Genomic DNA, 55,113 nt, shown 5'->3' with positions numbered 1-55,113 from the left:
GTGGGATCCTCCCGGACAGGGGCACGAACCCGCGTCTCCTGCATCGGCAGGCGGACTCTCAACCACTGCGCCACCAGGGAAGCCCAGTCTGCATTTCTTTATTTTCAAGAGAGACATGGGTTCAAGATATTTTACCTTTCTCTTCATTCCTCTGTAAGAAGCCCTCGGGACAGACTCTGTGATAAATAGTAACTGACTCTCAGCCTCCTTAACTGGGAGACAATAGGGTATGGTGGGGACTTTGGCAAACTAGAAGGCCCAGGGCCCATCTCATAGACTCAGGTCACCCTGCAGGGTTGTGCAGGTCTGAAGTCACCAGCCCTTCCAAATGGAAGAAGCCAGAAATATGGACTTTTATGTGAAGTACTCCTATCTAACTGCAGGCTATGTAGGTCCTGCAGACCACCAATGTGTGAAATGGGAAACACAGGACAGGAACCAGGGCTGTCACAGTCACCTGTGTCCCCAGAACAAAGGAAATCGGGAGGAATGCATACACTAATTTGTCTCCCGTAGCCACACATCTCTCTTCTCTGGGTCCCCAAGTTTTTGTGTTCGTTTTTTTGGGGTTTTTTTTTTGGCCACACCCCGCGGCATGCGGGATCTTAGTTCCCCGGACGAGGAATCGAACCCGTGACCCCTGCAGTGGAAGCACAGAGTCTTAACCACAGGACCGCCAGGGAAGTTCCCTGGGTCCCCAAGTTTTATTATCACCATGTCCCAGCTCAGATGTTCCCTCCTCCAGGAAGCCCTCCCTGACCTTCAAGCTGAGTCAGGCATTCCCTCTGAATTCCCCCATCCCAGGCTTGCCCACTCTGAATCATCACTATCTGGGGACAGGTCTGTCTCTCCCACTGGATTCTGAGCCCCAGGAGCCCAGGGCCAGGACTGTCTCAGTCATGGCCGTGTCCCCAGTTTCAACCAGCACAGGGCCAGGAGTGTTTGAAAGAATGAATAAATGAACAGAGAAAAGTTCAGTGCTTAAGGAGAGGGGGGCCTGTGTCAGGGACTAACCAGATGTGGAAAAACGGGGTGGAATCATTCAGGGGATGAGAAAGGTGGACACTGGGGATTCTAAGAACCCCCAACCCAGGAGGGAGGAGAGAAGAGAGGCCAGCTGAGAGGTTCAGGGAGCGCTGGAGTCCAGTCTTCACCCCATTATCTCCTAGCCACCTTTGGCTCAGTTTCCTCATCTGAAAAATGGGTGTCGTACAAGTAGCCAGCTGCTTTCTGAAGCTGCTGGGTCGATTAAATAAGTTCAGGATCGCGGAACACTCTGTGGAGGCCAGAGCCAGGAGCGCTCATTTCCTCCCCTACCCCCTCCGCAGCCACAAACCCCGCATAACCTCACGCCCCGCCAGACACTCCACACACACTCAGAAGGGGTGAGACGGGACACCGGCTCCCCTACGGTGGCCCCAAGCTCTGCGCGTGCCTCAGTTTCCCCGAAAGCACAGGCCCCACCACAGTCACCACGTTTATTGGATTCATACTTTGCCAGGGGAGGGTAAGCTGTCGGGAGGGCTCAGAGCAGGACGCAAAAGAGGCGCTTGTCGCGGAAGGGGTTCTCTGCGGCGGGTACCGGCGTCACCAACGGGTCGTCTTTGGCGTGAGTCTCGCAGAAGGCCAGGAGCTCGGCCGCCGCCTGTGACACCTGCGGGGACCCGGGTGGAGAGGTTCACGCCCCGCCCCGCCCTTTGCCCGGGCCCCTCCTCGGGTCAGGCCCGCCCCTTATCAGACCCCGCCCCCTTGCCCGGACCGCTCCCATTACCCGGGCCCGCCCTTGGGCCCCGCCTTAGCTCTGGCCACGCCCCTTATCGGGCTCCGCCCCCTTGCCTAGGCCCCCTCCCCGGGTTCTGTCCGGTTCCGAAGGGGATCTCTCCACGGCTCCCGGCCCCTCTCCCAACACTGACCGGTCCAAACCCCAGCCCCGGAGCCCCCGCCTTCCTCCCCACCCCGACCCAGCACCTTCATACGGTCGATGTTCACCTCCAGCTTCAGCTGTTCCACCGTCTTCCGGGCCTCCGCTATCTTGGCCATGTTGTTGGACATGGCTGCGGCGGGGACAGGGTTAAAAGCCGGCGGGAGTCGGGGCGGAGGGCCAGGCTAGGGCAAAGCTGGGTCCCCAGATAGGGATGGCGGTGGTGATGGGACCCAGTAACAGGGGCGTGCGTGGAAGGGCGCACGAAAGGGGTGCCCAGAGGAAGGTGGAGGAAGGGACAGGAAAACAGAAGAAAAGGGGAGAGATGAAGATCTACGCAGATGGGGGACCAAGAAGCCGGCCGAAAGAGGGACAGAGGAACAGAGAGGAGAGGGGCAAGTGGAGCGGTGGAGGGGTGCACGGATGGGGTACCTAGAGTCAGGTGGAGGGGGGAACACAGAGAGGAGAGGGAAGCCGGGAGGGAAGCACAGACGGGAGGCTGAGAGGCGGGTGGAGGGAGGGACAGAAGGACAGGGCCACAGGTGTTGGATCAGGATCCAGGGATCCAGGTGTCTTCGCCTCCCGGGGATAGAGCACGAACCAGGAGGGGGCCCTCCCCAGGCCAATTAGCGGCGGCTCCAGGGAGAAGGAGGAATTAAGATCACGGCGGGAGGGGCCCAGAGGGGGCCTCATTAGGGCCTTCGCAGCAGCTGCCCCCTCCGCCCCCCTCGGGGAGCCCCCCCCACCCCAGCTCCGGCCACCTCAAAGGCTCGTCTTGCTCATTAGCAGCCGGAGAGAGGACTGGAGAGGGGGGGCAACCCATCCATGACTGGGAGAGGGGCGGAGGAAGAGACAAAATGACAGAGGCAGAGACTGAGGCACCGGGGAATAAAGAGCCTGAGGAGGGCTAGAAAGATGGAGAGATGGGGAGGGACGGAGTGATGGAGGGAGCAGCGAGAGAGGGAGACAGATAGATGGAGGGGTAAAGAAAGGGACAGAGTGATACAGGGGGAGGGAAGCACAGAGGGGACGAAGGGACAGACGGAGGACAGAGAAGGGGAGATGGAAGGGTTGGGATGGAGTGATGGAGTGGGAGAGGACAGAGAGGGACAAGTGGAGCGGTAGAGAGAGGGACAGCGGAGATAAAGGGAGGGACAGAGGAGAGAAGGGCCAGGGGGACAGAGAGAAGGAAGTGGAAGGGCAGGAGGAGAGATGGAGTGACGAAGGGGGACAGAGAGGGGCACATGGAGGGACAGAGGGAGAGACGGGCCGATGGAGAGGCAGAAGGATAAAGTCATTCATTCACTCACGCATCCATTCATTCCCAGGCAGAGGAACTAGCTGTCGGGGCCAAGACCGGAGCCTCCTACCTGTTGCTGCTCAGGGCTGGGATGGCGGGCGGGTGGCAGAGGCTGGGAAGCAGCGTCTGGGTCCCCCCCTGAGCCCCGCCCCGCCCCCTCTCCTGGGGCACAGTCCCTGAGGACCCGCCTCCTCCTGCCATCACCATCCCCTTCGCCCTCGCTGCCTCGCCTCTGTCTCTCTGGGTCCTCTTGTTATGTCTGTCCGTCCCCCTCTTTGTCTTTGTGTTTCTGTGCCTCTCTCTCTCCCTCTATGTCTCTCGCAGTCTCCCCTCTCAATCTCTGTCTCTGTCTCTCTCTCTCTCTCTCACACACACACACACACACACACACACACACACACACACACTCACAGGTAAAGACAGTCTCTCAAGATGCGCCCATGCTCTGCTGCATTTATTCCACAGTCACACAAATCTCTCCTGTGGGTCCCACACAGCCTCTCACTCCATTACATATGCTCTGCCACCCTGTCACATCCCCCACCTCAGTGTCACCCCATCCCAGACGACCCCTCTCAGCAAGCCGACTCACACTCACGGTCCCTGGCAGATATGCACAATATCTCGCTGCGCCACACGGCGCTGCACACACAGTCTCCTGAACCAGCTGTGCTCAGCACACAACCTCCCAGAGCGCCACAGTCACACAGCCCCTCACAGTCTCTCCGAGCCTGGCCCGTCCTCACCGGTGACATCTTACACAACTCAAGAGTGTCAAGTATACACACGCAGCTCCGCACAGGATCGCACACAGGCTCTCAAGATGTCATGCCGAGCCTTACACAACGTGTCACACACAGCTGTCGCCCTCACACCGCAATCTCCTGGTGTCACACACGTACACTTACACACACGAGGTTTCTCTCGTACACCCGTCGGAGTGCCCAGGACGGTTGCACACTCTCTAAGGCACTGTCATGACACTGGGCCAGTCTCAGCGTCCCACACGATCTGTGTTACACACAGTCCCACCCAGCTTCTCATACGGCATCCGTGTGGCTGACACATCCTGTCTCACACTCGCGTGGTCACTCTCTCACACCCAGCTGCCCCGCCCCCGGGGCCCCGCACACTACTTCCCGCATCATTGCTTGGTGGGTCACACGCATTCACTCTCGCCCTCTCTCACACATCATCTGCCCGTGTGACACACACGACTCTCCTGTCCTCACCACGCTGCACACTGTCACACCTGGTCTCTTGCTCACATATGGTTTCTCGATGTCACAAACATCCCCCAAATAGTGTCTCAGGGACACCCAACCTCACGGTGTCACACGCCGTCACCTATAGGTCATCTCGGTCACCGCACATACACTGTCACACACAACGTCTGGGTGTAACACGATTTCACACAGTCACACCCTGTTTCTGGTTGTCACAGAAAATCTCCCAAGGTCACACAGCCACACACAACCTCTGGCGTCGCGCGCGATCTCAAGGGGTGCGCACTCACACCGTGAGTCTCTTGGCGTCACACGCTACCTCCCGGTGTCCCCCACGGGCGGCCGCAGTGTTCTGCACCAGGCGCGCACACTCAGCCTGCTGGCCTCTCCTTACAGCCCCCCGCGGGCCACACGGGGGCGCCCGCGGCCCGCCGAGCTGCCCACCCTGCCGGCGCCCACGCCGCAGGAGGCCGTGGAAACCCGGAGGGCCGGGCGCCCCGCTGTCCCGCTAGGCATGCAGACGTGGGAGAGAGACGCAGAAAGGTGCAGGGAGCCAGAGGGAGACCATTGAAGATGGCCTGGGACACAGAAATTCAGAGAGGGAGACAGAGACGCAGGGAGAGACAGAGGCAGAGAGAGATAGGGACAGGGACGGAAATTTGGAGAGATAGAGACCTAGCGACTAAGAGAGACAGAGACAGGCAGAGGGTTGCAGAGAGAGACAGACATAGAGACAGACGTACGGGGTACAGGAGAGACACACGGAAAAGTACAGAGACAGAAACACAGACACCCAGAGACGCAAAACAGAGCGGGGTAGAGAGACAGACAACTCAGACCGCGCCCTCCGCAGGGGACCTGAAGGCGGAGGCGCGTCCGAGGGACCTGACCTCGGGGCCCGACCTCCGGGCAGCCAAAGGGGCGTGGTGGTTCGGGGCGGGGTTTATAAGGGGAGTGTTCGGGGGACGGGCCGGAGGGGGCGTGGCCTGGGGGCTGCGTGTCGCCCGAGTGGGCCGAGGGAGGGGCTGAGGCAGAGCCCGGGGAAGAGGTGGAGGTGGGGGAGAGCCTCGTCTCTACTGCGCTCAGCCCATCCCAATTCGGTTTTTACCGCTTGAACAGGGAAACGAGACCTGCCGGGAGGGGATACGGGCCGGGGTCCCTGCTAGCGATTTGATAGGCGGGTATCGGACTCTAGCTCCCCTCCCTCCTACCCCGCGGGAGCAACGGGGCCAGGTGGGGGAGGGGAACCAGGCTCACATCTGGAAAGCATCAGGCGCGCCGGACGTGCCAGGGCCCCGGGCCCGGCTGCGGAAGAGCGGAGGGGAGTTAGGGCGCCCCCGTCCCCCTCCCTTAGCGGGGTCGGCCGGCGCCGGGGAGGGGCCTGGGCGTACGCCGAACCTCGGCGCCTTCCGCAGCTGGTTTCCATCAGCAGTTTTGGCCCGGGCAGCCCCCGAGGAGGAAACGCAGCTTAGAGCGGGGAAAGACAGGGTGACAACCCAGTCTCCTCTGCCTCTCTCCGACGGCAGCCAGAGCCTGGGGGCGGGGGAGACGGACAGGGGGACACTGACTGAATGGAGCGTAACCTCCATTTCTCTTCCCAGTTGCGGACCTTTCCACCCTACGCATAACCTTAGTTTCCAGATGTGCAATCGTGCCCTGTGTTGCACAGGAATTTCCCAGCCTCATGACAATGGTATTACTGGCCCCATTTTCTGGAGGGAGAAACTGAGACCCTGGATTCAGATTCAGTTCTGACTTTAATTATTAAAGAAACATGCAGTGGGACTTCCCTGGCCGTCCAGTGCTTAAGACCCAGCGCTTCCAACGCAAGGGGCACGGGTTCGATCCCTGGTCGGGGAACTAGGATCCCGCACGCCGCCTGGCACTGCCCAAAAAATATGTTTAAAAGAAAAGAAAAGAAAAGAAAGAAACGTGCAGTGAACGCCAACACTAATTCTAGTATCGAATACCCAATCCCTATTGAACACTGTCACCCGGATGTCTAGAGTATCTCAAATTCAGTGGTCCAAAACTGAGCTCCTAATTCCACCCGCCAAACTCCTACCACAGTCTTACCCATCTCAGGTGATAGTAAATCTTTGGGGTCAATCTTGACTCCCCTCCTCTTCTCACAACCCACAACTGATCTAGCAACAGATCCAATTAACTCCATCTTCAAAGTCTGTCCACAATCCAGTCACTTCTCACCTCCTCTGCTGCCCCCACTCTGGTCCAGGCACCATGCCCTCCAGCTTGGACTATTATAGTCGCTGCTCACTGGGTTTCCAGCTTCTAACTCTGTCTCCCTCAGCCTGTTCCTCACAGAGCAGCCAGAGGGACTCTAACAAAGTCCCCAGATAATAATAGCAAGGGTTAGTGAGAATGGCGAAACTGGAAGCCTCATACATTGCTGGTGGGAATGTAAAATGATGCTGCCATTTTAGAAAACAGTCTGGCAGTTCCTCCAAAGATTACAGAGTTACCAGATGACCCAGCAATTCCATTCTTAGGTAGCTACCTAAGAGAAATGAAAGCATATGTTCACACACAAACTTGTACATGAATGTTCATAGCAGCATTATTCACAATAGCCCCAAAGTGGAAACAACCCAAATATCCATCAACTGATGAATGGCTAAACTAAATGTGGTACATCCAAACAGTGGACTATCATTTGACAATAAAAAGAAATGAAGTACTGACACATGCTACAACATGCATGAACTTTGAAAACATTAGGCTAAGTGAAAGACGCAGTTACAAAAGACCGCATATTGCAGGATTCCGTTTATATGCCCAGAAAAGGCAACTCCACAGAGACAAAAGTAGATTAGTGGTTGCCAGGGGCTGGGGAGACTGGAGGATGACAAGTAAGGGGTGCAGAGTTTCCACCTGGGATGATGGAAATTTTCTGAAATTTACTGTGGTGATAGTATAGTCACAGCACAACTCTGTGACTAGAATAAAAGCCACTGATAAGACATTGATAAAAGACATTGAAGAAGACATAAATAAATGGAAAGACATCCCGTGTTCATGGATTGGAAGAATTGTTAAAATGTCCATACTACCCAAAGCAATCTACAGATTCAATGCAATCTCTATCAAATTTCCAATGGCATTTTTCACAGAAATAGAACAAACAATTCTAAAATGTGTATGAAATCACAAAAGACCCTGAATAGCCAAAGCAATCTTGAGAAAGAAATACAAAGCTGGAGGCATCATGTACCCTAGTTTCAAACTATATTACAAAGGTATAGTAATTAAAACAATATGGACCCAGCAATCCCACTACTGGGCATATACCCAGAGAAAACCATAATTCAAAAAGACTCATGTGCCCAATGTTCATTGCAGCACTATTTACAATAGCCAGGACACGGAAACAACCTAAATGTTCATCAACAGAGCCATGGATAAAGAAGATGTGGTACATATATACAATGGAATATTACTCAGCCATAAAAAGGAACGAAATTGGGTCATTTGTAGAGACATGGATGGACCTAGAGACTGTCATACACAGTGAAGTAAGTCAGAAAGAGAAAAACAAACACCGTATATTAACGCGTATATGTGGAATCTGAAAAAAAATTGGTATAGACGATCTTATTTACAAAGGAGAAATAGAGACACAGACGTAGAGAACAAATGTATGGACACCAAGGGGGAAAAGGGGGGATGGGATGAATTGGGAGATTGGGATTGACATATATACACTATTGATACCATGTATAAAATAGATAACTAATGAGAACCTACTGTGTAGCACAGGGAACTCTACTCGATGCTCTGTGGTGACCTAAGTGGGAAGGAAATCCAAAAAAGAGGGGATATATGTATATGTATTAGCTGCTTCACTTTGCTGTACAGTAGAAACTAACACAACATTGTAAAGCAACTATACGCCAATAAAAATTTAAAAAAAAAATGGTACTGGTACAAAAACAGACACATAGATCAACAGACCAGAATAGAAAGCCCAGAAATAAACCCATGCGTACATGGGCAATTAATTTACAGCAAAGGAGTCAAGAATATACAATAGAGAAAAGATAGTCTCTTCAATAAATGGTGTTCTGAAAACTGAACAGCTACATGTAGAAGAATACACAAAAAGTAACTCAAATGGATTAAATACTTGAAACTAAGACCTGAAACCACAAAAGTCCTAGAAGAAAACATAGGCAGTAAGCTCCTTGATATCAGTCTTGGAGATGATTTTTTGGATCTGACACTAAAAGCAAAGGCAACAAAAGCAAAAATAAACAAGTGGGACTCCATCAAATTAAAAGCTTCTGCACAGCAAAGGAAATCGTCAACAAAATGAAAGGGCAACCTACAGAAAGGGAGAAAATATTTGCAAACCATGCACAGGATAAGGGATTAATATCCAAAATACATAAAGAACTCATACAACTCAATAGTAAAAAAAAAAAAAATCTGATTTTAAAATGGGCAGAGGATCTGAATAGACATTTTTCCAAAGAAGACAGACAGATGGCCAACAGGTACATGAAAAGGTTCTCAACCTCACGAATCACCAGGGAAATGCAAATCAAAGCCACAATGAGACATCACCTCACCCCTATCAGAATGGCCATCATCAAAAAGACAAGCCATAACAAATGTTTTCGAGGATGCGGAGAAAAAGGAACCCTCGTGCACTATTGTTAAGAATGTAAATTGGTGCAGCCACTGTGGAAATCAGTATGGAGTTTCCTCAAAGAATTAAAAATAGAACTACCGTATGATCCAGCAATTCCACTTCTGAGTATTTATCTGAAGAAAATGAAAACACTAATTTGAAAGGATATATGCACCCCTGTGTTCATCGCAGCATTTCTTACAATAGCCAAGACTATAGAAGCGACCTAAGCGTTCATCGATGGGTGCCTGAATAAAGAAAATTTGAATATAATGCAATATTATTCAGGCATAAAAAAGAAGGAAATCATGTCATTTGCGACAACATGGATGGACAACAAGTGACATAAGTCAGACAGAGAAAGACAAATATCACATGGTCTCACTTATATATGGAATCTAAAAACAAAAACAGGCACAACATTGTAAATCAACTATACTTCAATAAAAACTAAAATTAAAAATAATTAAATAAAGTACAGTCCTTCAGCAAAGTAAATAAATAAACAAAAACAAGTTCATAGGTACAGACAACAGACTGATAGTTGTCAGAGGGGTGGGGGGGATGGGCAAAATGGGTGAAGGAGATCAAAAGCAAATTGCCAGTTATGAAATAAATGTCATGGGATGTAATGTACAACATGGTGACTGTAGTTGATAATCCTGTATTGAACATTTGAAAGTTGCTAAGAGTCGATCTTAAAGGCTCTCACCGCAAGGAAAGGAAAATAAAGAAACAAAAGCCATTGAGCTCTGTATTTTATATGGGTGAATTTTATGGTAGTGAATTATGTTTCCATAGAACTGTTAACCCCCTCTTCCCCTTCAAACACCTAAGTCCCTCTTCTGCTCTGAGTTCTCCCATGGTTCCCATCTCCGGAGGAGTAAAAACCAAACTCCTCACCATGGCCCACGAGGCCCCACGGGATGCAGTGGTCCCAGTCATTCTTTGCCCTCGCCTCCCCCTCTTCTCCCCCTCACTCACTGCTCCTCCAGACATGCTGGATTCCTGGCTATTTTGCCAACATACTAGGCACTGTTTTGGCTTCAGCAGTGGCTGACCCCTCTGCCTGGGAGGTTCTTCCCCAAGAGATCCACAAGCCTAACTCCCCCACCTCCTTCAGGTCTCTGTTCAAATGCCACCCTCTCAATTAGACCACCTCTGATCACTCTACTTAAAATTACAAACTCCTCTCCTCCCCCATCCCTCCCAATTCCGTCATATCTCTGCTCAGTTTCCCCCCACAGTCCTTATCACCTTTAAAAATTATAGAATTTATATATTTATTATGTCAACATCCCCTCCTGCCCCCACCCCCCAGCCCCTATCCCTGTGAGCAGTTCCTTGTGTATCCATCTAGAGATGATCCATATAGAAATAGGCTTATAGGGCAATGGCTAACAGCATGGACTCTTAGGCAGTGCCTCGGTTTCTCCATCTGTAAAACGGGCATAATAATCATGTCTACCTCCATGAAATTGTGAGGATTAAATGAGTCACTGAGAATAGAGTCTGGCATATAAAATAAGTGCTCATTGAGTGTCAGCTGTTATTTTATGATTAAGCACTAAAATCTTAAAAAGGAAGAAAGGTCAGCCATCTGTACTTCAACCATCTTGATCACTGTGTGGCCTGTGTATCCTTAGACAAGTCCCTTCCCCTTTTGACCTTAGTTGCCGCTTTTATGAAACAGAGATGGAGCAAATCCTCCCAAGGGCTTGAGAAGCAATGACTTTTCCCGCAAACTTTAAAAAATAACTTTGGGAGCTCCTTGGCAGCCCAGTGGTTAGGACACAGTACTTTCACTGCGGTGGCCCCGGTTCAATCCCCGGTCGGGGAACTAAGATCCTGCAAGCCGCGACTAAGAGGCTGCATGCTGCAACTAAGAAGCCCCCATGTCGCAGCGAAGAAGACTGCATGCCTCAACTAAGAAGCCCGCATGTTACAACTGAGACACAGCACAGCCCCAATAAATAAATAAATAAATATTTTTTAAAAAAGAAAGTAGGGAGACATGCTAATTAAAACAGAACACCATTCTGCTCCCCCCCCCCCAGATTGGCAAAATGAAAATGATTAATAGCATCTCTTGTTTGGTGAAGGAGTGGAAAAATGGGCATCTCAGAAATTGCTGTTGGAAATGTCAACTGAGGGCAGTCTCAGTGGAAGGAAGTGTGACCACGTCAATTAAAAATTTTTAAATGATGGTACTGTAATGACCAAGCAAGTCTATTTCTAGGAGTGGATCCTACAGAAATACATACATGTAAAAAAGAGGCATGTGCAAGGACATAACTGCAGTAAGGTCCAAAATAGCAAAGGAACCGAGGAGCTGAAAACAGGGTTAGATTATGGGTACCCCCACCCCCATGGAATCGTATGCAGCTACTACAGTGATAGGAAAATATGTCATCTAAATTTAGATGAAATGAACAAATTCCTAGAATACAACTTAGTAAAACTGACATAAGAAGAAATAGAAAAGCATAAACAAATAAAATAAAATAAATAGAAAAGCTAAATAGTACTAAACCCTCAGAGATTCAAGTAATTAAAACCCTACCCATACAGAAATCTCCAGGCACAGATAACAAAAAAAATTGATAAACAATGCATACATATGGCTCAATTTATGTAAATATATAGTTTTACCTATATAGAGTATAACTATATGTATATGCATATATATAGTTACATATATTTATACAGCTACAAGATTCATATATGTATGCAAACACATAAAGGAAAACATACAAGGATGCACATCAAACTGATTATGATGACTTCTGAGAGAAGGCATTTGGGGCTGTCCCTTTACCTATATTATTTCCATTTAAAAATTTTTTGTTTTTTCTTTCTTTATTATTTCCATTTTTGTGAAACCATATTTATGACCAAACAAAACTCAACCAAAGGTCAGAGTCATTGAAGTAAAATATTCAATGGTAAGAAAATGCTCTTGAGACCTACCCTGGGATCTGCCATCTGGTTCTGGACACTACCATACCCAAAGCAAACAGTAGTTGCTCAATAAATATTAGTTCAAAGGAAAAGCCCATTTAGCCACAGAAGGAGAGTCCACCACCACGTATAACACTGTGCATTTATTTACAAAGAGGTTAGAGAAACACACAGATTCTGGCCCCCCTGTGCACTGGGGAGTCACCATCGTCATAATAAATACAGTAAGTTTAAAAAAGAAAAACAATACTGGACTGGAACAACTGAGGGTCATCCTGGTCTCCCCCCACTCCCTCTCACAGAGGGTGCCACGAGATAGAAGCCATCTTCCTTCCCCTCTTCTACCCCCCAATCCTCCATATCTGTCCAGGGAGGGAGGTGAAAGAGTCTTTCTTTCCAGGTGTTACCAACTCCTACTTGACCCTCAAAACCCCAAAGTCAGTGCTCCTTCCCTTCCCAGGGCACTCTGCAGGCACCGTCTGGGTCAGACACAGAGTCTCTGACCAGGGTGCTAAGGGGGTATCCTAAGGGTCCAGGGACATGGAGGGGGGCACTTTGTGAATGAGGGGGGGCCATATCTGGGCATGGAAAGGAGGAATAAGAAGGCTCAGTGAGAGAAATGAAGGGGAACAAACGGACTAAGTGTCTAAACTAAAATGGGGAAATTCAAACTGAATTACCCCTGCTGCATACCATAGTACACCCATAGTACAGATGAAGAAAGTGAGGCCCACCGAAAGGGAACTTTCTTGCCCAAGGGCTGCAGAGCCAGCAGCTGAACTGGGTCAAACAGGGCTCCTCCCCCATTCCTCCCTGTGGTGGAGGGGGAGCCTTTTCAACCAAGACTGCAGTGGATGGGGCAGTGAGGAAGGGTCTTTGGAAGCAGAGAAAATGGTGGTCTTTGGAAGGGAGGTGTAGAAGGGTCAGCGATTGGGGGTGTGGTGGTGCAGAGGCCATGAAGGGGGAGCCCAAGCAAACCTCTAAACTCACACTGTAGTCATGACCTTGAGAGAACCCGAACGGAAACGCAATATCTTCTTCTTGAGCGCGTGGGAAGCCTTGATCTTCACAAAGACTTTGGCGGGGCCCGCGGGCGCCCCTCCACCTGCACCAGCCCCTGGCCCGGAGGCCGCGGTGGCTGCCACCAACTGCTGCGGCCACACGAGGCCACCGCTGCCGTCGGAGTCGCTGGATGCGGAGCTGAAGGCAGGCGACTCCCCCTCGCTGGCGCTGGATTCACTCTCCCCGTAGCCGACGCCGACGCCGCCTGTCGGGCCCCGGCGTCCGAGGGGCCCCAGGCGCCCGGCCGAGCACTCCGAGTCGCTGCCCGCGCAGCCATAGAGCAAACGGCGCTGAGGAGCTGACGGGGATGGGCCAGGACCCGGGCCTCGGGCGGCGGGACCGCGGGGCCGGCCTCGGCGCCCATCGGCAGCGTCGATCTCGGCCGTGGAGCGCCAGCGGCGGCAGGACCCCGCGGCCTGAGCCGCGAGAGTGGGCGCTGGACCACGGCGGGGCCGTGGCGGCCGAGGCTCTTCTCTTTCGACTGTAGGGTACTTGGGGGGGCCCGGAGGAACCGCGGCGGCGCGGCCCAAAAGGCTGGTCTCGGACTGGGAGCGAGCGGCCTTGCGAGCCCTGGGCGAGCCCCGGCGGCCCGAAGCCTCGGCCATGCGTCCGCGGCGGCCCGCGGCCCGGGGACGCTCCCGGGGTGGGGACTGCTCCACGCTGCGGCCGCGGGTCAGTGGGGGCGCTTTGCGGCGCGCCGCGCGGCCGGGGAGGCCGCGGGTGGCGGCCTGCGCGCCTGGGATGTACTGTGCCTTCACCAGGCGGCCCTCGGCCGGGCTGTCGGGGGGCGAGGGGGCGGCGGGCGGTGCGGCGGGCTCGGGGGCCGCCTCCGACTCCCATGGCGAAGCCCAGCCGCGGCCCAAGGGGGCCGGGCTGGCGGGACGGCCCACCGCGCGCTCCACCGGGGGCTCCGGCGCGGACCGCGCGCCTCCGGGGGGCGGGGACGCGTCGGGCGGCCGCTGGCGCACGCTGTTCTGGCGCCGCGGGCCCCCGTCCGCGCCCCCGGGACTGGTCCGGGGCTGGCCCGCCCCCCGGCGGCGGCGCCTGCGCAAGAGCGCCGAGATGTAGCCGTCCAGGGGCCGCCCGGAGCCCGCGGCGTCTGGCGAGTCAGGGGGCGGACGGCTGCACGGCCGCGGGCTGCGCAGCGCCACGGCGTGCAGGGGGCTGGGCGTCAGGAAGGGCCCCGCGCGGGCTCGTCGCTCCGCGGAGGAGCAGGCCTCTGGGACCGCAGCCGTCGGGTAGGGCGCCGAGAAGGACCGGGGCACGGCTGCCCGAGCGCCCACCGCCTCGTGTGAACTGGGACTGGCGTCTCCTGGCGGGGGGAGGCAAAAAAGGAAGAGAGGCTCTCAAAGCCCTTTCCCAATGAGCCTAGGAGGGGCAAATTGCCCACCGCCTCTCCTACTCTCCCACTCCCATAAAAAACAAAACAAACACGCACACACAACCTGCTCTCAGCCCTTCTCGCACACTAGGTTGATAACAAAATCTGCACAGTGGCCTATAAGACCTTGAATGGTCTGTCCTGCATCTGTGTCTCTGACCTCCAACTCCTCTACATTTATATGTTTTCAGCTACACTGGCCTGGATGAACGGGCCAGTCACGCTCCAGCCTCAGGGCCTTTGTACTTGCTGTTGCTGCTGCCTGAACTACTCCTCCCTCAGGGTATCTGCTTGGCCCACTCCCTCACTTACTTTAGGGCGCCACTCAAATGTCACAGTCTCAGTGACGTCCTCTCCGGCCATATTTTCTAAAATTGGAGTTCCCTCCCCAACTCCAAGGGACACGCTGTCGTCCCCTTCCCTAATTTTCTTTTCATGGTACATGTCAATATCTAATGTCCCAGATATTTTACTTATTTATCTTGTATATTATCTATTTCTCCCACTAGAATGTCAGCTTCATGAAGACAGTGATTTTACTGCTGTATCCCTCACCCCTAGGATATGTGCTAGGAATGCACATAGTAGGGACTCAGAAACTTACGTGAATAAATGAACAGCAATTTTTGTTTACCTAATGGCTACCATGTGCCAAGTTCAATGTCTTAGGGCAGAGGCTCACTGAATAGTCAAAACTTCCCTATGAAGTAGGTGCTGTCATTAATCCCATTTTAACAGATGGAGAAACAGAGGGCCAGAAAGAAGCAGCATGCTCAAAATCACACAAAAAGGGACTGTCACAGCCAGAATTCGAATCCAGGTTGGTCTGACTCAGACGCTTGTGTTTAAAAGCATCCTCTTATTGTCCATTCCCTGGCTCTCGGGGGCCCGACCCCACCCACCTTACCTAAGGACTTGGGCCTCTCGCTGGCATAGATGCCCCGGGGTTCAGAGGGACCCAGGCGTCCATAGGAGCCAGATCCGGAGAAGCCACTGTCCCCACAGAAGGTCGAGGGTGGTGAGTCTGGACCTCCTGTGGAGCTGGGGTCTTCATAGAAGCCTGGATTCCAAAAAGAAGGGGAGAGACAATCAGGGGGGCCTGAAAGGGGAAACCAGGGGTGGGGAGGAAAGGAGGAGATCAAGAGGCATAGAGTGGGAAGCCTGAGAAACAGGAGACAGCGGGGTGGGGTGTCCCAGGCAGACCCCACTACCTCTAGCCATGCTTACCCGAGCTGCGCCCACTCTCCTGTTCCAGGCCCCCAGACTCCAGGCTCAGGTCTCCCAGCTGCTGGCCCAGGTCCCAGATGAGCCCGGGCAAGGCCTCCTGAGGAGGTGGGGAAAGCAAGATGGTCAGAAGTACCCCTGAGTCCTCTGCCAGCTGGTCCCCTATTCTAGGAGCTCATGGGCAGACTTTCACTCTGACAGGGAGGCTGCGATTTCAAAAAGGTAAAAGAGTACCCAAGTTACAGGATCCCCCTCAAGATCTCTGTCCCTTCATCCCATTAGAAAGTCCTCTGGCTGTCTAACTCTAGTCCCTCATGCTGCAGTCACCTCGTTCCCTCTTAAGTGTGAGTGATAAGTCTTCAGAAGTCCCCATCCCTTGTCCCCTCCCTATCAGCTCTTCCCTCTATCTGGTGCTCATGGCCCCTTAACCCTTATTAGAATGTCCCTCTTTGAGTGTAACTCCAGGTCTTCTTGATGCAAGGGCAGTTCACCACTAAAAGTTGGTGTTGAGGACCCAGCAGATCTCTCTTAGCCATCCATTCGTCTGCCTTCTCCCAGACTTTGACTCTCCTTTCTCCGATGCTCCTATCTTCCCCCACTGCTCCTTATCACCAATGGAAGGTCCTTCTGCAAGTCTTCCTTAAGTCCTTCCTGCTGCAGATTTTTAGAAAAGGAAATTTATTTATTTATTTTTGGCTGAGTTGGGTCTTTGTTGCTTTGCACGGGCTTTCTCTAGTTGCGGCGCGCGGGGTCTTCTCATCGCAGAGCATGGGCTGTAGGCGCACGGGCTTCAGCAGCTGTGGCACGCGAGCTCTAGAGCGTAGGCTCAGTAGTTGTGGCGCAGGGGCTTAGCTGCTCCGCGGCATGTGGGATCTTCCCGGACCAGGGCTCGAACCCGTGTCCCCTGCATTGGCAGGCGGGTTCTTAACCACTGCACCACCAGGGAAGGGAATTCCCCTGCTGCAGACTGACTCTTTCCCTCATTTGGATGACATAGGCTGACCATGACTCATAAATCTTTGCTCCTCCTCTCAGAAAGAATCGCCCCCATGTCTACTGGAAAGTCCTTCTGTGAATCTAGCCTTAGTGGTATTGTACTACAGCGGTGAACCCCAGCGGGTTCCTTTGCCCCCAGCAGGGACCACATCCTCCTCCTGCCCTGGCTCCAATCCCACCCAGAAGCCCCCATGGTCTGCCGCAGCTCCGCATCCCCATGGGAAATTTCGATGGAGTCTACCCTGGATCCTTGCTGCGGGAAAAGACCATTTCCTATCAGATGTGGATAAATGAAGGTGAAAACACTTTAAAAGGGAAGTGACTGTGACGCGGTAGGGGTAGGGGCTGAAGAAACACAGATGGGATCTCCGAGACACTAGGGCTTAACCCCACTTTGGAAAACAGGGCCAGAGCCAGGAAGAGTCTCCCGCGGATCTGGGGGAGGCCAGAGGTGGTGGCAGCCTCAGGCAGACGGTTGACCCTCAGACAAAAGCGGCTTGTCTGGACGGCAGGCGGCAGGAGGGAGGGAAGGAGGGAGGAGGGGCTGAGAGGGCAGACGCCCAGCCTTGCCTATTTAGGGCAGAAAGACTGGCCGGCTCCCCCGCAGACAACGCGGCCCCCCCGCCCTCCCTCCGCCGCCCCGCAGCTTCCTACTCCTTTGGCTGCTCTCCTGGGCCCCAGTCCCCACCCCTCCCCCCTAGAACAGAAGCCCCCATCTGGGCTTGTTTATGGGAGGAAAGTCAACTAATCGTTCCACTTTGGGCTCCTGCCCTGGGTGTACAGAGATGCTCAGGGTGGTGTCATCTTTGAGCAGGAGCCAGGAATGCAGCCGAATTGTGCAGCCTCAGGGGTGGCTAAAAAACATCAAGGACCGCCCCTATACCCCATCACCTGTCCCCCACTAATCATGCCCTTGGTTCACGCTGCTGGAGCCACACTGGCCTCCTCGCTGTTCCCCGAACATATCACACATGCTCCTACCTCGGTGGGATGTGTTTCCCCAGCACACCCTCCTGGCTCTCTCCCTTGCTTCATTCAGATTGTTACATGCTCCCTTCTCTGACTACTCTTTCCAAAATAGCTCCTGATCATTCTGTACCTGGGTTGCCCTGCCTTTATTCCAACATAGCAGTAATGACCTCCTGACTTAAAGTGACATAGCAGGCTATTTGTTTATTGTCTTTCTCACTAGATTGTCAGCCCCAGCCCCAGGAGGGCAGAGATTTTTGTCTGTTTTGTATACTGCTGTGCCTACCCTCCCACCGCCTCCCACACGCACTCCCCAACCCGCCCCAGTGCCTAGAACAGCTCCTGGCACAAAGTAGGTGCTCAGGAAATGTTTGGGGAAGGAATGAATGAATACTGCAGAATACTATACAGCTGTTAAAATGGAATGAGGCAATTTCTATATAGAACCATCTCCAAGACCTATCATGGAGTGGAAAAAGAAAAATGCAGAATGTATAGTATAAGGGTGAGTCAGAACTACCTGGGGGTCGTGGTAAAACCCAAATTACTGGGTCCGACCTCCAGAGCTTCTGATTCCAGGCAGAAGCCTGAGAATTTGCATTTCTAACAAGTTCCCCAGTTATGCTGCTAGTGGTCCAGCGGGCCACACTTTGAGAACCACTGCCCATAGTCTCTGACACCTCACCCAAGAAACTGGAATTTGAAAAAAAGCAAAGCGAACTCTATGTTTCTTGGTATGTAAGCTGTTTCTGCGCATAGATGCAGAACTCACACCAGGGTGACAATGGTGGTGATCACAGGGGAGAGGGTGCATTTAGGGGGTCAAGGGAGGGATGAGGGGACTGGATGGTAGGATGAAGTGTTTATGGAGGCATGGCTGGGAGCCAAATTGCCAGGGTTCAAATTCACCTTTGCCACTTCCCAGCTGTGTGACCTTAAGCAGGTTACTTCACCTCTCTGGGCCTTAGTTTCCTCATCTGTAACATGGGCATCATTTGACTCCCTCTCCTATGAGGTTGTTGTGAGGATTAAATGAGTTTAAACAGCAGTTCCTTTTAGGCACTTAATAAATGCTGGCTTTTATTATTACACGAAAGCTATGAATTTCTAACAAAGAAAATATAAAATCATGTTTTACTTGTGTAATTAGAAATAAGTGAAAAAAGATTTTTTTTTTTTTTTCGGTAAGTTCTGCAGGTCTAATTTCAGTTCTTCCACTGCAGGGAAGAGTAGGAGTTTGGAAGATAAACAGCAGAGGCCTCCTCCTCCCCTGTGCCTGGACCCCCCAGCACCCCCCTAGTCTACACCCACCCCCATTTGTAAGTCTGACCTCATTTCTTCCAGTTGCAAAGGGATGAATCTTTAAAAGACCAGAAGGTCCTTGGCCTGAATCTGGCTCCCTGCCTACCCACAATGCCCCTCATCCTTTTTTTTGCAAGCCCTTCAACAAGTGGGCCTGAGGCTCTCCAGCTCTGGCAGGTTTAACATGAATGTGGTTCGGACCCCTGGAGACCCCTTTGCCCAAACTTTCCCAGACCTTGGCTGCCCCCACTCACATGCCCCTAATCTGTGTCCAATTCCCTTTATCTCTGTTAGGAAGTCCTTCTGCAAGTCTAACTTTAATCCTTCTTGCTGGAAGGGGACCATTTTCCTTGGTGGGAGAGAACAGGGCTCCTGCCCCCATTCAGGATTCTTGCCTCTTTTCTCTGAGATACCCCTTATCTTTCCCTTCATCCCCATCATTCCTATTAGAAACGAATCAACTCTGGCTTCCGTCTTTCTTGCTTCAAAGGGAGTGTATTCCTGGGAGGGAGGTGGAGGAGGGGGAGGGGTATGCATCACACAACAGAGACTCAGGGATCAGAGGAGGCTCCCACCCCCTCTTTGGAAGGACCCAGGAACCCCCAACACCAGAGGAGTTTATATTTAGCGCTTCTCTGCTCCTCCCTCAGTGGCGCTGTCTCCTTCCCGTTGCTTGCCACCGCCTCCTCCCTGACGCTGGGACGGAGCTTTGCCTGGAGATTGTGGGGGGAAGAGGCCCCTCCACTACCACCTCGTGGGGGAGATACTGAGGGCTGGGGGGGTAGACAGAGGGGCAGAGAAGGGGGAGACTGAGGCAGAGAGAGGCAGAGGATGAGGGACAGGAAGGCAGGACCACAGCTGGCCCATCCGCATGCCTTCTCCCTCTCCTTGGAGGGGTGGGAGGTGCCTTCCCAAGCCCAGCCAGCTCGGGGTGGGGTGAGCTGCTGAAGGCCCCTACAACGCGTCTCTAACTTTGGGAGGGGGTGAGGCCTCCCACAGCTGTTTCTGTTTCCAGAGAAGAATGTGCAGGGTCCCTCTCCCCGCCGGGGGTGGGGGTCTGGGGGGGAGGGGCTGGGCTTGCAGCCCCAGAGTCTGGCTTCAGCGTTCCTCCCCATTCTCCATCTGGGGAGGGGGCAGTCGAGGTCAGTAGCAGGGAGAGCCCCCTCCCCCCACTACCTCGGCTCAGGTTTCCCCAAACGGGAAGCCCTGACCACACACAGGCTTGGGGATGGGATCAGCAAGTGAAGCCCGGGTCTGGGGCCTGGCGGGCTGGGGGGAGGGGAAGAGAGAGAGGGACAAGGATGTGGGGCAGGAAGAGAGAGAGGTGCAGAAATGCGAGAAGGCAAGGCCAGGGAGACAGAGATAGAGAGGCAGAGGATTGAGAAAGATGGAGAAATAGACACAAAGTCGCAGAGATGTGGCAGTTGGGAAAAGAGTGCAAGAAACACAGGAAGAGGTCAGGAGAATTAAGAAATGGCATAGAGAGGGAAAGAGGGGTGATGCTTCTTAAGTCATCTGGAGACCTCTGCCTCATCTTCCACCACCAGGGCACCCAGGGAATCCAGAAGTCAGACACCCATGCTGCCTCAATCTGCCACCTCTTGGCCTAACCAGGGCTGTGGCCAGGTAGGAAAGGAGGGCAAGTGTCACAGAGGGTCAAGATCACCGTGGGATCCTAAGGGACTGTGAACTTCCTCTCAGCAGCAATCCCTCCCTCAGGAGGCCCGAGGATCCCCTCCCCCCTCCCCGCCCCCTCCGGAGATCGCCAAGCACACCAGGACTTGGGGAAGTCGGGGCCCCGGTATGGAGGCCGGGAGAGAGGCATGTTTGGATCCTGCCGTGTGACCTTGGGTGAGTCGTTTGCCTTCTCTGAGACTCAGGGTTTTTTCTCTATGAAGTGGGAACTATCACGCCCGTCCCCCAAGCTGCAAGAAGACAACGCCTGCCAAATACTCAGCCTGGGCTTGACACATACTTGGTGCCCAGATGGATTTTTCTTTGGGGAAGCGGTGTAGGGAATGGGCCTGAGGGTCCAGCGGAGGCAGTGCAGCCCCCTTCCCCAGTTTGGGGTTGGGGAGGCCTGATCCCGCCCGCCGCCCCGACCCTCCAGCCCTCCAGCCCCACCCCCCTCTCCTTTCCCCCTCCTCCCTCCCCCACCCAGACGGGTGTCTGAGCATCCAGCCGAGACAGGCGGACAGACAGACACAGACGGGGGCAGAGGGACGAACGGACAGGCGGCCCCTCACCAGCTGCTCTTCAAGGGCCGCTGCGGCCCGGCGCGCCGCCGCCGCATCTTCGTCCTCGTCGGCGTCCTCCTCGTCCTCGGCCTCGGCGCCCCCCATTCCGGGCTGGGCCAGCCGCAGCGCCTGCTGCACGCGGTACTCCTGCCTCTCCCGGAGCCAGTGTAACTCGCAGAGCCCGGCCAGGCTGCCTTCCAGCCAGCCCCGCAGCCGACCCCTCTCGGGGCTCACCGGGAAGGAGAAGGCCCGGATCATGGCTGCGGCCCCCCGCCCCAGCCCGGCCGGGCCCCGCGGCCACCCCTCTCCCGGTCCCACCTCCCCGCCCCAAGAGCCCGCCTGCCCGCCCGCCCGCCCGCTGGCCCGGCTGTCACCGTCTCATCTGCATAGGCGCCCGCCCATTGGGCCGCCCACCCGCGCCTTATCTGCATGGCCACGCCCCCGGCGACAGAGCAACCATCGCTTATTGGCTGGTACCCTTCCTTACGAAGATGCTCGGCTGTGCACCCGCACCCCCCAACGCGACGCATGCTCGCAGCTGCCTACTCGCTCTGCTTACTGGCCTCTTCGCCACGCCCCCCTTCTCACCTCCCTTTGGGCCCTGGCCATGTCCCCACGCGTCACAATGAAACAAGTCTGCCCTTGCCCCGATGTCATTGGTCCTTGCCTCCCCCGCAACTGGTTCCGCCCCCTTGCAGGAGAGGTCTGGCTACCATTGGACTGTCCCGCGAGAGGGGCAGGGGTGATCTATAAATAGAGACTCTGTCCCCGTGACATTTTGGCAGCTGCTCCTCTCCCCCCACCCCTCGTAACCTTCAGCTTCTGAGGCTGAGCGCGGGGGGGGGGCGGAAAGGGTTTGAGAGTCGAGTGCTGATTTTGCTTGCTCTTCCAGGAAGCCTTCCCAGACATTCAACTGGAAAACTAGAGGGCCAGACCACTAAAAATTGGTAATCCTCCCATAAAATTGTGCTTCTAAGCGAGGCCGGCTTCACGGGCATACGACCGGCTTAGAAGGGCCCCGAGCTTGGTTTAATATTCTGCCGTTACTGTCTTGAAATTCTTATTTTTTTGAAAAGGGACCTCGCATTTTCATTTTGCACTGGGCCTTTCAAATTCGGTAGCCAGTCTTACGTCTAAGAGTTTAAGATCGGTCATGTCCCAAATTCTGGAATTATAAGACCCTGGCTGTAAGAGTCTATGATTCAACCCGAACAGAATCTAAGCGTCTTTTGTCTCCCAGATGCTGTGAGGCTTTGCGCTCACCATTCTACGATTCCAGGGGCTTTTGTTCTACGTTCTAAGAGGCTTTGTTCTCAGCCTTCTAAGATGCTCTGTTCTCAACGTTCTGTGGTTCATAAGAGTCTGAGCCTGACGTTCGTTTCCAAGGTTCCCTCCTCCCTATCCTGGCTCCGCGAGCGGGGCTGGCGCCCCCCCAGGCGGCCAGCCAGTGTCACTACGCCGAGTGTGTGTCCCTACAACCATCAAGATTTAGCTTCAAAATCCATACCCATTTCTCAGACAGATCTTGACTCCCTGAAAGCCAGGGCCCAGAAGATCATGTAAGACCCTCCCTCTTTTATGATCCCAGGTTACCTTCTGGTCCTGAACTGGAGAGACAATGTTGGTGACTGAGAGCGAAGACTCCAGAACCAGACTGCCTGGGGTGAGCCCTAGCTCTGCCACTTTCTAACTGTGTGACCCTGGGAAACATGCTTAACCTCTCTGTGCCTCAATTTCCTTAGCTGTATAATTGGAGTTGTAATACTGTCTACCTCCTAGAGTTGTTATGAGGATTAAGGGAGATGTTTGTCAAGTGCTTGGAGCAGTGCCTTCCATGTATAAAGAGCCACAGAAGGGTCTGATAAATAAGTTAAAAATTATCTAGTGAGTCCCAAGGAGAAAAAACGAGTCTGGGTTTTAGTAGAGATAAACTTTATTTAATCCCCCTCTTGTTTTATTATTATTTATTTTTATTATTATTATTAACTTATTTATTTTGGCTGCCCCGGGTCTTAGTTGCCACACGCGGGATCTTAGTCGTGGCATGCATGTGGGATCTAGTTCCCTGACCAGGGATCGAACCCGGGCCCCCTGCATTGGGAGCATGGAGTCTTACCCACTGGACCACCAGGGAAGTTCCCCCTGCCTCTTGTTTAAGACAGATGTAGACTGTCCTTACATTACCTTAATTTACCAACAATGGGGAGATGATCAGGCTGATGAAAGGGGATATGGAAAACTCTCTCAAACAAGATTTTCTAAGTCGTAAGTATCTGGGGTGAGGTCAGGATTCGTTTTCATCTCTGCTGTTTGTGCAAGACCAGGTGAACCATTTGCTGTGTAAAATGTTGGATCTGGAGCTGACTTAGGGTTCTGGCCATTTGAAGATAGGTATTCCTAGGAAGACAAATAAAAAGAGAATTATTCATGGTTGAATAAGGGAGTAAAACCAAGATTTGAGACCAGAGGGCAGCCATTTGAGAGGGTTCCAAGAAGGAGGGGAAGAGAGATCCTTGGTTGGTGGAGTCAGAACAGCGGTAGCAATTTTGTGGATTTCCTTGTTGGCTTTTTGATGTTGATGGCGATGATGTCTGCAGAACTCCTGCGGACGAACCTGGAACTTCCTGGTTCCAGGAAGTTCCTGGGGTTACTTCCAACCGCAGCACACAAGTCCCTTCCCTGGAAACCCCCGAAGAGTTGTCCAAACATGGTCAGAGGCCAGATGAAATTCTGGGAGTTTACTCCCAAGCATTTGGTTTCTTATCCCAAGGTTTCTTTGGGTCCTGATGAAAAAGGAGGTCACAGACACCCTGGATCTTGTGTCTGCATGATTGTCAGCCTCCACAGGATTTGGCGGATCTCTCACGTTTGTGAGGAGTTGGGGGTTTGACAGGAGAAAGAGTGAATTCTGAGGTATTGATAGAATGAAGGGAAATTGAAACGCTGATAAGGGCTGCGAAGCCGCCACGTGTGAATTACGAATCATTGGGGGGCAATTCGAGACTCGTGGAAATAATCGCCTTATTTATCTGAGTGGTCAGAAAACAAATGTTGATTAAAGGTGGAAAGCCAAGGAGAAGATGCAGGGACAGGACTGGGACCATGAGATGAGTCACAAGAGGCGCGATGCCACTGACACCAAGAGACATTGTCAGTGACATCAGTTGACTCAGGATTCGTAATATTGTGATAGCTGGAAAACCCAGGTGAGTTCAATGAGGAGGTGGTTCCTGCCATTATGGTTGTTATGGCATCATTTAAAGTTCAGTGATTACAGAAACTGAGTCCCATGAAGGGGCCATTAGGGAAGTTGTATTGAATAAAAGGAGCACGTGAATCCTGATTCATAGATGGTGGGGGCAGGAGAACTTCCTGTAACAATCGAGCACTGAGTTGGGAGGGGTCTTGGAAGGGAGTATGTGGGGCAATGCTCAATCCATCTGCAACGATCCTATTTTGCAAATCAGATCACGTTCTCAGATACTGGGGGGTAAGACTCTCACATATATTTTGCGGGACATAATTCAACCCGTAACAGAGCCAGAAACCACTGGAGTTGCATTTCAGTCTTGGGTGAAGATGAAATTAATGATGGGATAAATGCGTTCTGTGGATAAGGTTTTACCTTCAGGTGCAAGGTCGTGTACTAAATAGTGTACTTGTGGCTTACATAGTTGTAATTTGTCCCCAGATATCTTGCGTCCCTATGGGCAAGGGCACGGGGTAGATATTGAGTGGCAGTGAGTGAGCTGTTGAAATGAACAGAACAGACGAGAAGATGATCCACGTTTTGGATTAGAGAGGAACTGCAAAGGAGAACCAATTCCTTCAAATTTACACTCAGCGTCTGAGAAAAGTAAGTAGGAACTTCAGTGAGTCCTTGAGACATACCTGTCCGTGTATATTGTTGACGTTCCCAGGTGAAAACAAAGAGAGACTGCGAATTGGGGGGTGTTGGAAGGAATAGAGGCTGGCCAGGAAGGTGCGTGGATCTGGAGCTCTCGGGAACCAAGGTTTGACTATTTTATTTATGGCCTAGAGGTCTTGGACTAGCCAGTATCCCAATGGAAACATTGGGGTTCTTCTTGGTTCCCTGACCAGGGATTGAACCCAGGCCCTCGGCAGTAAAAGCGCAGAGTCCTAACCACTGGACCGCCAGGGAATTTCCAACATTGGGGCTCTTGACAGTCAAGACGGGAGTGTTGCAGGGGCTGGAGGTGGGTATGAGGAGGCCTTGAACGATGGGTTGAGTGTGTCAGAGCGTGTGAAGGTGGTTTCAGGAAGGATATGAAAAAAAATCTATTTCCACTTTAAGAGGCTCAGCCTCTGAGATGCACCCTATGTTTGCTGAGTTGGAGGCCCAAAGAGAATCACGGGTTGGGGTCAGCATATCTTGACTCTGTGGGCCTCAGGGAGAGGTTGATGGGTTTTTTTCTGGGGGGTGAGGGAGATTAGTGATCTAAGATGGACAGTGGCAGTCAGGGACTGGGGAAAATAGGCTCTCTTGTGAACATGACATGTTAATGTTCCCAACTGATAAAATATCCCTTCCTGAAAGACTTATTGGAATAATCTGAGTAAGAAACTGTGCTGGGTAGTAAGGGGCCTAACGAGATGGACGAAGAGTGGCTTAGACAACGGTGTGGCAAATTGTGGCATCTCATGGCAATCATTGCTGGGCAGGGGGCTTCCCTGGTGGCGCAGTGGTTAAGCATCCGCCTGCCAATGCAGGGGACATGGGTTCGAGCCCTGGTCCGGGAAGATCCCATATGCCGCGGAGCAACTAAGCCCGTGCACCACAACTACTGAAGTCCGCGCGCCCAGAGCCTGTGCTCCGCAACAATAGAAGCCACTGCAGTGAGAAGCCCGCGCACCTCAAGGGAGAGTAGCCCACAAGAAGCAAGCCACTAAGAAGCAACTAAGACCCAGCGCAGCCATGAATAAATAAATCAAATAAATAAATTTAAAAATCATTGCTGTGCACCGAGGGAGGGTAAGGGCTGGGGGGGACTATGGGATACTTAAGGGGGTGGGGTGGCCCCTGTATCTACAAAGCCGGGGCTAGCACGTCCATTAATGAGAATGGTCATTCCCCTCTGTGGGTTGAAGGGTGTTTATGGACACAGAGGAAAAACTCTGCTGGGAGTCCCTGAGGAGACTGAATCCAACTCTGCTTTGTATTTTAAAGCTGGACAGTCTCAAATCCAATGTCCCTTTTCTTTACAGTACCTATAGCTGTCTCTATCAAGATTTGGTTTAGTGTTTTGGGATGGCCCTGATAGGATGGACCTTTTTTTTTTTTTTTCCCCGATTGTTTAAGTAGCAGGGTCTTAAACTGGATTGTGTGGATTTTTTTTTTTTTTCCTGCATCCTCATGTTGGGCTCTCTTGGAGTTCTGGAATCAAGGCATTTCTCCAGGTAAGATGGTGTTTTTCAGCACGTCTCTAATTTTTGGTCTCAGAATGTTGACGGAACTCGTGGCCACAATAGAAGCAGTGTGATTGTCAAGGACCAGGCCTTTCCATACATTTCCTGGACAGGCCCTATCATTGCAGATGGATTTGGGTCTCTGTTGTCTACACTCCTGGATTTTAGACCAGTCAGTTTTAGAAGAAGCATTCAGGATGGAGTCTAAGAGACATTCCCCTATAGTATTGGCTTGTATTGTGCCTCGGAGGTGTTCTGGCTCCTTTGGAGATCCTCATTGACTGAAGTTCATTTAGCTTTTTCAAACTAAAGAGGTGCAACTCCGGAACCGACCACTAGATGGACTAATTGATATGAATTGGGAAGACGTGGAGCGTAAGCTCTGGGTACTAGCCTAAATTGGCTGCTAAATACCACCGTTTTTATGGGGCTCATGAAAATCTCTAACTATGGCGTGTAGCTCCAAGCGTGACCAAAATGTAAAGAGAACTTGTCTAAGTGCATGCTCTGACTGCTTGCCTTCAGCTGTAGGGCCAAAAATCTGAGTGACGGGGGGAGCTAGGGAGGTGAAGGGCAGGGGTCAAAGGAGGCGAGAGGTTCCCTCTGTCTACAGCCTCAGGGCCAAGGTGAACCTGAAGAAGCCAGCTCAGGGACTTCCCTGGTGGTGCAGTGGGTAAGAAGACTCCGCGCTCCCAATGCAGGGGGCACAGGTTCCATCCCTGGTCAGGGAACTAGATCCCGCATGCCGCAACTAAAGATCCGCATGCATGCCGCAACGAAGATCGCGCATAACGCAACTAACACCTGGTGCAGCCCAAATAAATCAATAAATATTAAAAAAAAAAAAAAAGTCAGCTCAGAAGAGCTGCCCCACAGACCCCCAGGCTCCCTCTAGGCTGCCCCACCCTCTTGGGCTCTCCCATTCCAGCCCTCCCCACTCTGGGTCATAACTCACAGGGAACAGGTCTGTCTCCCCCACTGGATGGTGAACCCCCCTGAAGGCAGGACCTGGGCTGTCTCAGTCACCACCGTGTCCCCAGCATCATCCAGCACAGTGTGACAAATGGATGAACCAACGAATGAGCACATTCAGTGTGCAAACAAGTCATCGCATCAATTTAAAAGAAAATACCAACTATTGTGTATCAGCTTTCTACCACGGACCAGACTTGTGCTAACTGCATTGTTATTAATAGTTGTGATGAGTAGCAATAACACCAAATAAAAAATTAAACCGTTAAGCCATGAGATTACTTGCTTTTCTATAAATCCTTCCCCCCTCCAACCGTATCCCTTCCATCTCTCCTCCATCACTCTTCCCTCTCCTCTATGCTCCTCCATACTGTTCCTCCTTCTAGTCTCCCCTCCCGGCAGTGCTCCCTCTGTATATATATATATATTTTTTAAATAAATTTATTTAATTTTGGCTGTGTTGGGTCTTCGTTGCTGCGCGCGGGCTTTCTCTAGTTGTGGAGAGCGGGGGCTACTCTTCGTTGCGGTGCGCGGGCTTCTCTTGTTTGCGGAGCACGGGCTCTAGGCGCGCGGGCTTCAGTAGTTGTGGCACGTGGGCTCTAGAGAGCAGGCTCAGTAGTTGTGGCACACGGGCTCAGTAGTTGTGGCACGTGGGCTCTAGAGCGCAGGCTCAGTAGTTGTGGCGCAGGGGCTTAGCTGCTCCGCAGCTCGTGGGATCCTCCCGGACCGGGGCACGAACCCGTGACCCCTGCATCGGCAGGCGGACTCTCAACCACTGCGCCACCAGGGAAGCCCCCTCTGTATATTTTTTACCCCAGTTAGTCCTCCTTCCAAAACTCCTCTCCCTTCAGTGCTCCTCCCCCATCCCTCCTCCATCCCATCTTCTTTCCAGGTGAACTCCATCCGGGTGAACAACAAACTAATGATAGGAGAGTGCGGTGTGACCAAAGATCGAGGCCATTGGGCCAGGGATGAGTCCGTTTTAATTGCTGGGGAATTCGCTTTGTAAATAACCCCGGTCCCTGCCCCCAGCCCCGCCATGCCCCTCCCCCGGGGCGTGTCCAGTTTGGGCTGGAAGCTGCTTCCCCTAGAACAGTTCATCGCTGGGAAGGCGTGGAGGGCCCCCTCTCCGAAAACAGGAGGAGAGCATCACGAGGCAGCCAGGGCGGGAGCACGAGGCCTCAGAGGACGCTGATGCGCTCGGCCAGCCCCTGCATCTCGTGGTCCCGGGCTGGGAGGCTCCCCCCGAGCTCCCCGCCGGCTGGCAGCCCCGGCCCGGGCAGTGGGTGCTCTGCCACGAACTGCTCCCAGCGTGCGTCATCGCTCTCGTGCGTGATGTACCGTTCGCCCATCTTCCCCTCCAGCTCTCGGAGGTCCAGCCACGTCTGGTACTCCTGGGCGGAGGAGAACAGCGGTTAGTTTGGGTGCTGCACCAAGGGCAGGCAATAGCGGCCACAGCTTCGCCCCCCATATGATCTGCCCTGCCAGTGAGAAGCCGGGTACGAGGGAAGGTGAAGGCACACCCTTCACAACCTACCCAGCCAATTAGCTCCACCCCCTTCTACAGCCCAGCCAATGGGAGGCTCAGCCACGTTCCACGTCCAGGAAAAATGTACCTACCTCCTTCACTACCTTAGCAGCCAAAAAGAGATATGGCTCCACCCCTTCCTCGAACCCAGCCAATGGGTCAGCCCCTCCCACTTCGCTCTCAGCCCCGCCCCTGCATCACCTGTAACCAGGGGTGGCTGAGAGACTTGTCCACGCTGTAGCGCTTGCGCATCTTCACCTGCAGCAGGTTGTTGATGAGGTCGATGGCTGCACCGGAAGGAGAGAGACAGCTCAAGCCCTGCGGGGTGAGGGGCCGTCCCTCCTCCAACCGGCATCCCAGCCTACTCGCCTGCCATCCGGGCCTTCCTTCTGCACTGGCCTGCAGAAGCCTCACCCGCACTCATCACTCACCCACCCATCTCCTCATTAAATTACACATTTATCCCCACCCCTCACGAGGCACACACACTAGATTCTACATCTCTTCTCCAAGCCTCTACCTCAGCTTCCCCATTCCTATGTCACCTTCATAAGTTTTGTCATACACAAGTACATACAGGATCTTGGCTTGCAGGATCTCAGTTCCCCGACCAGGGATTGAGCCTGGGCCACAGCAGTGAAAGCACCGAATCCTAACCTCTAGACCACCAGGGAACTCCCAAATGATTGTCTTCTTAATTAACCTCCCTCCCACACTTCCCCTGTCTTCCTGAGCTTCTGGCTTCAGGACCTGCCCCTTGTTCTAACCTACTGAAGGCTTCTTGATGCACCCCAGTATCTCAGCCCTGCCCTTGGCTCACCCTCATACTTGGCTTCGCCCCAAAGCCACAGCCTCGGGACTTAATTTTCCCAGGCCCATCTTGAAGTCGGCAAGGCCCATCGCACTACCAGGTCACAACGCCACAGCCCCTATGTGCAGAGATCCCAAGATCTGCCTCCATCCTGGCCCCCAACCTCTGCTGCCACATGCTTCTCTGACCTCCACCTGCTCCCAGGTTCCAGGTGTGACTTTGGTCTCAGGGCCGGTCAGTCCTTCTCCTGGACAGCTTCAGAAACCCTCCATGGCCCTGCCCCTCCTCTAGCCATGCCCCTAAACCAGCTCCCTCCATCACTGGATCCAACACCATGGCCCCAGGCCCATCTCCATCCCAGTCACAGACCCAATACCCAGCAAATGAGCCAAGCCGTGTTCCTCAGCCCTGCCCCATGGTCCCACCGCTCTGCGGGACTAACCCTTTTGGGGTCATAACCCCAAAGACTCCAGGCCCCAGCCAGTACCTTGGGAGGATCTGTTCCTTCTCTTGGCCACCCCAGCCCTTTGGCTTTCTCAGGTCTAGTCCCTCTCCTGGTCCCACCCTAGACAAGCCAAGTCTTAGCCCCCAAGGCGGCAAGTGTCTGTCTTAGCGCTGCTAGGGCACTTCCTTTCCAAATCACATGACCTAATCTAGGCCGGAGTCTAGGGACCCTGGTTCCATACACCTTCTCGAGTCCCTACCCCAAAGTCCCAGGTCCTGGTGCCTCCCTGTTTAAAAGACGGCCCGCCCCATGCCCTTGCCCCATCACTAGGCTCCACCCTCATGACACCAGGCTCTTTTAGGGCCCAACCCTCCTGCGGCCCCGCCCATTCTTCCCACACGATGCCCCCACCAGGGGCCTCGCCCCTAGCCTCCGCCCAGGGGTCACGTGAGTCCCACACCTCCTGCTGAGATGCAGCTCCAAGGGCAGGCTGGGTACATGAAGGCAGCGTTCTGAATCTGGTCTTTGATGTCCTCGTCCTCGTTGAAGGGAAACGTGCCACTGAGGCTGACGTACATGATCACGCCCACCGACCACATGTCCAGCGAGCGGTTGTAGCCCTGGTTGAGCAGCACCTCGGGTGCCAGGTAGGCCGGCGTGCCCACCACCGAGCGCCGGAACGACTTCTCGCCGATGATGCGCGCGAAGCCGAAGTCACACAGCTTCACCTGCGGAGGCGAAGGGTAGAGGGTCTGAGGGCGTGTGGAGGTCGCGCTTCCCGCCCCTCCGCAAGTGTACCGCACCACGGTATTGCAGACAAAATCGAACGCTGGTTCGAATCCAGGTTCCTCTGTTCACTAGCTGGGTGACCCTGGGCAAGTGACTTCCTCTCTCTGTGCCTCAGTTTCCTCAGGAGGAGGTGGAGGAGGAGGACGAGGAGGAGGAGCGTACCAACGCCTATATCAAAGGGCTGTCGTGAAAAGGGCTGTCGTGAGGATTACACCACGGTATTGCAGACAAAATCGAACGCTGGTTCGAATCCAGGTTCCTCTGTTCACTAGCTGGGTGACCCTGGGCAAGTGACTGGCGTTCGCTGTGCCCCAGTTGCCTCAGGAGGAGGTGGAGGAGGAGGACGAGGAGGAGGAGGACGAGGAGGAGGAGCGTACCAACGCCTATATCAAAGGGCTGTCGTGAGGATTACATGAGTTCATCCATCTAAAGCTTCACAGGACAATGAATGCCCGGCATGCAGTGAGGGGTCCATAAAGGCTCCCTGCCACTATATCTCTGTCACATCGAGCAGGTCTCAACCTCCTCGTGCCTCTGCTTCCTCTTTTGCACAGTGGAGATGCTAACAGTTCCTACTTAAAGGGTAGGGTGTATGAATTGAAATATACGGAAAGTGTTAGGAGCAGCTGCAGGCATAGAGCGAGCCTCGGTGATCTCAGAGGAGGGACCTAACTTCTCCCAGCCCGGGTTTTGTCTTCTGGATTGGGAATGTTAACAGCAGCTGCCGCTCAGGCTTCCCTGGGGATTAAATGGGACCGAACATGTAAATCGCTGACGATGGTATCCAGACGGTAACAGGTGAGAACTTACCTTGCCCTTGTTGGGGGCAGTCTAGGGTCATGGACAGGCTTTAGAGCCAGCAATATCTGGGTTCAAGGTCCTGTCTGCTGCTTACCAGTCCATGGGCAGCTGCTACCTCTATTCACATACTGTCCCTCCCCTACACAAAACCCTTCTCTGGCTGACTATTGCCCTGAGCCTCTGTTGCCTTCAAAAACAGCCACACCCCAACCCCTGACCCAAATCTCAATGTGACAGCTATACCACCCTTTCCGAAGATCCTTTGCCCTTTTGACAGGCCTTATAATCTTTTCCTTTTCTAAGATCCACCCTTTTCTACCTCTCTTACAATGGAATATTATATGGCCGTAAAAAGAAGTGAAGTACTGACACATGCTACAACATAAATGAACTTTGAAAACATTAACTAAGTGAAAGAAGCCAGTCACAAAGACCACATATTATATTATTGTATATTCCATATATTTAATTCCATTTATATGCAATGCCCAGAACAGACAAATCCATGGAGAGCACATTAGTGGTTGTGGGTTGGGGGGATGGTGGGACTGGAGGATGTTGGCTAAGAGGTATGAGGTTTCTTTTGCGGTGGTGAAAATATTCCATAATTGATCGTGGTGATGGTTGCACAACTCTGAATACATTAAAAGCCACTGAATTGTATACTTTAAATCGGTGAATTGTATGGTATATGCATTATATCTCAATAAAGCTGTTAAAAAAACAAAAGTACAGATCTTTCCACCACAGGGCCTTTGCACAGGTTGTTCCAGCTGCCTAGAACACTTGTCCCCCCAAAAAACTACTCCTTCTTCAGATAGGTTTTCTCTGACTCTCCACTGGGCTATACAGTTATGTGAGCTCATAGAACTGTGTCACGGAACTCATCACAGATATAATTAAATTTTTGTGACAATTTGATCAACATTTGCTCTTCCCTCTATGATCTTTGCTGTCCAATATGCTGGCCACTGGCCACATGTGGCTGCTGAGCACTTGAATGTGGCAAGTGCAACTGAGGAACTACTTTCTATTTAATTTTAATTAATTTATATTTAAAAAGGGATCCTAGGGACTTCCCTGGCAGTCCAGTGGTTAAGAATCTGCATTTCCACTGCAGGGGGCATGGGTCTGATCCCTGGCTGGGGAACTAAGATCCCACGTGCCGTGCGGTACGGTCAAAAATAAAAAATAAAATAAAAAATAAAATAAAAATAAAAAGGGATTCTAGATTTTGTTATTGGAAAACTTTTATTTTTTATTTTTTTAAATTTTTTATTATTATTTTTGTTTGCGATACGCGGGCCTCTCACTGTTGTGGCCTCTCCCGTTGCGGAGCACAGGCTCCAGACGCGCAGGCTCAGCGGCCATGGCTCACGGGCCTAGCCACTCCACGGCATGTGGGATCTTCCCGGACCGGGGCACGAACCAGCGTCCCCTGCATCGGCAGGCGGACTCTCAACCACTGCGCCACCAGGGAAGCCCTGGAAAACTTTTAAATATGCTTGGAACAACTTGGGTGTGTCAATCTACTTTCCCAACAGTTAATTTTATGAAATCTAAGTACAAAACTGAGTATTTCTGATAGAAATTTAATATCTGAATTGAGATGTGCTGTAAGTGTAAAATACACACCGGATTTGGAAGACAGTATGAAAAGAAAGAATATTTCATTGATAATGTTTATGCTGGGACTTCCCTGGTGGTCCAGTGGCTAAGACTCCATGCACCCAGTGCAGGGGGTGTAGGTTCGATCCCTGGTCAGGGAACTAGATCCCACATGCTGCAGCTGAGAGTTCACATGCCGCAACTAAAGATACCGCATGCCGCAACTAAGATCCGGCGCAGCCAAACAAACCAATAAATAAATAAATAAATAAATAATTTTTTTAAATTTAAAAAACCCTGAATAATGTTTATGCTGATTGCATGTTGAAATTGTCATATTTAGATATACTAGAATAATTATTAAAGTTAATTTCACCAGTTTCTTTTCACTGTTTAAAATGTGGCTACTAGAAAATGTAAAATTACACATATCGTTCACATTATATTTCTAGTGGATATTACTGCTCAAAGTTAGAGTTTCTCATTCACTGCACTATTGACATTAGGGAAAGATAATCCTTTGTTCTGGGGCTGTCCTGTGCACTGTAGGGTGTTTAGATGCCAGTAGCAACTGCCCCCCCAAACAGTTGTGACAACCAAAAATGTCTCCAACATTGTCAAATGTCCCCCGGGGGGCAAAATCACCCCCGTCCCCCCGCTGTAAACCAGTGGGCATAGAGATGGGGATGTCTCTACTTACCACAGTTCCTAATGCCCCAGCATGGAGCCTGGCACAAAGTAGACACACAGTAATTTTTAGTTGGTGACCAAAATGAACTTTTAAAATGAAGTGAAATAATCACAAAACATAGATAATAAAGCAAAAACTTCACAGGGATGTGGAAGGGCTAAATGAGAACCTGTAACTAAAGGCCCTTAAACACAGTAGGCACACAATCAACGGTAGCTGTTATAATCATCACTCTTGCTTAATATGGTTCTGCCCCAAGGGGGTTCTCATCGACTAGTCAGAGGCTCATCAAAACTGTTTTCCTAAGAGACCCACAGAAGAAATTACCAGTGGCCCCCCTCTGATATCTGTTCTCTGCTTCTCCCCTTAATAAAAATCCTGAATTTTTAATGAGCCACATAGCCACCCAGAATGAAAACTACATTTCCCAGTTCCCTTTGCAGCCAGCCATGACCACGTGATAAAGTTCCAGTCAATGGGATGTGAGAAGTGCCCCATGCAACTTCAACGTATTGCCTTAGGGAAGGTAAGGGGTGTATCCATTTCTTCTACCCTGTTTCTTTCCTCCCTTCCTCCCACCCCCATTCTCTTTTTACAATTCGGGGCGCGGCAGCAGCACATCTTGGACCATGAAGACGAGGCAACACCATAGAGAGGCCAGAACAAGACAGCAGGAGCTGTGGTCCCAACACCGTGGCACTGCTTTTTCACACTCAAAATGCTTATGCTGGACCCTACACGAGTGAGAAACAAGCCTCCATCTCATTTAGGCCATTATCTTGGGTCTCTGTGTCTGATTAATTATCTTGATTAATACAATCCCCACCCAATACCAGTGTTGGATGGACTTCCCCAAATCAGGAGGAGACATGTCTGACCTGAGGAAATGGGTCGGCTGACGCCAGCAACACATTTTCCGGTTTCAAGTCACAGTGGACGATATTCTTGAAGTGAAGGTGTCTCAAAGCCACCAGGATCTGAGGGGAGGCAATGGAGCCAGTAAGAAAGTTAGAAAGGTACCCTGCCCCAAGATTCTGCCCTCAGCAGCCAGCCCTCCAAACCCCATCCATGCCCCACTCTGTGCCCCTAAAGATGCCCCCCAGGACTAGGGGAGGCACTGGAGCACCAACGAAGAATTTCAGAACCCCAGAACCATTTCTGTCAGAGATAGGAGTTGGACATATAATTCTAGGAAGGCTGAACTGGAGCAGAGATTTGGGAAGCTCCTGAGACACTTCGGCATGTGGATCACGACGAAAAAGTGCTGTGAATAAAGCAGTGGCTTTCAGGGAGGTACTACTGTGTGATTCCATTTATTAAATAATATTTTTCAGCCATTAAAAAAATGGAAACAATACAAACAATACCAATATGACATGTTATAAATTAAACGTAACACCTTTAAGAGGTGGGGGGATTGTAGAGCCAGCCTACTAAGGTAGCAAACCTGGCTCCACACTTACTAGCCTGTTGCCTAGGGCAAGTCTCTTAACCTCTCTGGGTCTCAGTTTTCTCACCTGTAAAATGGGGGTAATAGCAGTACCCATCCTCATGGGTTGCTGTGAGCTTTAAGTGAGTTGAGGCATATAGAGTGCTTAAGGCAGTGTCTGGCACAGAGCAAGCACTCCATGTGAGCTATTATTATTGTTGCTGTTTTTAGTTATTATTCTTGTGGTGGTCTGTTAGCAGACATATTTCTGTGAGTGTTTCAAATAAAACTTTTCCTGATGTATCTATTAATTCAAGAGTATTCTATGATGGCAAGGTGAGCTGACTTAAAAAAAAACAACAGGGCTTCCCTGGTGGCGCAGTGGTTGAGAGTTCGCCTGCCGATGCAGGGGACACGGGTTCGTGCCCCGGTCCGGGAAGATCCCACATGCCGCGGAGTGGCTAGGCCCGTGAGCCATGGCCGCTGAGCCTGTGTGTCCGGAGCCTGTGCTCCGCAACGGGAGAGGCCACAACAGTGAGAGGCTCGCGTACCGCAAAAACAAACAAACAAACAAACAAAAAAACAGAAAACCGTTACCATCTGTTACTACTAATCTATGGGAGCCATGATTTTCCTTGATTCTAGGTATCTCAAACAAAATGCCAAATACACCGGAAGTACAGAGTGATATAAGCATGAAGTTGTAATCTATATCTTAGAACTGAAGTATTTGTACTTTCTCATTGTTTTTGCTGGATGATTTTCGAGTACAGAAATGCTATTTGAAAGCTACTGCTGAGGTCCAAGCTCCTCATTCTACAGACAGGGAGGCTGAGATCCAAAGATATATATGGACATCCTCTTCTACAGATCTTCAGTTTTTTTATTTTTCCAACCCCTAGAAAATGTAGTGAACAAAAAGGGCAGATTGGAAGCTAGACAGACCCAGGTTCAAACCTTGGCCAGATTGCTACCTAGCGATGTGACCTTGTAGCTGTGTGACCCTGGGCAAGACCTAGGAACCTCCCTCCACCTCAGTTTCCTCATCTGTAAGATGTGGATTATAGTAATACCTACCTCAAAGGTGGTTGTGAAGCCTATAAGTTCATGAGGTATAGGGCTTAGCACAGGACTTGGGGTGGGGCAGGCAAGAGGCAAAAAGCAGAAATCTGCAAAGGGAAAGAGAAAGAGAAAAGAGCACAGGCAAAAAGAGAGGAAGAGATGAAAGACCAGAAAGAGAAACTGCCTCAGTTGCTGAAGGCAGGCAGTTTCCTCTCCCCACTTGAAGTCTGGATGAGCCTGCCTCAGTGGGTTTCTATCCCCACCCTGCAAGCCAGCCTGACAAAGGCACACAGCTTGGGAGAGCAAGGGTGCTGGGCCTGGAGAAAGGAAGCCAGCACAGGGAACTTTGCAACCAACAGAGAACATGTCCCAGAATCCGGTGTGGAACCAGCCAGGTGGGAAAATCTTTCTAGGAAGGCTGTGAAACCCAGAAAACGAAAGTAAACACCATGAACAAAATAAAGAGGAAAAGAAATACTGGGATTAGAGATGGGTACAACACAAGCAGCAAAGATCCAGGGTCCTTCGTACACAAAGAGCTCTTACAATTCAATAAGAATAATCCAATTGAAAAATGAGCAAAGAGTGCATAAAGCACAGGCCAATAAACATGTGAAAATATGCTCAACTTCACCCATAATTTTTAAACCAGCAAATGAAGCCACATGAAGTATTATTTTTCCACCTTTAAAACTGGTGATTGGGCTTCCCTGGTGGCACAGTGGTTATGAGTCTACCTGACAATGCAGGGGACATGGGTTTGAGCCCTGGTCCAGGAAGATCCCACATGCTGCAGAGCAACTAAGCCAGTGCACCACAACTACTGGGCCTGCGCTCTAGAGCCCACAAGCCACAGCTACTGAGCTCACGTGCCACAACAACTGACGCCTGCATACCTAGAGCCCGTGCTCAGCAACAAGAGAAGCCACTGCAATGATAAGCCCACGTACCGCCAGGAAGAGTAGCCCCCACTCGCCACAACTAGAGAAAGCCCACCCGCGGCAATGAAGACCCAATGCAGCCAAAAATAAATAAATAAAATTTTTTTTTAAAAAAGACTGGTGATTATATTGGGAATTCCCTGGCTGTCCAGTGGTTAGGATTCAGTGTTTTTACTGCTGTGGCCTGGGTGCAATCCCTGGTTGGGGAACTAAGATCCTGCAAGCCATGCAGCATGGCAAACAAACAAACAAACAAACAACCTGGTGATTATATTACCCAGAGTTAGTAAGGAGTGAGAAAATAGACACCCTCAAACTTTGTTGGTGAGAACAAAGATTGAAGGAGGTTTTAATGGACTTCCCTGGTGGCGCAGTGGTTAAGAATCTGCCTGCCAATGCAGGGGACATGGGTTTGATCCCTGGTCCAGGAAGATCCTACATGCCACGGTGCAACTAAGCCCATGTGCCACAACTACCGAAGCCCGTGCGCCTAGAGCCAGAGCTCCGCAGCAAGAGAAGCCACCGCAATGAGAAGCCTGCGCGCAGCAACGAAGACCCAACACAGCCAAAAATAAATAAATTTTTTTTTTTAAAGAGGTTTTAGAGAATAACCGGGCAACATCTTTTTTAAAAATTTAAAGCACATTTCCCTGGGCTCGGGAGTCTACTCTTCGAAATGTATTCTATTGAAATTCTGCCACCAGAACCTGTCGATGTTTGTAGACAAATGTTCACAGGATGTTGTTTGCAGTAGTGGAATAGTGAAACCAACTACATGCTCAGCAACTGGGGAATTTGGTGATATCCGTCATGGGGCGCAATTAAGAAAAAGAGGCAGTTCGGCTAACTACACACTGAAATAGAACAGTCTTCCAGAAGCACTGTTAAAGTGAAGAAAGTAAGAAGCAGAACAACATAGCGTTATATATGTGAAATCAATCAAAATGCATACACTTATGCACGTGCGCACACACACAAATAACACAAATTAGTTTGACTTTACTCAGTAAAAGCACAGCTCCTAGGTTTCAATCCCACCAGCTGTGTGACCCTGGGCAAGTTACTTGTAAAGTCCCTGAGCCTCAGTAAAATGGGAGTAATAATAACCACTCTCACATAGGTTGCTATGAAGATTAAATGAACTAAAACAGTGCCTGGCATAGAGTAAGTGCTTAATAAAGTTTCGGGACCACGTTATTTACCATCCTCGTTATCAGCATCCCCCGCCCCAGCCCTCCCCACTCTGGGTGATCACTGTCCAGGCCTGGGGCTATTTTGGTCACCGCTGTGTCCCCACACTGCCCAGTATGGCCAGGCACAGGGGTTCAGGCAGTGTTTGTTGAACCATTCAATAAATGAATGAATGAATGCGCTCCTCAGAGAAAGGCCTCTCTCCCCTTCCTTTTTTCTTCATGAATAAAGTCAGGCCCAGTGAACCTGACTCATTATATAAAGTAATAAAAAATATAAAATAATAATCATTTATTACTTTTCTATAATAATAGTTACTTTCACTACTCTATTATTTTCTACTTATTATCCTATTATGCTTCTATTGTTATTACTCTATTATTATTATTCTATTAACTGTTCTATTATAATCTATTATAATTTAAAAATTATCACTCTAATACTTTTTCTATGATTGTTATTATTACTCTATTATTACGGTTTCTGTTACTCGCTGTTATGACTCCCACCCAAGGTCTGCCTGCCCTTCGGGGGCACACGGCACATGTGCATCTTGCAGGGCAGGTGGGGAGCCTGGGCGGGGAGGCTGGCATTGGGCGGGGCAGGCGCACCTGGGTGATGAGGAACTTGGTGAGGCGCTCAGGCAGCCGGCCCTTCTCGCTGGAGAGGATCATCTCCAGCATGTCCCCGTGCAGCTTCTCCATCACCACAAATACCTTCTCCGGGGTCTCGAACATACACTCCAGGTTGACAATCCCAGGGTGCCGCAGACTCTGGGGTGGGTGGGGTGGGGGGCGGGGCGGGGGTCAGAACCCAGGTCACTCGCAAACTTGGGACCCCAGAGGGCAAGCCATAGGAGCAGGAAGACGACAAACAAGACAGATATCCCCGGAGGGTCGGCTGTTCCTTCCCTGGGGGTGCCATTGGGGGAGGGGAAAGGGCTTCCACAGCCCCAGACAGAACCACCCCTCCAGCGCCACCAAGTGTCCAGAGGATCTTTACATCATGAAATTCTGGTGAAGGTCCAGGGTTGCGGGAACAAGAGAAGGGGAGCGTGGAGAAATGGGAAGGAGCTTTGTACATCTGTATCTTTTAAATCCCTGCCCTCCTTCCCTTCCCCAGCCCTTGCCTAGCTGAACCCCATCTCTCCCACCCAGGTCCCCACCCAGCCTCCTCCTTGGGGTCCAGGTTCCAGCCCCACACCCTTTCCCCCTACCCTCCAGTAGCAGCCAGAAGGATCTTTCGAAAGTTCACATCTGACCCTGTCCCTTCCTTGCTCAAAATCCTTCCATGGCTCCCCAGCACCCTCAGGAGAAAGCCCATAGGGTGTGACCCCCAGCCTCCCCACTAGCCTCACCACCCACCACCTTTCTTCACATAAACCATCGAGTAACCTTGAACTCCTTCAAGTTCCAGGAAGACTTCATGTTCCCTCTCACCTCTGGACCTTTGCAAGGGTTGGCCCCTCTGCTCAGAATACCTTCTCTACCCTTTCAGTCTCAACATGCATGGTGCCTCCGCTAGGAAGCCTTCCCTGACTATCCCCAGACTGGAGGAAGTGGGAAGGGGGCAAAGGAGGAAGTGGGAAGGGAAGGCCCTTCCTGGGTGGGGAGGGGGGCAGAGCTGAACCATAGATCTCAGGGGTCACCTGCAGAATGGCCACTTCGTTCCGGAGCTGGCTCTCCTGCTTGGTGGGGAAACGCAGTTTGTCAATGACCTTTACTGCCACGTCCCGGCCTGTCTTCCGGTGCTTTCCTGGGCAGGGGGTAGGGGAGATGGGGGATGAGGGGAGCAGGACCCTCCAGTCCTGGCAAGAGGAAGCCCCCACCAGAGAGACACAGCCGGAGTTGGGCAGAGGTGGATGAAAGGCCATCATGGGGGCTCTGAGGGGTCCCCAGGAGAGATGCGAGGGGTGGGGGGCCCTGGGAATAAAGGTGGAAAGAAAAGACAGAGCTCTGAGGAGGGGAATCTATAACATGGGAAACTAGATTTATAACCAATCAGAATCTAGCATCTAGCTCTGTGGCCAATCAGCGTAGAATTTACCTTCCCTATTAATAACGGGAGAAAGTCACTGGCCTTTCCCAGTGAGAAAAGGCGAGCCTGCAACCATCTGCCCCAGGATCTAGTTTTCTAATCAACGAGAAAAAGTGGTGAGCATGCAGGCAACCAAAGGGAAGGTCTGGGTTCAAGACCCCTTTCTGGGTCAGCTCTTGAAGCATCCTTACCGCCATAGACCACTCCAAACTGGCCCGAGCCCAGCACCTCGTCCGGGAAGATCTGGTAGACGGTGGCAATGTCCTGCAGGGTGGGGACAGGGAGGGTCAGGGGTGCAAATGGAGATGGGGAGGTCAAGGAGACTAGGAGGGTGGGAGAACTGGGAGGCTGTTTGGGAGGGGGAGGGGGAACACATCCTTGGGGCTGTGGGATGTGGGCAGGGTCTCACCACATTCTCTTGGATCTGGCTGTTAGACACAGAGATGCTCAGAGAAGCTTGTCCTGGGGAGACGGGGAGGCGGAGGTGAGGGAACCCCAGGCTCAAGATCACGTTCACCCATAACTCCACCCTCTGGAGCCAGTAGTCAGGCTACTGACTGACTTGTCCACTAAGAACCTCAGTTTCCTCCTCTGGAAGAATGGAAACAACCAAAAGACCTGTCTCCTAGGGCCAGTGAGAGGAGGAAGTGAGACAGGAGCTAAAAAAGTGATGCCATGAATGAGTTCACGGAGCATTTCACTCTGTGATCTCAGCACCAAGGGATGATCCCATCTTACAGAGGAGGAAACTGAGGCTCAGGGGGAAACTCCAAACTGACTCCGGCATCTTCCCCTGCATTTGCCCCACTACTAATCCAACCAAGGTCAGACATTTCCAAAGTCTTGATCCTTCTGCCATTTGAACATCTGTCCCCTCCCTGAGGAACATCCGGCCCTCGCCCCTCAGCCTCCTCCCTGGTCTCCCTGCCCCGCTCCGCCCTCTCCTATTCGCCCTCCATAAGGAAGCCAGAGGGATCTTGCTGAAGCACAAACCTGACTCCATCCTTCCCCTGCTCAAAATCCTGCCATGGCCCCCCAGTGCCCTGAGGAGGAAGGCCAAGGCCCTTAAATGGCCTAACAAGCAGAGTTTGGTCCCTTTGCCTCTTTGACTTCATCCCCTCCCTTCCTGTTGTGTGTATTCCCGACATGCTGGCCTCCCTGCTGGGCCTCCGATACAGCAAGTTCTCTCCTATCTCTGGCCCTTTGCATTTGCTGTTTCCTCTGCCAGGAATGCTCTTTCCCTCATTATGGACTTAGTTAAATCCTCCTCATCTCTCAGTCTCAGCTCAAATGTTACTCCTGGGGCCATGTCAGATTCCTTTAGCACATGTTCTACGTCCCACTTGTCTTTCATCCAGGATGATCTGATGAATGTCTGTTACTCACTCTGGACTATGAGCTCCATAAGGCGGGAGCCTGGGACTCCCTGATCATCCTTTGCCTCTGCGTGAAAGGATTTCCCACTTCCTTTCCCTTCATTTCACCCCTCTTCAACTTCCAGTTCTTAGCTCAGATGTTGCCTCCTTCAGGAAGCCCTCCGGGACACCCAGGCTGGGTTAGTCACCCCAGTCTGAGCTCCCACAGCCCTCTGGCTCCCCTTATCCCAGCCCCGCCCACTCTGAGTCATCACTGTCTGGGAACACGTCTGTCTTCCTTACTGGACTATGAACTCCAGGAAGGCAGGTCCTGGGCTGTCTTGGTCATAGCGGTGCCCCCAGCATTATCCAGCACAGGCCAGGCACAAAGGAGCATGAATGAAAAAGTCTGAACTCACAGTTTGGAGGAGTTGGCACCCCTGGGAAAAGACTCAAAGGGAAAGTAACATGCCCAAGACTGTACGTTAGGTCTAGGGCTTAATGATTTAGACCCAGGCCTGCTGAGTCCAGAAGCCACATTCTCCACTCTGACATTCCCTGGCTCTTCCCTTCTCCAGGATCCCACCCAAGCCCTCCAAGACCCATCCTCCCAGGGACCCAGGGTGAGGGACTTACTGTGGGGCGCGTGGCCTGGGGCACTGGGTGCATCCTGGAGGATGACAGGCATCAGGGCCTGGCGGATGGCTGTTTCCCAGCCCCGGGCAGTCTCGGCCCCCTGCCCGCTGGGCCCCCCTGGGGCCCCGCCAGGGGTTTCGCCCACAAAGTAGGTGGTGTTGGCAGTGACAATCTCGAAGCAGTGTGGGTTGGTGCCTGGTGGCACAAGGCTGAAGTTCTGGGCAGGCTCCACGGCGAGGATTTCAGACAGTGGAATTTCCTGGCAGGACACAGAGCCAGCACCTGTGAGGGCTCCAGGCTGACCCTGGGGCTCTCCACTTACTCAGATGAGCACACAGAACCCAGTGTCATTGCAGAAGGGGCTGGTTTGCATGGAGTGGTCAGGAAAGGCCTCCTGGTGGAAGTTACATTGAAGCAGAGATCGGAAAGGTAAGAAGAGGCCAGCTGGTGGAGGAATGGGGTGGGGGAGGGGGTGGAGCATGTGCAAAGGCCCTGAGGTAGAAAAGGCTTGTGTTCAAGGAACATGCCATATCCCCATTACATGGATGGTGCCTGGCACACAGTAGGCATGCCATGTTTGATGAATTAATAAAGGATAAAAATAAAATAAATAAATAAATAAATAAATGAAATCAGGCTAGGGTTAGGCCTGCAGGGCCTCATGGGCCACAGGGAGGAGCCTGAGCTTTGTCTCCAGGGCCTTGGGGAGCCACAGAAGGGTTTAGTGCAAGGCAGGGGGCAGTTCTCTCTGGCTGTGTGTGGAGGGTGGATGGGAGAGGATGGGACTGACATAGGAGACCAGGAAGGAGGCAGAGGGGGCCCTGGGAGGAGAGAGGGTGCAGGGTCTATGGGGAGGAAAAAGAGTGTGCTTTGAAAAGTGTTGAAAGACAAAGGAGGGGAGGAAGAAAAGAAGGAAAGAGTGAGAAAGAGAGACAGACTTATGTAGCCAATAAAACCAGGAGACAGGGCTTCCCTGGTGGCGCAGTGGTTGAGAGTCCACCTGCCGATGCGGGGGACACGGGTTCGTGCCCCGGTCCGGGGGGAATCCCACATGCCGCGGAGCGGCTGGGCCCGTGAGCCATGGCCGCTGAGCCTGCGCGTCCTGAGCCTGTGCTCCGCAACGGGAGAGGCCACAGCGGTGAGAGGCCGACGTACCGCAAAAAAAAAAAAAAAAAAAAAAAAAAAAAAAAAAACCGGGAGACAGAGACGTTGTGGTGGGGATGGTATTTTAGATAGCTTGGCTTGAGGAAGACGGGAAGGATAAGAAGGAAGTAGCCATGGGAAGGGTAAGGAAGATGTTCCAGAGCAGGTAAACAACGAGGAGTCTGGGTTTTATTCCAAGGGCAGCGGGAGCCACTGGAAGCTTGTGATGGTTTTAATGGACTCCTCTGGCTGCCGCGTGGGAAAAGACTGAGGACAAGGGCAGAAGAAGGACCAGGGAGGAGACTGGCTGGAATGCAGCACTGGCATGGGAGGTGGTGATGAATGAATACAAAGAAAGAATTCAATAAATTAATTATAAAGTTATAATAACACACTTATAGTTACTGGGAGTTTAACAGAGCTTAACATACGCCTGGCCCTAAACTAATTGCTCCACATAGATTATCTCTTTGAATTCCGGCATCAGCCCTGAGGCGAGGACTGTTCTTTGAGGCCTTTTACAGGTGAGACACGTGGGGTGCAGAGAGGTGAGGTAACTTGCCTGGATCCCCTAGCTGGAAAGTGATGGAGCTGAGATCAAACACGGGGAAGGGCGTCCAGGTGGACGACACTTGCTGATGGGATGGAAGCGGGCAAGCAGAGGGTGGGCAGAGAGTGTGATTCGCAGGTGTTTGCCTGAAGCAACTGGGAGAGGAGGGGAGAAGATAGCGGACAAAGAGGAGAGGTCTGGGGGATCTGGGAGCCAGAAGGCCCACCTTGTAGTATCTGTTGGTCGTGTTGTTCTGGAAGAGCGTGATGCACTTGCAATCCAGGCGCCAATAGTGCCGCTTCCTCTGTTGGGAGAGGTGCTTGAGAGACTGAGGTTGTCTGCGCCCCCATGCTGCTAGGGCTCTGACTCTAATCCCAGCCAACCCCCGCCCCTAATTCTAGCCCCGCCCCGCCCCTGACTTTGCCTTAGTCCCGCCACTCCCCTAAATCCTGTTCCTCCCCCTTCATCCCTATAGCCACCCTTCTAATTCTACCTCAGCCTTCAGCATGACCCCGCCCACTCCATCCCCAACCAGCTCCGCCCCCTCAACCCCCCCTCCCCCGCTCTCCCCAACTCTAGCCCCACCCCCCTGGCCGCGCCCCACCCACTCACCAGCGTGTCCTTGTTGCTGTAATGAACCACCCAACCCTCGCGAAGCGTCGTGCTGGATTTCCGTGTTGTGTGTCGCACTGACTGCACCACCCTCATTAGGGGGATGTACCCCAGGGAGCTGAGGGTGGGGGAGAGGAAGGGGTGAGAGGTTACAAGCAGAAAATAGCAGTAGTGCCTGGGGCCGCGGCGGCAGGTGGTGGTACGGGCCTGTGTGGGCGCGGGGGCGTGGGGGGTGGTGGTGTGCATCTCTGGGCAGCCAGGGGGTTTTTTGGCCACACTTTTTTCCTTTGTGGTTTCCAGATTTCCCATAATGAGGAAGGGGACTCTTGAGAGGCCCACATTAAGAGGCTGCGTTCTGAAGCCAGGCTGCCTGGCAAATTACCTAACCACTTCGTGTCTCAGTTTCTCCACCCAAAGGGTTTGCTGTGAGAAGTGAAGCCTTTCTTAGGAGCTTAGCACACTACTTGGCACACAGTGGGCCTCCAATAAGTGCTAATTAGTACTGAGCCCATCGATTGTGGAGCCAGCTGTGTGACATTGGGCAAGTGACTCAACCTCTCTGTGCCTCATTTCTCTCATCTGTGCACGTGCTATTATGACACTGAGGAAATGAAGGCTGAGAGAAATTAAGTGACTTGCCCAACTTCAGAACCAACAACCTCTTGATCCCTGCGCTAGACCTGGACTTGAGAGGCCTTGGCCACTTCTCTTTGCCTCTCTGAGACTCGGTTTCCTCATCTGTGAAATAGGCTGCCTCTCCCAACAGCCCTCCCCTCCCAAGTCCTTCAAGGTCCAACTCTGATAGCCTATGATTCTGTTACTAAACACTCCCAGGAAAGGCCTGGGAGAAAGGGATTCTGAGGTTCCAGGTGGCTAGGGCCGGGTGGCACTAGTAAGAAACTCTCGGTGGCCACTGTGACCTGAATACCCATCCTTCCTCTGGCCTCACTTCCCATCCTCTTCCCATCACTCTCCCTGCTTCAGCCATCCCAGGTTCCTTGCTACTCCCGCAACATTCTTGGTTCTACCTCAGGGCCTTTGCACTTGCTGTTCCCTCTGCTTGGTAGCCTCTTCCCCCAGATATCTTCCACACCACTCCTTCCCTCCCCTCCCTCAGATCTCTTTAAAGCTACAATATTTCCTCCCAGAGGGCTCCTTTAACGACCCTAAGTAAGATAGCATGTCCCCATTTTCTATCCCCTCTCATTTCCTTTTTAATTTAATTTAATTTTTAATTTTTTTTTTTTTTTTTTGCGGTATGCGGGCCTCTCACTGTTGTGACCTCTCCCGTTGTGGAGCACAGGCTCCGGACGCGCAGGCTCAGCGGCCATGGCTCACGGGCCCAGCCGCTCTGCGGCATGTGGGATCTTCCCGGACCGGGGCACGAACCCGCGTCCCCTGCATCGGCAGGCGGACTCTCAACCACTGTGCCACCAGGGAAGCCCTAATTTTATTTTTGATAGCAGTTATCTGTATCTCATAATAACCTAAAATGGAAAAGAATCTGAAAAAGAATACATATATTCTTCTCTCTCTCTCTCTCTCTCTCTATATATATATATATATATATATACTGAATCACTTTGCTGTACACTTGAAACTAACACAACACTGTAAATCAACCATACTTCAATTAAAAAAAATTTTTTAAGACATATGAAAGAAAGTGAAAAGGTTCAAAGGATGAGATTAAAAATAGAGAAATGGAAATGCAAATATTTTCTTCTCATACCTCCAAATGGATCATCTCTCACCCTTCCCACTTTAGAGATTCAAGATTCAAATACTAGGGAGAACTCCTTTTCCATTTTCTGAGCACTTATAACCTGGCAAGCACTTTCCCTGCATGATCAAATAGAATTTGCACACTCTGTAAGGCACGTCCTCAGTCCCCAGGAAGAAACCGAGGCAGGCAGAGAAAGGACCAGCAGTTTAAGTGATGGAGCTGGGATCCATCTCTCAGCCTCCAGTGCCCTGTGCTTTTAGCCCTGCTGCTTTCCTGCCACCTCGATATACAGTCATCCATGGAGGAAGCCAGGCCTTGTCCTAGGCACTTGGGAGACGGATAAATATCCTTGCCCTCGGGCTTCCCTGGTGGTGCAGTGGTCGAGACTCTGCCTGCCAATGCAGGGGACATGGGTTCGAGCCCTAGTCTGGGAAGATCCCACATGCCGCGGAGCAACTGGGCCCGTGAGCCACAGCTACTGAGACTGCGCGTCTGGAGCCTGTGCTCCGCGACAAGAGAGGCCACGATAGTGAGAGGCCCGCGCACCGCGATGAAGGGTGGGCCCCGCTCTCTGCAACTAGAGAAAGCCCTCGCACAGAAACGAAGACCCAACACAGCCAAAAATGAATAATAAAATAAAATTTTAAAAAAAGGAAAAAAATATCCTTGCCCTCGAGCACTCGAACTCACATTCTAGTGAAGCTGAAGATTAATTCCATTTCTAATTTAAAATGTGTAATTAAGTAAAAGTTATTATTATTTTTCAGAGCTTCCATGCCAGAAGAAAGCCACTGCCTGTCAGTTCGTGGGGATATTTTCCTTTCCCCATTTTACAGATGGGAAGACTGAGGCACCAAAAGGAGAAGGGACTTGTTTAAGGCCATACGAATCAATCCAAGGTCAAAATGGTTGAAAGAAAATGGATATTTTCCCTTCCTTGTTAAGATTTAGGGCTCTGGGATAAGAGTTAAACTAACACTTACTGTATACCAGGTACTGTTTTACATACTTGATTTACATTAATTCATTTCATTCTCACAACAACCCTATATGGTTTTTTTTTTTGTTTTTTTTTTTACTGATGAGAAAACTGAGGCCCAGAGAGGTTAATCTCTTGCCTAAGGCCATACAGCAGTCTGGTTCCAGAGTCCATATTCTCACTCACTCTTTGTACTGTCACTTTGCCATATGGACCGTTTCTGGAAGGACCCACCAGAGCCTAATCCCACTGGCATCCTCTGGGGGAGGGGCTGGGCAGCTGAGAGGCAGGGAAGTGGGAGGGGTATACGTTTTGAGTGACTGTATTACCAGTTCCAATAAAAGAAAAACAATATAAGTTAAAATAGGCTTCCATTAAAACTTGTTAAAAATGTAAATCAGGAAAAAAGGTTAGGTTAAAAACATAAATTTTGGATGCTTGAAAAAGTTCGCCTCAGGGACCTGGGAAATTTATAAGAACGGGGTGATGTCAACCCATTGTAGGGACGGAGAAGGGCCTTCGCTGGAGAGGGCCCTGTGTACCTCTGGGCCTTGCCTCCCTCGCCTTCCTCCTCCTCGCTGGCATGGAGAGCATTTTCTGAGTGGGAGCCCGGGACGAAACCCGAGTCATCTGACTCATCCATGAGGGAGCTCTTGTCAGCCTCGCTGAAATCAGCGGCCTCCTCCATCGGCACATCTGGGAGGACAGGGGCATCAGAGGGGCCTCCACCCAGTCCAGCTGCCCTTTCCCGCTCAGCCCCCAGCCTCTCACCTCCGTTGATGAGTGCCTCCCCCAAACAGTCATTAGGGACTCGGGTGGCGCAGCGTTTGTGACAGTTGAACTTGCAATCTGGTAGGAGGACAGGGAACATGGAGACGGGTGGGAGGGGGAAGAGAGGTCACCTCTAAGGGTTGACCCTTGACCCCTAGCCCCCAGTCTCAAAAGAGTTTGCTGTTGCTTTTTGGGGCAGGAAAGCTAAATGACCCTTCCCTGGTCATCCCTCCCTTAAGCCACAGTCCCCAACTATGGAGAGGCTTGATTAAATAGAGGAGGGCCAGCTGAAGTGTCTGTGGCTTGATAGCCCGAGTACTCTAAGGGTCTAAACTTCTAACAGTGTAAATATCCGTCACCCTAGATTTCTACAATTATAGAGTGTAATCGCATGTAACATTCTATGATTCTAGACTTCAGGCTTTTGAGGGCGCGGTTTCTCAACCTGTGGCACTATGAACATCTTGGGCTGGAAAATTCCTTGTTGTGGCGGCTGTTCTGAACATGATAGGATTTTTAGCAGCATCCCTGATCTCTACCCACCTGAGGCCAGTAGCACCAGCCCCATATGACAAACAAAAATGTTTCCGGACATTGCCAAACATCCCCCCCTTGGGCAAAACTGTCCTTGGTTGACAACCATTGCTTGGTTGAGAAGTTTGAAGGCTCCGAGGTTCTGGGCTGCTGTACCTCAAAGATCCTGGAGTTGTATGAAAACTTATTTTGCTAAGGTCCTTATGATTCTAGATTTCTGAGACTGCAGAGTTTGATGTCCAACTTTCTAGAACTCTACACATCTATGCTTCTACAGTTCTAGACTGCTAAGATTCTTTGATGTCTGAGGTTTTAAGGTTTTATGTATCTAAACTCTAGAATTCGGTGACTCTACAGTTCTATGAGACTTCTAAGCCTCTAGAATGTGATAGTTCCAAAGTTCTTGGGTTCTGTACACCCAGGAATCTAGAACTTAATATTTCTATGGTTCTTTAGCTCTAGACATCTAAGATTCTAGAATTTGATTGTTCTAATGAATTCTAGAATTGGATGGCTCTAATTTTTTATGGATCTAGACTTCTGCTATTTCAGAATTTGATCATTCAAAGTTCCGGGAACTTAGATTTCTAGGACTCCAGAATTTGATGGTTCCAAGGCTATATGATTCTAGACTTCTAAGACTAAAATGTTTTGCTTCTAGGTTTCTATTCTTCTCGATTCCTATGGTTTTAAAGTTCTAACGTTCTGAGAATCTATAATATGATAGTTCTAATATTTATGAGTCTAAAGTTCTATGATTCTTTTTGCTGAATCCTATGATCTAGAATTCTTGAAACTTATGTTTCTAAGGTTCTCTGATTCAAGAATTCGCAAGTTCTACGGTTTTAGAATTCCATGCTAAGTATCATATGAATCTAGATTTCTTAGGTGCTAGGATTCCAAGTTTCTAATGACTGAGGTTCTAGGATTCCAGAATTCCAAAGGTTCTAGAACTTCAGGATTCAGGGCACTCCCTTTCCAAGGCCCTGTGCTTCTAAGGATCGTAACAGAGATTTTTGTTTCCTGCCACAAGCCCAGCTGAGATCCTAAGCCTCTGAGTGTGTCTGTGTGATGGGGGGTGTTCTGACTCTGTCCCTCGCCACCCCCCAACGTGGGGGCCCCCCGCTGACCTTTGCACTGCAGGCCCTGGCGAAAGAGGCCCTTGAGCAGTTTCTTGCAAGCCTGGCAGACGGTGGGCCGTGTGTAGCTGTGGATGAGGAAGGTGTGTGGCACCTTGACCTTGGACAGCAGCATCTTGTCCAGCTCAATCGGGCGACCGGTGTAGGATGAGGCAGAAGATGAGGAGGACGAGGACGGGGGGCGGCGAGGGATGAGCTCGGTGGTGCTACGGCTCTGTCAGATGGCAAGGTGGAAAGGGACACCTCAGTGCGTCGTCCCTGCGCCTGGGCCTCATCAACCCCCAACCTCCACCCCTCCCCACCCCTCCCCACGCCCCCAGCCGCTCACCAGCTCATCAGCCATGCTGAGCAGGGACTCAGAGGTGCCGAGGCGCACCGAATGGCCACTGGCCAGGGACGTGGACGACAGGCGTCGCTTGCGGGCCCCACTGCAGTTGTTGGGGATGCTGAAGGCGCAGCGTTTGTGGTAGTTTAGTCCGCAGCCTGTGTGGGGCGCCCGACGGTCAGAGACATAGCCTCTAAAGCTAAAGCTCAGCTCCCCCCCGCCCCCACCTTCTCCTTTTCTGAAGATCTGGAACACAGCAGGTCCCTCAGGACGCCTCTTCCTAGTGTAATTAACGTCAGCGGAAAACTACAAAACCCAAATCAGGCAGAACTGCTAATGGCTGAGAGCCTCCAGGAATAAAGGTTTGGGGAACTCCCTGGCGGTCCAGTGGTTAGGACTCCGCGCTTTCACCGCCTAGGGCGCGGGTTCAATCTCTGGTCGGGGAACTGAGATCCCACAAGCCACTCGGTGAGGCCAAAAAAAAAAAAAAAAAAAAAAAAAAGAAAGAAAGTTTGGGGCCACCCCAACAGACAAAACACCATGAGCAGGTGAGGTGCTGGCTGAGGACAGAGGGAATATGGACCAGGCAGTGGAGAAGGAAGAGAAGGAAGCCACAGCCACGTGACCAGTTGCAGCCGTGAGGACAGTCATAGTATTTCTTCCTTACTTTGTTATGAACATGTGCATACACCAAATATTTTTGTTTTCTTCCCTCTTCTACCCCCTTATCATCTAACATAAGATATTAATAATAATTAACTTTATACCGTGATATTTGTTACGGGATATCAAAGGAGAAGAGGGAATATCACACAAGGACATCGTCTTATGGGGAAAGAGAGCATTTTCAGTTGTACTCAGGACGGCTGTATCATATCATGTGGAAGTGTGACTTTGTTCTTTCTTTTCTTTTCTATTTTTAATCCTTGACCATGAAAGAGTCAGGCTCAGCTTGTCATTTCCTACTGGACTTCCTGAACGCCTCTCCATACATCTCCGGTGATTCCAAATGATTCCAGGATCTCTTTCTGGAGTAAAGAATGCTCCTCCAGCCTTTGGAAGCTTCCTTCGGACATTTTACGAAGCCTGTCTTCTGGCAGCCGGCCTGTTATAGACTTTCCTGCGCAGTAATTCCTCATCATAGGCACTGTCTCAAATGCGCAATGTCACGCTGCAGAGGCAAGCTTGGGGATTGCTGTTGGTGCTACGAGGAGAGTTTCAGGATGGCAAATTGCACACAGGAACCATGTCCCAGTTTTGGCCTTTAACCACTCACATGCTTCACAGAATTTCCGAATCTCATCTATGGTTCCTGTTATGAGTATCAAGGTAGAATCAAACTCCCGTAGGAAGGCGTCGATGGCAAAAAGTACAGGCATCTGGGCCTCTTTGGGAACCCTATGAACTTGGACCATCATCTGTGATGCTGGGCCGATGAAGTCCATTCGGAGAATGGCCATTAGAACTTGGTGATACCAGGGTTGCTCCATGACAACGGTTACATAAACCAAGACTTCAAGAGTTGGATATGGTATGTGGACGATGGCAATATTGATAGCAGCTTTGCATGCAGTAAACTGGTGTTTTGCAGGCCTGATGCAGCTATTATCCCTAGAGTCCTTAAATAATGCCACAAGTATATTTAACTTTTTTTCTTCCATGCCGTGCGGCACGTGGGGAACTTAGTTCCCTGACCAGGGGTCGAGCCCGCGCCCCCTGCAGTGGAAGCACAAAGTCTTAACCACTGGGCCACCAGGGAAGTCCTCCACAAGTATAGTTAGGGTTGCATGATAACAATCCTAGCCGATGCTGTGGGTCATCTGGAACACAAGGTATCAGGGACTCCGGATTTCTGTAGGAGCATGACAGCCACAAAGCTGGAGATCCTTAGGCAATGGAACATCTGAGACTACGCCTCTGATAGCGGGGCACACTGAACAACAATGGAGATCCAGGTCATCATCATATAAATGATGGTCTTCATCCGCTGTGTGTAGAGCAGAGCCAAGGCGGGTGTGCGGCCTTCCTCTGCAGGGGAGGTGTGATCTCAGCTTTCCCCCTCAGAAGCATCAAAGACGGGAACAGCGAACCTGTGGATACTGACACGTGGGCTTAACCTTGAGACATCTTGTCTCAAAGGAACACACTGTGTTCCTTTAGTTTCTTTAAGTATGATTTAGGGAGACGTGTATGGGTGCCTGTTATGGACTGAATGTTTGTGTTCTCCCCAAATTCATACGTTGAAGCCCTAATCCTCAATGTGACTGTATTTGGAGATGGGGCCTTTAAGGAGGTAATTAAGGTTAAATGAGGCCATAAGGATGGGGCCCTGATCAGTGGGATCGGGGGTCCTTATAAACGGAAGAGACATGAAAAATCGCTCTCTCTCCACGTGCTATGTGAGCACAGGAGGAGATGGTGGCCATCTGCAAGCTGGGAAGAGAGCCCTCACCAGGAACCATATCTTGTCAGAACCCAGATCTTGTTTACACCACCCAGCCCGTGATCTTTTGTTAGGACAGCCCTAGCAGACGGAAGTGCCAAGCTGCCAAGAGGTGGACTCTGATAGCTTTATGTGTCACATCCCCAGTTATTCAAACGATAATCTGCGTGTTGCCGCGAAGGTATCTGGAGATGTGATTCAAGTCCACAATCAGTTGACTTTAAGTGACTGAGATCATCCTAGTTAATCTGGGTGGGCCTGTTTCAATCAGTTGAAAGGCTTAAAGAGCCGAGCTGAGATTTCCCAGTTGGAGAGCAGCTTCATCTCCTGCCTGCTCTCCCTGACGACCCGCCCTGCGGATTTCAGAGTGGCCAGCGCCCACAATCCTGTAAGCCAATTCCTTCCAAAAATCCCTTAATATATGCCTCCCTACAGACTCCGTTTCTCCTGTTGATCCCTGACTGATATAGGCTCCGCCCTCTTCCCCATCACCCTTGTTCTCCCCCAAAGCTCTGCCCCTTACCACTCCCTCGGAGCTCCACCTCCCAGTCCCCACCCCCAAACGGAGCCCCACCCAGACCCCGCCCTCCACCAAGCCCCGCCTCCTGTTCCCACCTCCAGTTCCTCCTCCAAGCCCTGCCTCTGGGCGCTCACCTCTCCCTCCGAACCCCTCCTCTTAGGCCCCACCTCCTGGCTCCATCCCGGCCCCGCCCTCACGCCCACACCCTACCTCTCGGCCCCGCCTCCAGCCCCTCCGCCTCTCACCGTCACACTTGAGGCCCTGGCGCACTAGGCCGAAGAGCATCTCTCCGCAGTGGTCGCAGAAGGCAGGTGCTCGGTAGGAGTGCACCGTGAGGGCGTGCGGGCGGATCTGGAAGTCCTCGAAGGTGGCCGAAGCTGCAGGCAGCAGGGAGGGGCGGATGGTTGAGTCGGGACCAGCGGTGGCCATTTCAGCCTCCGCATTCCCAGGTTTCACACAGTCCTCTCAACTGCGATGTTTGATCTTTCCTTCAATCATTTACTCGCATCCTACATTTCATTCGACCTGGGTTCAAATCCCAGCTCCACCATTGGCCAAAACACCTATGTGCCTATGCCAGGGACCGGGGAGGGGGAATGGGGAATTGTTTAATGGGCACAGAGTTCCAGTTTTGCACGATGAAAACAGTTCTGGAGGTTGGTTACACACATCGTGAATGTAATTAACACTACTGAACACGAGACTTAGAATATGGTTGAGATGGTAATTTTATGTTGCATATATTTCATCACAATTAAAAAAATTTTAATTAAAAAAACACAGATAGGGCTTCTCTGGTGTCACAGTGGTTAAGAATACGCCTGCCAAAAAAAAAAAAAAAAAAAAAAAAAAAAGACAAAAGACCTGAAAAAGGTAAGGGTCTGGACCATGCAGGTATCTAGGGAAGAACATGCCCAGTATCATAATAGTATCACATTATAGTTCTTTTTCTAAAAAATTTATTTTGATGAATGTTCCGCTTACACTTTTTTATTTCTATTTTTTTTAATTAATTAATTAATTTATTTTAATTTTTGGCTGCGTTGGGTCTTCATTGCTGCGCGCGGGCTTTCTTTAGTTGCGGCGAGCGGGGGCTACTCTTCGTTGCAGTGCGCTGGCTTCTCATTGCGGTGACTTCTCTTTTTGCGGAGCACGGGCTTTAGGCCTGCGGGCTCAATAGTTGTGGCTCGAGGGCCCAGTTGCTCTGCAGCATGTGGGATCTTCCCGGACCAGGGCTCGAACCCGTGTCCCCTGCATTGGCAGGCGGACTCTTAGCCACTGCACCATCAGGGAAGTCCCTATGGTTCTTTTACATGGGTTAAATGAATATATGGAAAGCTATTTTTTTTTGGCCGCGCCACGCGGCTTATGGGATTTTAGTTCCCCGACCAGGGATCGAAACGGGGCCCTCAGCAGTG

The 55,113-nt window shown here is 51.4% G+C and overlaps 3 protein-coding genes across 7 annotated transcripts; all 3 read right to left on the bottom strand.

The window, feature by feature from the left end:
• Nucleotides 1-698: 698 nt before the first annotated feature.
• Nucleotides 699-5,850, bottom strand: GNG8 (G protein subunit gamma 8). 4 transcript variants are annotated; one of them, XM_028484798.2, is made up of 3 exons: nt 1,969-5,821; nt 1,494-1,654; nt 699-1,236 (listed from the first exon to the last, which is right to left on the bottom strand). In XM_028484798.2, the coding sequence occupies exons 1-2, from the start codon at nt 2,050-2,052 to the stop codon at nt 1,526-1,528; spliced, it is 213 nt and encodes a 70-aa protein (XP_028340599.1). In that variant the 5' UTR covers nt 2,053-5,821; the 3' UTR covers nt 699-1,236; nt 1,494-1,525. The 4 variants fall into 4 exon arrangements, with proteins under 4 accessions (XP_028340599.1, XP_054938695.1, XP_028340600.1 ...); XM_055082720.1 differs by lacking the exon at nt 699-1,236 and adding an exon at nt 5,846-5,850 and having other exon boundaries at nt 1,399-1,654; nt 1,969-2,054; XM_028484799.2 differs by lacking the exon at nt 699-1,236 and having other exon boundaries at nt 1,399-1,654; nt 1,969-2,054; nt 3,292-5,820.
• A 6,109-nt stretch (nt 5,851-11,959) lies between these two features.
• Nucleotides 11,960-21,553, bottom strand: DACT3 (dishevelled binding antagonist of beta catenin 3). 2 transcript variants are annotated; one of them, XM_024132826.3, is made up of 4 exons: nt 21,240-21,553; nt 15,730-15,826; nt 15,410-15,562; nt 11,960-14,433 (listed from the first exon to the last, which is right to left on the bottom strand). In XM_024132826.3, the coding sequence occupies exons 1-4, from the start codon at nt 21,486-21,488 to the stop codon at nt 13,046-13,048; spliced, it is 1,887 nt and encodes a 628-aa protein (XP_023988594.1). In that variant the 5' UTR covers nt 21,489-21,553; the 3' UTR covers nt 11,960-13,045. The 2 variants fall into 2 exon arrangements, with proteins under 2 accessions (XP_023988594.1, XP_028340598.1); XM_028484797.2 differs by lacking the exon at nt 21,240-21,553 and adding an exon at nt 17,704-17,955 and having other exon boundaries at nt 11,962-14,433.
• Nucleotides 21,554-28,573: 7,020 nt separating this feature from the next.
• On the bottom strand, nt 28,574-54,079 carry LOC102988859 (serine/threonine-protein kinase D2). Its single transcript, XM_028484796.1, has 16 exons — nt 53,941-54,079; nt 50,736-50,890; nt 50,399-50,621; nt 48,735-48,812; nt 48,506-48,659; nt 45,259-45,376; nt 44,873-44,950; nt 42,954-43,212; nt 41,372-41,424; nt 41,154-41,226; nt 40,574-40,680; nt 39,537-39,698; nt 35,181-35,279; nt 30,874-31,141; nt 29,359-29,444; nt 28,574-29,023 (listed from the first exon to the last, which is right to left on the bottom strand). Exons 1-16 carry the CDS (start codon nt 53,978-53,980, stop codon nt 28,811-28,813), a joined length of 2,166 nt encoding a protein of 721 aa, XP_028340597.1. The 5' UTR covers nt 53,981-54,079; the 3' UTR covers nt 28,574-28,810.
• Between the last annotated feature and the right edge of the window lie 1,034 nt (nt 54,080-55,113).

Source organism: Physeter macrocephalus, unplaced genomic scaffold (genome assembly GCF_002837175.3).
Source record: "Physeter macrocephalus isolate SW-GA unplaced genomic scaffold, ASM283717v5 random_236, whole genome shotgun sequence".
Taxonomy (NCBI): Eukaryota; Metazoa; Chordata; class Mammalia; order Artiodactyla; family Physeteridae; genus Physeter; species Physeter macrocephalus.
Note: the sequence above shows the minus strand (reverse complement) of the source record. Positions and strands in the feature narration are given on the sequence as shown.

Bases quoted from the DNA above. Each gene is read 5' to 3' on its own strand.
- GNG8 (XM_055082720.1), bottom strand. From the start codon at position 2,052: ATGTCCAACAACATGGCCAAGATAGCGGAGGCCCGGAAGACGGTGGAA. The intron at 1,655-1,968 runs GTGCTGGGTCGG...GGGTCCCCGCAG, and splicing joins TGAACATCGACCGTATGAAG to GTGTCACAGGCGGCGGCCGA.
- DACT3 (XM_024132826.3), bottom strand. From the start codon at position 21,488: ATGATCCGGGCCTTCTCCTTCCCGGTGAGCCCCGAGAGGGGTCGGCTG. The intron at 15,827-21,239 runs GTGAGGGGCCGC...CCACCTCCTCAG, and splicing joins CGGCCCTTGAAGAGCAGCTG to GAGGCCTTGCCCGGGCTCAT. The intron at 14,434-15,409 runs GTAAGGTGGGTG...TCCCCCCGCCAG, and splicing joins CGAGAGGCCCAAGTCCTTAG to GAGACGCCAGTCCCAGTTCA.
- LOC102988859 (XM_028484796.1), bottom strand. From the start codon at position 53,980: ATGCTCTTCGGCCTAGTGCGCCAGGGCCTCAAGTGTGACG. The intron at 43,213-44,872 runs GTGGGCCTTCTG...GTGTCCTGCCAG, and splicing joins CGACCAACAGATACTACAAG to GAAATTCCACTGTCTGAAAT. The intron at 41,227-41,371 runs GTGAGACCCTGC...CCCACCCTGCAG, and splicing joins GCCAGATCCAAGAGAATGTG to GACATTGCCACCGTCTACCA.